The sequence below is a fragment of the Notamacropus eugenii genome, chromosome 5, assembly GCF_028372415.1.
Source record: "Notamacropus eugenii isolate mMacEug1 chromosome 5, mMacEug1.pri_v2, whole genome shotgun sequence".
Lineage (NCBI taxonomy): Eukaryota > Metazoa > Chordata > Mammalia > Diprotodontia > Macropodidae > Notamacropus > Notamacropus eugenii.
The window spans coordinates 159,854,868-159,926,956 of NC_092876.1; the positions used below are offsets into that span (position 1 = coordinate 159,854,868).

The 72,089-nt window shown below is 35.2% G+C and overlaps 1 pseudogene; it reads left to right on the forward strand.

Moving 5' to 3' along the window:
* The first annotated feature begins 11,617 nt into the window (after positions 1 to 11,617).
* Positions 11,618 to 54,400, forward strand: LOC140507723 (myotubularin-related protein 9-like; annotated as a pseudogene).
* Positions 54,401 to 72,089: the final 17,689 nt, after the last annotated feature.

Below are 72,089 nucleotides of genomic sequence, written 5' to 3' on the forward strand. Positions count from 1 at the left end.
TGTGAGCAACCACGAACACTCTTTTATATCCATGATCTGTGAGTAGAATTCTCCCGTCAGAGCTTCCATCAACTCCACCAAGTCAATGCTCATCCTCACTCCGGAACCCCAACTCAGGACTGAGATCCAGAAATGGCTGCTCCATTTGCCCAGGGTCTTTAGGCTGAGGGCTCCACAGATGGAATCTGCTGCTGCAGTGGCTGCTGCCCTGGGGCTGGAGGTGGGGACCGAGTGAACTCCCTTCTTACCCAGGTGAAAGATTTCTTACTGACCTTTGAAGCTCTCTTTGGTTTTTGTGGGTTAAGAAATCTGGGAACTGCAGCTGCTACCCATGATTCCCAAGTCCTGAAGCCTGCTCCAGTCCTGTCCATGCCTTACAACATGGCCTTCACTGGACTGTTCTGATCTGAGCCTGGTGCAATAGATCTTTCCTATTGCTGTTCCAGGCTGTTGTGGGTTGGAAATCTCTTTCACTCTGTCTTTTGTGGCTTCTGCTGCTCTAAAATTTGTTTATAGTCATTTTTGCAGGTATTTTATAGCTGTTGGGGAAGAGTTAGAGCAGGTCCATCTTTTTCTTCTGCCATCTTGATTCTGCCACCTGTTTTATCATTTTGTATTGCTCTGTAGTATTCCAACACAAACATTGTTTAGCCATTTCCCATCAATGGGAATTCTCTCACTTTTCAATTCTTTGCTTCCACAAAAAGTACTGCAATGAATGTTTTTGTAATACAAATCATTTTCCTTTTTTAAAATTTTATTTGCAATAAAGACCTAGTAGTGCTATTGCTTGTTCAAAAGTAAGCACAGTTTTATAGTCTTTTTGGCATAATTCCAATTATTCTCTAAAACAGTTGTATCAGTTCACAGGCCTATCAATAATGCATTATGGTCTCAATTTTTCCATGTCTGATAGGTGTCACTTTGTACCTCAAAATTGCTTAAATTTGCATTCCCCTAATTAATAGTGGTTTAGAACATTGTTTCATATGACTACAGACAACTTTTATTTCTTCATCAGAAAGCTGCCTGTTAATATCAAAATAATTGTGTATGTATTTTTCTGTCTTTGAGTCAATGTAAATGAGAATAAGATTCAAGCACTGACCACCTCTTCACTTTTAAAACTCTTGTGTACTTCTTTTATGAGAGATCATTTACCCCATTCTACTTCTCCCTTCCCTTTTACAATGAATCCCTCCTTCTCACCCCTTTATTTATTTTTTTATATCATCCTATCATAGCCAACTCACATATGTACCCACTGCCTATATAAAGGTTAAGATGTTGGAGGTTGTTTGGACTTGCTGGGATATGTCTCCTGTCTGCCTTTCAGGAAGCTTGCTAATTCATTTAGACTTGTTTACCAGTAATTTCATTGACAGTTGGTTTTAATTTCTGTATAGGATAAGCAAACCCAAGCACTATGGGAGCTCAAAGGTGTGGGCAGGAATAAATACCTATTCAAAGCATAACAACAGTCTCTCTCTCTCTCTCTCTCTCTCTCTCTCTCTCTCTCATTCTCTCTTTCTCTTTCATTATTCATAGCTTAGTTAAATGATAACCTTACCACCAAAAATAAACCTGATTTCATAAAATTTGAAGATATTTTAACCAAACAGAGAGCTCTTATCCTCTAGGAAAAGGACATTGTGAATAATAGTAATTACATGATGTTCTTTCTATGATCCTTGGGATCCATGTTTCAATTTTGAATTTTAGGTGAGATCTACTTTATAACATTCCTTTTTTTGCATACTTCGGGCAATTAACATTTTGAAATCAGTATCATCCCCTGATAAACAGAATGCTACTATATAAAGCTATATTCTACAGTGAAGCTCTGAAGGACTCCCTTTAGCTCACCAAGAGATCCTATCCAATGTGAAACTTCTATGTTAACCTTTAAGAAAGACAAGATTCAATGCTAATGACATATATATTAGCATAAACCTTCTTCTTTGAATATATAGCTTTGAAGCTACTTGTCACTCTAATCTGAAAAGAAGCTTTGAATAGTAGGGTAGCATCCTATGCAACAATCCTCAGGTGAGCCAGTCACATTTAATGCACACACCTGTTCTCAGTTTTCCTGTATTGAAATAGGTGCACTCCATAAAAAATAATAAAACAACCAACAGTAATAAAAGCCAATGTTATTTTTACAGCTCTTTGGATTAAAACTTAAGCTAACGTATTTCCATTTAATATAATATTTGAAAAATATGTATTAAGATTCTGTTTAATGCTTCTTTGCATTTTTATTAGAATTCTAGTAACAGTGCAAATGCAAAGTACTGCCAATATCCAAATTCTCATAGAGGGGATTAACATTATTTAAAGTCATAAATTCTGGAGGGGAAATTTCACATTGTATGTAAGGGTATCTAGATATATATATCTGAACCTATGAATAAAACATCACATAATAATATGTAAGTATAGATTGATAGGCATAGGAATTTGCTTATCTGAAACTTTAATGATGACATCAGGATGTCTTCTCATTTATCTTTCTAATGCAAGAGCAACCTTCACTAGTTAGACCTAGAATGCTTTGAATGACCAGGAGAAAGGGAATGAATAAAATGTATTTCAACCAACTGAATTGGCAAGGAATTAAACTAGGGTTGAGACCATATCTAATGTTCTAATGATTCTATCCAGCTTGAACTAAATGAATCCACCAGGCCAGGGAGACACTTCCAACTAACTCATTTGTCTTAAACAATTAAGTCCCTTAAGGTATGATGTTATCTTTTGTATATTTTGTATTTTGCGTGTACTCAGTTGTGTTTATGTTGTCTTCCAGCACTAGACTAGACTTGCCTTTATTAAATTTTTTTTGCCCTTGAATCTATTGTCAGCGCTAAGTACATGGCCTGGCACATAGCAGGCCCTTCATAAATTATTGTTTTATTCTCTTGAATAAAACTATAAGATAGATGTTTTATTATATTGATTTAATTCTTATTTTATAATTGAGGAAAGAGAGGCTAAGAAAGATTGAGTACCTTGTCCAGAGTCAGAGACTATATGATCAGATGCTGAATGCTGGTTTTCTGACCTTAAGTAGGGTGACTTCTAATCTCCTCTAACTGCTTTCTCATTGTAGTGAAAAGATTTAGGGTGAGGAAATGTACATATCCTTTACTTTACTACTGACTACCTAGGTAACTTTTGACAAGTACCTCTATCTGAATTTCCTTATCTGTATAATGATAATGATCATGCTTTGTCTGGTTAACTGTGAAAGATTTTGTGAGGATCAAATGAGATTATACATACTGTCTTGATTTTGTCAGCTTTTTTGAATCCATCTAATCATATTTCATCCCTCTAAGAATTAGTCAACATTGCCTTCATGGATATCCTGAAAGGCTTTGTCAAAGAATTCCAGAATGGTTACCCTTGATTCATTTCTGTTCAACATACTTTTCACTGGATTGAATGAAAGGGAATATAGCACAATTAACAAAATGTCAAGTCAATAAGAAGGCTTTACTTCAGCATACCATTTAATGGGTTTGTCTTTGTCAAGATCATATGAACCCATTTTTTTTTTATCTTCCCTGTAACCTCTAATCTTTCTTTTCTACTTCATTCTCTATCTCTTCACCTCATTCAACCAGTTCAAATCAAAACTTATTTTCTCTCAAGTCCCTTACTCCTTTATCTTTTATCAATTATTCTTTGACAAGACCCAGGCTTGGTTTTTCCTCACCTTTCACTGTCTTTACTTCTATTCGTCTTCCTCTGCTTTGTTCTGGAGAAAACCACAGAAAACCTAATGACTAAGATCATTAGATATTTGTTAGATAATATTAAGTGAGCCCTCACTGAAGCAAAACAATTATTTTACATCTGCACAATACATTAACCCTACTACTCACCAGAGCCATTAGTCTAAATTTATCATCTCTTCTCAAGCATCTAATGCAACCCCTCCCCAATCATTTCAGCAGGGGTCTTGACTCATACTTGACTCATGAAAAAATTGAAATGACTTACAGAGAGGTCACTCTGTCCACTAGTCCATGCAACCTTCTCCAGCAGATTGCTTCCATTGTTATTCCTACTCTTTCACTAATATTCAATCTCTCCCTTTTTACTAGTTGCTTCCCAACTGCCTCCAGGCTTTTGTGATGTCCTCCCTCATCATTAAAAATCTCTCAATTGATTTGACCATTAATCCCCTACATTTCATCTAAAGTATGACATTGTATCCATAGCTAATCTCCTTGAGAAGGTACTTCCTTTCCTTTCACTTTCTTTAAACCCTTTAAAATCTGACTTCCAACCAGATCAGTGAACTTTACCGGCTTTCCACAGAGTTATGAATGGCTTCTTACTTTTCAGATGTAATAATAGCCTTTTCTCGATCTTCATTGTAGTTGCAGCCTGTTGATAACTCTATTGTTCTTGATACCCTCTCCTGTCTAGATTTTCATGGCACTGATCTCTCCTGGGTCTCATCCTACCTGTCCGACAAATTCTTTCATCCTTTTGTTAGATCGTAATCTAGGTCATTCCCATTCCCATTGAATTTGCTCCTTCACCTTCTTTTCTCTCTCTACACTATTTCATTATGTGAGTTTACCAATTTCCATAGGTTCAATACTTATTACCAAGCATTTAATTCTTAAATCTGTTTATCTATTCCTAACTTCACTCATCACTCTCAGTATTCCATTGCTTACTGCTTATTAGACTTCTCAAACTAAAATTTCCTTAGATATCCCAAACTCAATATGTCTAAAATATAATCCATTATGTTCCATTTATGAATTACTTTCTCTCTTCCTAATTTCTCTGATATTGTTAAGATAACACAATCCATCATGCCTAATCTCAAATGCTCTCTGTCTCTCTAAACATTTCATTTTCAATCATCATTCATATCCAGTCAATTACCACGTGTTGTTGTTTGTCCCTTCATGACATCTGTTCTATACATTTCTCCACTCACACAACTGCCAAGCTAATGTAGATCTTCTTTTAGCTCATTACTTGATTGGAGAAGTAGCCTACTTAGTTCTCTTCCTTCCTCAAATTGTTCTTAATTACAATCCATCTTCAAATCACATGCCATATTGATAGCCATAAAGTTGAAAAGTAGTAAGTTTGACTTCCTCTTTTGTGCTTGGGGTTCATGACTTCATTGATATAAAGAACTTCCAGTTATTAAAAACAAAGAAAAAGAAATAAACAAAGTTAAAAAAAAAAGTATAACCTTAATTTCCCTCTACCAATTTAGACAATTAGCTTAGTCCTTGAATTAATATAAAAACAAACCACTCAACATACACAGGAGGGCCTGCAATCACAGGTTCTTAGATGTGCATTTCTAAAAAGAAAACAACTTTTGAAGGGTCAACAATCACTTTAATCAAACACATGCATCATTCACTTAGTTCAGGGGAAAAGTCAACACCCTGAACTTCAGAGAAACTACAGCAAAATCTAAATCAACAGACAGCACTTCCAAACTCTCTGATAGTAAGCAATACATACATCACAAATCAACAGACAGATGTAACTGCCTGATCATATATACATAGTTACCAGAGAGGTAAGCACCAGCATTTAGTTTTTCAAAGCCAGGGGGCTCCTTAGTGTCTTTCCAGATTCTCATCTAGCACACAAACCTTCCAAAAACTAAACCACAATGTAAAACCTCACCTCAGAGTCTTTATACACCTTTCAGCGTCAGAAGTCATCACAACCCTTATGAACCAGTGTCTCATTAACAAAAGGTGTGGGTCTTCCTACAAATCTCCCCTAATCAAATTCCCATTCATGGGCAGGCCCATTAATGGGTGGAGAAGATCTTTAACTTTCTAATTAGCATTACAGTTACCTAGAGTTATGTGATATTAAATGACTTGTTCAGGTTCGTATATTTAGAACATATCAAACTCTATATAATATACATTAGTACATTTTCCCCCTTGTGTGACAAGTAGTTATATCCTAGTGATAGTAATAGGAAAAAATACAAGGACTTATTTGCGAACTATGCAAACACTAAGTATCATCATCTGAATTAATGGATTTCATAGCAAGTCAATATTTTAAAATGAATATAAAATATGGTAATAAAGCAACTGTCATACAAACCTTAAAGTGATACAGAGAAGAGAATTATCATTAGATTTGCTTTAGAATAAATGAGAGACAGCATGGGATAGTGAGTAGATAGATAGCTAGTCTCAGACCTAGTAAAATTTGGGTACTATTCCTGCATCATGTATAAACTATTTCTGTAATCATCAGCATATCACTTACCTTTCAGGACCCCAGTCAGATACCTCAGATCATAAGTTACAGATATATATATATTGACAAAATGGATCTTTGTTGCTAGATTCCAAAACCAATGACACTATGCATTCTGTACCCCTGTCTCTCCAAAAATATTTTTTGGATGCTGTTTTTTGTTGAAGACAATTTACAAGGGCACAGAAACCTGCTTGCCACTAAAATATAAATATTTTAGGAAAGCAAATTAGGATCTATCCAGTGGAAAGAGCCATTGACTAGTCAATTATTTGATGCAAACACACCTAGTTGAAAACATTGAGGAAAGTTAGATTAGAAGCTTGGAGTTTGGAGTTGGATTGATTGTAATACAACCATCTTAGTTAAGCAGAAAGTGCCTCAAGATCCTTAAGTGCAAAGGCTGAAGTCCTCCACTTTATATTTCATCCATCCAGATCTCTTGTTTCTCCAGGTCATAAATGAAGAAGTAAGTCATAATGAAATCAGTAGTGCAACATTCAAAAGAGATTATATTGACCAAATTTTTTATTTCAGTTGTTATTTATTTATGGAGCCAAGAATGAAGGAATTTGCAGTCTTCTAAAATGAAACACAGATAGAATAGCAGTTTTCTGTTTCCCTGAGAAGGCTCTGAAGTGCACCAAATGAAATATATTTTACAAAATGTAACTTAAAATGCATGCCATTTTCTTCCATTAATTTAATTATTAGTTAAATCTATCCTGCTTTCTTCTCTGGGTGCCATTTCTCAGTTTTGTCTCTTCTTTGTTTTGAAGATTGCTTGGCACTGCAGGAGCTACATAACAAGTGTTATAATTTTTATGAATTTTAAAGAGAGATTTACGGGAAGTAAAGTCCCTGATATGTGTGTTTACTAAGAATTTTAGTAGCATTCATATTCTTCTTCTTTGCTTTTTGCTCTTTCTGGGTGTATCTCTCACCACCCACACCCCTAAACAATACATAAACTCCATACGATACATCTCACTAAAAGGCCAGGTTTTGTTGTTGTTTTCACTAGTTTTTTTTTTTTTTTATATTCATGTTTAACTAAATGTCTTATTGTTAGGGTCATAATCTATTTGTCCTGAAGCTGTATAATACAATATAAAAAGTAGTAGTTCTGGAATCAGAGCACCTGAGTTCAATTTTACCTATGATATTTATAATTTGTATGATCTTAAGCAACTCACTATTATATGTCTCAGCTTCCTCATCTCTGAAACTAGAAGACCAGACTACTTAACTGTGAAGGACCTTTCCACCTTAAGTCTTATGTTCCACTCTGTATGTAAATAATATGTATCTATTCAAAAACACATAGTCTCCCCTACTAGAATATAAGCTCCATGAGGCAGAAATGGATTCTTATTTGTTTTGCTGTTTTTTTCCTCTTTGTATTCCAAATGCATAGTAGAGTGACTATCATATAAGAAGTTCCTAATACATGCTTGTTGATAAATCAGTAGCTTTCTTTATGCTTTTCAAATAGGTTTAAACACGTCATAACACTAATAGTGAATTCCATCATATAATATTTCCATGATGTTCCAACATAGAAATCTTGATAATCAATTGAATTTTATTTTTCTTTTTAAATACACGGAGGGAAATGTCTAATCTCTTTCATTCTCACAGATCATACCTGGTGTTTTGGTGAATGTATGAGCAGTACATAGAGAGAAATTAGCATTTGAATTAAGCCATAGGAAGATAACAACAAGAGATTTTCCTATTTCACAGCTGCTAAGTGGTGCTAATTGGTGACTATAGACCTCAAGCAGAGCAAATTTCAGAATATTGTAAAAACAGAACAATACAAGCTGAAAGTCAAAATTGAAGAGAAAACTTTTAGGATTATTTTTAAAAGCATGTGGTGATCCAATATCACCATTACATGAAATGGAACATATGTAGAACATATTATTATATATAATATCTGCTATGAAAACAGTTTATGGTGCATAAGGCAATATGAGTTTGAATAAGTAACTTCAACTATCATCTAAGATTATATTTTTTCAAAATAGATGATTTGTCTTGAAAGAGGAGGATTTCCATATTAGGCCCTCCAATTCCAGTATAACTATGACATTGTGTGCATGTATGTGTATGTACATAATTTATGAATTTATATATGTATTAGACGTTCACATCCATTTATATATACATTATACATATGTACATCCATATATACCATGCAAATTTTTGAGATATTAATAAATAATATGAACTTAGAAATTTGTGTAGGGTACTGTGAAGTTGTGAATTAAGCCATGTTCATGCAACTAATTTGTGCCAGAGCAATATTTTAGCATGGTTTCTTGAGTCCAAGATTGAATCTCATTTAATATCCCACTGCTTCCTTTAATATATCTCATTACATAGAGCATATGATATTTTCATGTATTGTAGAGGCTTGATTGTTTTCAAAGTCTGTGGCTATGTACATATACATATATACATAACAGATAGACATGTATATAGGTTCATTGATTATTTTCAAGAATCATATTCATGATTTTTATTTTAAAAGTATATGCATTTCTGTAATGTCTATCAATTCACTTTTTGACCTTTATTATAATTTGAAATCTGTGGAAATATCATGGCATACTCAGAGATATGAAATATTATTAAACCAATAGGATGAATAATTGAATGGAAATAGTGTTTGTCAAAAGATCATTAGGTATTGATGATTGATCTGAATAGCGACAGTATTTACAGAAGCTCTAGTATCTTCCTATAATTCTTTAAATTGCTGACAGAAAATTCTAATTTGCTTTCATTGAATAAGTAAAGAATATTGATAAAGGAAATGAAAGGCACGCAAAATTTGGAAAACACTATTGTTGAAAATAACAAGTATAACCATATCAGTATTGAATATGACAAACCTTTTTTTAATTAGCTGTTCAAAGTGTTTAGTTAATAAGAAATATAGATAATTATAGATAATAGAGGTATAAATTATAGAAATTAGTCTTATATTTATTTTCTGAGACTGTAAATGTATGATTATGGGACTCTTTTTTGTTGTCCAATCATTTAATTTGAGTCTGACTCTTCATAACTCCATTAGATGTTTCCTTGGCAAAGACATTGGGATATTTTGTCATTTAAGATTTTTTTTACAGATGAGAAAATTGAGGCAAAGAGGATTAAGGATTTGCCCAGGATTACACAGATAGTATGTGACTAGAGGCAAGATATGAGCTTAGATTTCAATTCAGAAAGATGAGTCATCCTGGATCCAGGTCTGGCATTTTACCCACTACACCACATAGTTGTCCATGGGCCTCTATTTCATCTACTAATTTGAGAAGTAGTTACAGTGGAAACAATACTGTACTTGCAGTCAGAAGACATGAGCTTATTCTTGGCTCAGATACTTACTACTTGTGTAAAAATCACAATTTCTTTTAGCCTCAGTCTTCTTATGTGCAATATGTGGTGGGGAAAAACTATATGAAATGGATTACATTTTCTTTAAAATATACTTTATTTTATTTATTTATTATTCATTTTAAACTTAAATACTAAAGCAAATATGAAACAAGAAAAAGAAATGTTATGAACTTAAATGTTAAAATTTAAATGCAAAATAAGAAAAGAAAAAAGCATTGCCATGTGCAGAGAAGAACATGAGTATTCAAAATATACAGCAATAAATTTCCATTTCAAGAAAGCTTATATAATTAATACTATACGTTGTGCTCAGAGCTGTCCATCTTTTCTTTTCTTCCTTGTAAATTTTCTTTTGCTCTCTATTATGTACTTTTTACTTGGTTCATTTTTTCCCCCAAGACGGCTAACATCAAGCACAAATACATACCAACATACATACAGGTAGATACATTTATGTGAACACACACAAACATACATGTATACACATATGCACACAAAAGGCATGGACATATATACATATGCATGTATACATGCATGTATAAACATATACATATAATACATATCCTTAGATATCTATAATCATACTTGTATAGACATATATATTCATATGCATCTATGTAGGACCATACTATACTTATTTGTCCTTTGTTTCCCTGAGGGTGGTTAACCTTTTCCTTAGTAAGTCTGAGTCTTTCCATATTTTTCTCAGTGCACCAACTCATCATTTTCCATACCACACAAATATTCCAACATTATACTGTTCAGTTATTTTAAATAGTCTAAAATATTACAGATTAATATGACTGACATATACTGCAGTTTCCTTATTTTTTCTTTTGATTAAATATAGTTTAGTTTAAATTTTTCCTGATACCATGATCACTATCCCCGTTTTTTTCCCCTAATAAATTCTACTCCTGAACTTTATTTTATGTTTGTGTGTTTCTTTACTTTGTATTACTCCTGACTCCTCTACTTTACTCTTATCCACTACCTTGCACTTCTATTTCTTAGCCTACACCCCTCCAAGGTTTTCTCCCTTATCCTTCCATTCCCTTTAATCTAAACATCCATAAATTACATTACTTATCCTATTCTTTAACCCTCACCTCAAAAAAAGACACCCTTTCTTATCTCCCTCACCCTCTTAGATTTTTATTTATTTCTGAACTTAGAAGATCTTTATACCCTTCTAGATAAATATGTATTGTTACCTCTTTAACCCATTTCCCATGAAAGTAGTTTCCTAGAACTCCTCCACCTAATTCCTCTGTGTCCATTCTTCCTTTCACACCTCACTTCTTTAAAATAATTACTTTTTACATGTTGTTAAGTGGTATTACTTTTTAAAATCATATCGTGCCTACGTTTCCAATTTTTTTTTTTGTGAACTACCCAATTGCTAATAGTAATCTAAGACACATGTTTTACATTTCTTCATATAAAAGGTAAACAGTCTTTCATTACTAAATCCTTGTCATTAGGCTTTGATATATACACTAAGCTTCTCTTGCATTTTATATGTCAAATCTTCTATTAAGTTCAGTTTTTTTAAACAAATTCCTGGGAGTCTGACATTTCATTAACCGCTCACTAAAAAAAAAGAAATCAGAATTAGGTTGAGGGCCAAGATGGAGGTGTCAGAGCAACTCCTCACAAAAAATCACAGATAAACTCCTTCAAATACCTTTAAAAAGAGACTCTGATCTGGATTTTGGGGGGGAAGAATCCAATAGAAGACAAAGTATGGCAGAATCACAGCCCAGATCAATGGGAAGGATCCATTACGAGGGCCAGGAGGAGCATACAGCATACAACTCACAGGCTGTACCAACAGGTTCCTGCCCCAGCAGGGGCAAGCAGGAAGCCCCTGGCACTCTGAGGTAGTGGCTGCACTGCATAATCTCAGACATATCAACCCAGGATGGTAGTCCAGTGGAACAGAGTGAGAGTTGTGGAGCTCCAGGTATCTGCATCAGCTGATCCTGAGACTATCAGTCCTCAGATTAAATGTCAGTAAGTCACCTACCTGAACTTCCAAGAGCGAAGATGGCAGAGTGATCAGGAAACACTGCCTCCTTCCCCTTGTTGACCTTGAGAGATCCATAAAATATTTCCCCAACAAAATTCTGGAACAAAGGGATCAACCAAATGATAAAAATCTCTTAGCATGTAAGGGCAGGAAAATTGCTAAATAGAGCCCCTGATGCTGTGGCTGAAGGGGACTAGGGCAGAACCAGAACTGTTCAGAAAGCTCCACTTCAGCAAAGTGGGAGGAAATCCAGAGACCCAGGGCAGCAGAGCATGAATTCGCAAACACCAGGACCCCAGGAGTGCTTCAGGACCCCAGGGGAATCGGAAAAACACTAGGGCAGGCTGAATAACTAACCACTGAGCATGCCTATGCTGTAGCAAAGCAGAGGAGACTTGGTATAACAAAACCACCCCTCCCCCACACCTAACACAGCTAGCTCCAGGGAAACCCAGAAAGACTTCACCTGATCTTTGCTTTCTCACACCACCCACCTCAGCACCAGGGTAAGCTTCAGCATTTTACCTTCTAGCTGAAAGAATCAGAAACCAAAACACAAAAAGCCTCAAGTTCAAGGCACAACAACTCTGGGACAGAGCCTCCAGTGCCACAGAAGCAGAAAACAAATTTAAAAGCCAAAAAAAGGATGATCATCATCCTCATGAAAAAGAAGCAAAGCAGAAAACAAAAGACCATAGAATCCTTCTCTGGCGACAAGGACCAAAGCACAAATACCAAAGAGGTCAGCATTGAGAATGTACTCCCATCTGAAACTTCAGAAAGGAATCTGAACTGGTTCTGAAGCAAAAAAAGCATTCTTGGAAGAGCTGAAGAAGGATTTTGAAAGCCAAATTAGAGAAATAAAAGAAAAACTGGCCTATGATTTAAAAAATATGAACAAAAGAAATCACAAAAGAATTTTAAAAGGAGAATTGGACAAATGGAAAAGGAAGCACAAAAACTAACGAGAGGAAAACACTCCTTAAAAGGAACAATTGGACAGATGGAAAGGGGACGTGAACGTTAACTGAAGAAAATAATTTGCTAAATATTAGAATTGGGAAATTAGAAGCAAATGACTCCATGAGACATCAAGAATCAATCAAACAGAATCTAAAGAAGGAAAGCACAGAAGAAAATGTAAAATATCTAGTTGAAAAAACAACTGACCTGGAAAATAGATACAAGAGGGAAAAATCTAAGAATTATTCATCCACAAGAAAGCCATGATGAAAAAAAGAACCTGGAAAATATCTTCCAAGAAATCATCAAGAAAAACTACCTAGAAGTCCTAGATGCAGAAGGCAAAATAGTCACCAAAAGAATTCACCTCCTGAAAGCGACCCCAAACTAAAAACACCAAGGAATATTGTTGCCAAATTTCAGAAATATCAAGTGAAGGAAAAACTATTGTAGGAAAACAGAATGAAACAATTCAAATACTGAGGAGCTACAGTCAGAATCACACAGGAACTTAAAGTTTCTACATTAAAAGATGGACGGAATTAGAATATTCCTTGGTTGTAGCTCCAGTTCCTTTGCTTACAAAATATCATATTCCAATACCTTCAATCTTTTAATCATTGAATGTGAACCTCCTTGACTGAAATATTATGCTCGACTTTGCTGGGTAATTATTCCTTAGTTATAGTCCCAAGCACATGGACATTCAATCAAATAAAGGATTTTCAGACCTTCCTGATGAAAAGGACAGAACTCAACAGAAAATTTGATCTTCAAATGCAGGTCTCAAGAGAGGCATAAAAGGGTAAACAGGGGGGAAAAACTTGTTACAAAATATGGGCAAACTGTTTACATCCCTCTAAGGGAAGATGATACTTATTAATCTTGAGAATTGTATCTTTATTATGAAATGTCAAAGGGATATTAATAGATAAAAGGAGTATGTGTAAAGTAAATGATGTAACAATAACAAATGTGATTTAAGGGTGCGAAGGGATTTTAATAGGAGATGTGAAAAGGAGGAGGCAGAAAAAATAATAAATCCATCACAAGAAGAGGTACAAAACTAAATTACAGCAGAGGGAAAGAGGGGAGGGAGATGAGTATTGTTTGAGAGGTACTCTCAGCTGTCTGGATTCAACGAGATTACAGCAAACTCAGTTAAGTAGAGAAATATAACTAGCTCTAAAGGCAATAGAGAAGGGGGAAAGAAAAGGGAGGGGAGGCTAAAAGGGAGGGAAGAGTAGTAAGGGAAAAGGGGATTATAACAGAGGAGGGCTGAAAGAAGGGAATGAAGACTGAGGGAGGCAGTGATCAAAATTTAAAACTCTATTGGGGAGCGGAAGGGAGAAAGGAGAACAAAAAGCATAAACAAGGGGAAGGGGATTAAGGGAAAGACAAAAATAGTAATCATAACTGTGAATATGAATGGGATGAACTCTCCCATAACACGGAGACGAATACGAGAATGGATTAAAAACCAAAATCTAATAATACTTTGTTTACACGAAACACATGTGAAAGGGGGAGATACACAAAGGGTAAAGATAAAAGGCTGGGGAAAAATGTATTGTGCTTCAGTTGATGTAAAAAAGCGGGGGAAGCAATTCTAATTTCAGACAAAACAAAAAACAGAAATAGATCTAATCAAAAGAGGTAAGAAAGGAAACTATATCTCAGGTTTTTTTGCTCCCTTTTTAATTTGTCCAATTTTCCTTTTTGATTCTTCTATGATTTCTTTTCTCATATTTTTAAAATCATTGTCCAATTTTTCTTCTATTTCTTTAATTTGGCTGTTAAAATCCTTCTTCTGCTCTTTCAGGAATGCTCTTTGTGCTTCAAACCAGTTCTTATTCCATTCTGAATTTTCAGATGGTAGTACAGCCTCATTGCTGACCACTCTGGTATTCCTGCTTTTGTCCTTGTCCCCATAGAAAGATTGTATGATCTTTTCTTTTCTGCTTTGCTTCTTACTCATGATGATGATGATCACCTTTTTCCTGGCTTTTAAAGTAGATATCTGCATCTAGGGAACAAGGGGTTATGTCCTACTGTTCTTATACCTTGACCTTGAGGCTATGTGTGTTGTGGCATCTGATTCTTTCAGCCAGAAGCTAAAATGCTGCAGCTTACCTGACGCAGAGCTGCCTGGTGTGAGAAAGCAGAGGCCAGGTGAAATCTTTTTGGGTTTCACCAGAGTTGCCCTGGAGCTAGCTGTGTTAAGTGTGGGGAAGGGGTGGTCTGGCTATACCAGGTCTCCTCTGCTGAGTTAAAGCATAGGAAAGCTCAGAATTTGGTGGTCCTGGCTGCCCTAGTGTCTTCCCAATTCCTTTGGGGTGCTGAGGCACACCTGGGGTCCTGGTGTTGGAAGTTGTGGCCTCCACCCCTCTGGGTCTTCAGATCTCCTCCCAGTTTGCTGAGGTGGGGCTCTCTGAGATAGCTCTGGACCTGAACTGGTCCCTTTTAGCACCAGCAAGAGAAGCCCTGCTTAACGATTTTCCTAGCCTCAAGTGCTAAGAGGCTGGTTTACCCTTAGGCTGATCTCACTGTTGCAGGATTTTTCTGGGGAATATTTTTTGGACATTTCAAGGTCAACAAGGGGAGGAGGGAGCATTTGCTGATCACTCCCCATCTTGGCTACCAGGAGTTCAAGTTGGTGACTTACAAACAATTAATCTATGGACTGATAGTCTCAGAAGCAGCTGCTGCAGATACCTGGTGCTCCACTCCTCTCACTCACTCAGTTCTGCAGGACTACTGTCCTAGGCTGATATGCCCAAGATTCTGCAGTGCAGCCACTGTCTCAGACATCCTGGGCCTTTGGGCCGAGCCCTGCCATGCCAGGGATGTCTTGTTACAGCCTGTACTCTGTGCACTGTGTGCTCCTTCAGCACCATCCAATGGGTCCTTCCCATCGACCTTCCAATATGTCCTGGGCTGTGAATCTGCCACAGTCAGTCTCCTATTGGATTCTGGCCCTCCAAAATCCAGTTACATTCTCTTTTTACAGGTATCTGAAGGAGTTGGTCTATGAGGTTAGGTGAGTAGCTGCTCTCACTCTATCTTGGCTCCACCTCTCCAAAATATTTTCTTTTTACTTACAAGAAGACTCCCAACCTTTTGGGTCTTTCATCTTTAAAGGATTAAGGAAAGACATGGGCAGGAATCCTACAGGATGAAAAGGAGTAAATTAGCTGTCATTGACATTAATAAGGAAAGTACTCATATTGGTGAGACCATAGATTCATCAAAATTATTATGCATATATATGTGTGCGTGTGTGTGTGTGTATGTCTGTGTGTGTCTGTGTCTGTGTGTATCTGTGTGTGTGTTTATGCTAGTTTTTGTAGCATATGATTTCCAATTCCTCATTGCATACTTTATTCTTCATTCACCTCCTTTTTTTCTTTTTATATTCACTTCCTTCTTCCCTTTGTGTTTTCATCTTTCCACTCTTTTGACACATTTACTGGATGTATAATTTATCTATAAAAGAATTTCTGGCAGCTCCTTTCATGTCTTTGGCACCTACTTCCCTCTCTCCCATCGCATAGATTATAAGCTAGCATATATGTGTGCAAAATCAGGTAGAGATAAAGAATTCTTGACTCTTTTTTTACTTCCAACTCTAGTCATACTGTAAAGTCACATTAGGAACCATGAATAAGAGAAGGTGATCATGTTTTAGGATTTGAAAAAAATAAATAAAATAAAATGAGCTTGACTAGAAAAATATACTTTCCACCATTAGTGTGTCAGATAAATTGTATGCTTAATTCTCCTGATTTGTCTACAGACTATACTCTGTATCTGTCACTTCACTTCCATTAATGTGGAAAACAAATCCATTAGGCTGCACAGAAACAGATAATTAAGAACCATCAAGGAGATTTCATTTTCTTCCTATCACTAATTTCTATCGGTTCCCTCTTCACTCCCATCAAGTTAATGGTGACAGTACTTAATGCTAATTTTCCTTTGTCTAGTCATATTTTTGAAGACTCTGGCATTAAAGTACTGACTGCTAGACAACTAAGTAAACAGTCAAGGGTAAATTAACAATATTATCACTGATAATCAACATTTAGAATTCAACTTCTTGTCCAGGCATTCAGTTGTGTCTGCCCCTTCATGAACCTGCATTGTTGCCATCTTCTAGAGCTTAGGGATTTATCTTCCAGTATCATACATTTTAATATGGTCCAAGAGGATTTCTTGGTAGACAAACTGAAGGAGTTTGCCATTTCCTTCTCCAATTTATTAACTTTTGTCAGAGCTCTCTACCATAGCCTGTTTTTGGTAAACCTGAATAGTGTATTTCATGGTTTCATTGAGATGTAGATTGCCCTCTTCCCCAAAAAGACAGTAATCCAGGAGAGGCTAGAACTTAACTACAATGGGATAAATTCTCTAACTAGAAGTTAATGCGGCTTATTTCTGCAGGCTTATTAAAATCACTCATCAAAATTAAGAAGGTTAAATAAGAACTTAGAATAAGATCATATATGAAGATATTCTAATTTTTTTAATTTTATGACTACTTTTAAGATAAAGTACTTTTGTTCTGTATATTTGTGACATCAATATTTAGTTATTTTTAAGCAGTCAGTTGGTGAATTGCTTCCATGGTAATTTCGCTAAAAAAAGAGGGGGGAGGGACAAACAAAAACAAAAAATGAAAAAGTCATCCAAACTAAAAATTCCTTTATGTCTTGTACCATTGCAAATTATATTCATTTCCTACCCTACATAGTGATATACTTATAGTTTATTTAAATACTATTTTGAAAAAGAGAACATATGGAAGTAGAGTAAGGATCACTTTGATATTTCACTTGTTGATTTATTATTTACATAGTAAAATGCGTCTAAATGTCATAGTAAAATTTTACTTAAGTAAAAATGTAATGAAAACAACAATCATACTGCATATATTTGGAATCAAAACATTTTACACATCAGGAAAACAAGACCCAATTAGGTTAACATGTTTATGGTCATAAAAGTAGGAATTAATAGAGTTGAAAATTGATGAGGCATTCTGACATTAAATTCAGCACTGTAATGTTATCAGTATCAAAATATCTCTTGCTTTCCTTAATGTTTCCCCAACCCCTAAAGCAATAGCATTGTACAATCTAAAGGCAAATACTGAAAAAAAAAATCTGCCACAAAGTCCATGTGTTAATTCTTCTATAATTTCCCTGGTTAAACCTTCAAGTCCTCATTCTAACCTGATTTACCCTTAATAGCATAGAACACTGATGTCAAAATAAAATAGAAATGAAGCCACTAAACCATATATAACGATGTTTGTGTGTCACATAGTGAATTAGAATACTGTATATTAATATTGCCTGTGTTTTAATGTATCTTATTTATATCATGAAATATTTCTAAATTACATATTAAACTGGTTCTGTATGCTTGAAAACTCTTGCATAAGGAATTATGTGTTGCATGTGAATTCAACAGTCTTGACTCAAACTTTGGTTTTGACTTTTACTAAATATGTTAGCATGGATGAGGCACTTGTCTTCTCTTAGGAGAATATTTCTCATTTCCTAAATAGGGGTAACAATGATCTTAAATAAATTGCAGGGAATTTGTGGGGAAAGCACTTTAAACACATTAACTCATGTTTTGTAGATATTAACCACTGGCACTATTTTAGACCAAAATTCTTAAAATGTGGTTTTATGGTCTCACATACCATAGCAGATTGGAAAAAATGTGTAAGAAGAGTTATAGGTAGCACATTACTAGCAATACATGATAGGTGTAAATGAAAGCAGAGGCAGGAAAATCATTTTCAAAATATCTGGGAATTCAGAAAATCAATATAGTCCATTAAGCACAATCAAACAGTCCTATACCACTCAATAGACAATGACACCATCATTGTATTATGGCACAATGCACTAATTCATAGTCATAATGAAAATCCATCAATTTTTCTACAAAATCCCTCTTCAACCAAAAAGTGGTATTTAATTCTAATGAATTTAAAATACATTTATTAATACTTTCTTATAAATACTTTGTTAAGTACCTATTAGGAGTGGAACCCTATGTTAAGTACTAAGAGAAATTAAATGTTCAGGTAAAACAATTTTCATGTTTTCATGAAGTGTATAATATAGAAAAAAACTATCTGATGAAGTTAATGACAATATTATCTGATAAAATATATTAAATTATATTGTCATATGTGAGCTTTTGTGGCTTATAGATCATTTTGGAACTGATAAGAACAAGTATCTTTGCAGTGGACATTTCCTCTGAGATAACCTTGAAAGAATTCAACAGTTAGAATGAGAAATAAGGATGATATGTCATGCATAACCAGCAATTTTAGTAAAAAGATAGAGGTGGGGAAGAGTGTGGTTATTGTATAGTTAGATTGAAATTTACAGCTTATCAAATGAAGATATATTAAATGAGGCTAGAAAGGTTCCTCCATTGCAAACTGCAGGAATTTTGTGTGGTAGCCAAAGACGTTTGGTATTACTTGTTAAACAAATCACTAAAGACCTTTGTTCTTGGGGATGATATCGTAAGAATGTGCCTATAGAAGATAAGTTTTACATGGTTATGAGACAGGAATTGTAAGATTGAAAACATGGAAGGTAAGAAGAAGCATTTAGGCATTTTGCTTGTACAGACAGGTGAATTTGAGTGCCTGTTTATAGTCTGAATAATAGAAATAGAGTAAAGAAGACAGACAGGTGAGATATCAAGGAACTAGGACTATTGTGTTATTTTTGTTTCCATTTATCTCTCAGGAATAATTCTATTCAATTTTAAAAGCAGGACAAATTTTTGAACCAGTACATTGATACAAAACATTTAGAAAGAATTATTAAATTTTGCCCATTGAGTTCAGAATACCAGAAAAAAGCTTACCACAGACAAAAGTATGGAAAGAAATGGAAAATATAATTGAGTCTCATCACTCATCAGTGAACTTTAAAAAATGATGGTGAACAAGAGACATCATATATTATAATATGCAAGATAATGTGGTCCCTGTTTTTGTAAAGAGAAAAGGAGAAAGTGATTTCTAAGTGTAGACAGAGGTGGGTCCCTTCAATTCTTTGGAATTTTAAAGAACAAAGGGATGAGGTTGCAGCAGGCTACATGAAAATGTGGAGAGGTAGATTCAAACTGGTTGAATGAAAAAAGTAAGATTTCTGGTTATTAATGGATCTATATCAACCTGGAGTATGATACTGAATGAATTATTCAAGAGATCTCCCCTTGCTACTATACTGTTCAGAATGGTTGTTAATGTCTTAAACGAATGTATAGAAAGTATACTTATCAAACTCATAGATGATGTAAATATAGAAGACAGAGTGAACATTTTGGATGACAATCTATGAAAAAGTAGGACTCAATAGCATGGTTTGTTAAGTAAAAACTACTAAGATTCAATATATATGTTTACCCACATAGTTCAAATGGAGAGTTTGCAAATTATTACCTCCCATGGAAGTTGCTTCAGAGTCAACTGTAAATCAGGAGTCCTGGAATGTAGCCCTGAATGGCAATTTCCTCTGAAGTATGCCTTTCTGGGAGAGAAGAGAAAGATACACATTGTTGTCAGATCCAGAAGACCAATGATGCACTAAAGTCAGGACACAAAAGTCCTTGACTTTGTTTTCTCCTAGTTCTGTGAATACTTTTGTATAAGACAAGTCTGTACTGTTCTGGACTCAAATAGACCCTGAGTCATGATAGTAACAATAGGATACACAGGGAATTGAATTTCATTAATTGCCTGTGGATTACCACAAATTCTCCATGAGATTTTGATATATCTTTATAGACTCCTGTGATTCCTTTGTTTTTTTGTTTTTTTTTTTATCTATTTTCTGTCAGGTGTAATAAAGTTTGTCTTATACACAATGACTGAATTTATTACTTTGAGCTCTTAGATGATATCTAGGGACCCCCTTTACCTACATGTATGGGAATCTAGACATGATCTATATTCAGAAATTTCCCTGAGTAAGTCCCTGGTAAGAAGAATAATGAGCACAAGAATGACTATCCTGGCATCAATTTCTAGAATAAAACTCTTACTGTGTAATCTTAGGAATTAGAAGTGGCAAGCTATGAGACAAATGGATATATGATGAATTAAATTATATCTATGCATGTTGTTTTTCTAAATTAGAATAGAAGTTCCTTGAGGGCACAGTTCATATTTTTTTTGGTCATTTTATCCCTAGCAAATTGTATGCTGCCTGGCACGTAGTCAGTCAATTCATAAATACTTCTGAAAGTTGAAGTTGTTGAATTTAATGGACACATACACTAATGCCTAAACTTGTATGAAAAAAAATCTATTATGCAAGTATGGGAGGGGGGAGAAGCATAGACAAATTAATCATTTAACATCTACCTTCCTCAGTTCCCTTATCTGAAAAATGAGGGTACTAGCTCATACATTTCATGGCTATTTTTAAGAGCAAGTGACTTAAGGTATATAAAGGATTTATGTATTTTGTAAAACATTAAGCACAACAGAAATATTTAACAATTGTCATTAACAGTGTATTCATTATCATATAATATGCATATGATCTCATAAACATAAGTGTGTGATCATACAAAAAAGCACATATGCATGCACAAATATATAAATGTGTATATATGGATATGTACACAAATATATGTGTATATGAATTTATATGCATATGTATGTATATATACATGCATATACACATATACATATACATGTGTGTGTGTGTGTGTGTACTTATGAAGGAAACAAACACCAAGGTTTCTGAATAGATGAGATTTTGCTTCATTTCACGATATGTACAAATATGTTGTCACATAAAAGTATCTCTAAGATTATAAAAAAGCACAAGCATTTAAAAACTGTTTAAAATTATTTTCACAATATTGTAGAAAATAAAGGAGCTCAGTCTTCACTGGGAAGAAATGTCATGTTAATATTAAAATCAAAAGATTTTAAAATTCTTCCTACAAGCTCTGTTGAGTATAGTCATTTTTAGTGGGTACATGACATTAATTCTAAAAGTTGACTAATAAACTCTTTTCATAACCAGTGGAATTCTGAGCCTGATACCATTAAAAAGATAGCAAAACTACAAGGAGTTGATTTGAAGCTAGCCTTCACAGAACTGGAAGCAGAAGGCAACAGAAACTGCCTAGCCTTGACAGTCCAAGAATTAATAGACACAATTTAGAAATATTTTATAATTCTGTGCATTCTGTTAATTTTTTTCCCCTTGGTTTCTCCCCCTACTCTTATCATGAGACATTTTTAATCAAGAAATGTCTAGGATTTGCTACAGGACTTTTCCAATTGCTAAGCAAAGTATTTAAGAGCTTAATTGTCTACTGAGTTAACAGTAGTCCTGCTGAATGGTCAGTAGGACTTCATCATGAAGTAATCATAATATCCTTAAGAAGAGCACTTATAATAAGCCCTCTTTAGCACTTTAAAGTATATAACATGATTATCTTATCACAGTGGGTAAAGCCAGGCCCATCATACAGATTAGAGAACTGAGGCCCAGAGAAGTGGAATCATTTGTTCAGGGTCACACTGCTAGTGACAGAGCTGGGATTTTAATGACATCTGATAATTCTAAGACATCTGTGTGTGTATTATATGTATGTATAAATACATGCATACACACATGCCTACATATATACATGCATATATGCATCTATGTGCACATATATATGTATATCTATAGATATCTGTCTATCTATCTGTATTAGAAATCAATAAAACGGCAATATAGTGACTAGAGTCAGGAAGACCTGAGTTTAAATCCAGCCTCAAACTCTTATTAATTGTATGACACTGAGCAAGTCATTTAATCATCTTTACTTCAGTTTCCTCATCTGTAAAATGAGCTAGAGAAAAATATGGCAAATCACTCCAGTATCTTTGCCAAGAAAACCCAGGGGTTCATGAAGAGTCAGATACAATTGAAATGAAAAAACAAAAACAACAACAAAACATTTACTTAACCTACTGAAATTCAAATTGTCATAATCCACAGAGAACCATGTTTTGAGGCGAGAAGAGCGACAATCAAGTTTAGTCTCTAACACATACTAGGCATGTGACCATGAGCAAATCACATAATCTCTCTGGATTCAAGGACATATTTTATTACTAATAATGCTTTGCATTGATATAAGCCAATGATGCCCTACCCAGATGACATCACAGGTCTAGTCAAAACAAAGAAAAAATAATAAAGGAGATGAAATAGAGCAGTTAATACACTATCTTTACAATTCAAATTTGCCTTTTAAAGTATTATCCAGAAAAGTTCTTGGGCCTATTGATGCTATTAGGAAAGTACAGAATCAGACCTCTGAAAACAGAGTGGCTAACCTTCCTAAATTGTAGCCACAGCCTTGAGATGTCTCAGTACTGTATGGATTAGTACTTTTGCTGAGGCCTCCAGGTGTCACTAATTCTAAATCATAATCTTTTAACTTGTGGTCTGGAGGATCCTAGTCCTGATAACAATTAACTGAACAAGGTTAAATTCCTGAGGGATCATCAATTCTTGAGGTGCAGATACATTTGTAACTGAAGCAAGAGAGTGTTTTTTAGCTTTGTTTTTGTGTAGGTGACTCTTTTTCCGAGTTCAGGAAAGGGAAAGTCGTTGGAAATAAAAATGATAGTATGAACATTGTGCGAACTTTATGAACTAGTACGCTGAGTTTCAGCTGCTTTCAGGATAGTTCAGAGAACGCTTAATTCCTATACCTAGCCCTGACTAGTCTTCAAAGTATAAACTTTGATTATATAATACTTTTCAATTAAAGAAATCAAACTGATTTTCGATGGTAAGGTTTTCTTTAGCTGAATTTTGCTGTCACAAGCCTTATATTCTTTTTATTTTCTTTCTTCCAAGTAGATTCTTTTTGATTCTTGAAGAAACTTCTGACCTATACGTAATCGTTAGGCTGATGAACGTTAGATTCGAAGTTGATAGTTAAAAAGATTTAGAGCTGAAAATGACCTTAGTGGACATCTAGTCTGATACTCTCCTTAAAGACGAGGAAAATTGAGGCTCAAAGGTTAAGCGTCTTGCCTAGTCACACAGATTGTGAGAAACAGAGACAGATTTGAACTCTAGCACTTCTTAGCAAGCATCATTTCTATTTTATCTAGAACAGTTAGATCCCATTAAATTATCTTCAAATTCTCATCCTTTCCAGTTCTAAGGGGAAGAGTCAATTGGTATCAAATAAATGAGGTAAGAAAATTAATTCTATCCAATAATAGGAAACCAGTTTAAAAGTGTAATTTTTAGACAAACCAAATTGATGTGAGCAACTTAAGAGAATTTTCCCCAAGCTATTTCCTAATTCACTTAGGAGTTCAACGTCTTTGTGCAAGAAGTCAAAAGAGCAATATTCCATATCTCTGAGATGAAACTGCTTCTGATCTAGCAACACCCTAACCTTCTTCACCACAAACCCCTCCCCCAAAACCAAAATTCCAAGGAAGTGGCTGATCTTAGATTGTTTTGGCTCCTATAGGTTCTTCATTTTTCTCGTTGCTTGCTTTCTTGATTTTTACCTTCTACTATGATCCCACCCACTCTTCTCTTGTTGGACCAGTGTCATACTACGATCTAAGAGCAAAATGCCCCATGTTCCTATTGACCTAAATGACTTGGTTGCTATGTATATTAATTCTTGGAGGGCTAGAGAAGACAGCTGTTAAACCTTACTGTACCCCAAGGAATTTCTTAATCTATCTTTTAAAATATAAATCGTACTTAACCTAATCAGCATCCTTTAATCCATCAAATATTTATTTAAAACATATTACGTACCAAACAGTATAAAACAGTAAATTTCTGCAATGTTTGACCCCCCAATATATCTTCTTCTTTGCTTCCCTTAGGAGACAGATTAAGGCTAACCATTTGAAAGGGGCCTCCCCAGGTTCCCCTCCTCCCAGATTCCTGATATCTTTCCCTCTAACGTTACCTCTCTCTCTCTCTCTCTCTCTCTCTCTCTCTCTCTCTCTCTCTCTCTCTCTCTCTCTCTCTCTCTCTCTCTCTCTCTCTCTCTCTCTCTCTCTCTCTCTCTCTCTCTCTCTCTCCGTCTATCTAAGATTCACGCATTAAATTAAACAGTAATTGGAAGAATAAAATAGATTGTACTGACCTCCATTAATATGGGTTAATAATGCACCATGCTGAGACTTGATAAAGAAGGAAAAAGAAGGTGGGGGAGGAGAAGAGGAAGGATCATTGGGAATTCCAGATCTGCTTCATATTCAGAATCATAAAAGCAGAAGTGATGCATGAGTCATCTAAAATAGCCTTCTTACACATGAGCAACCTGAGGTTCAAAGAAGAGGAGTGATTTTACCAAAGCCACACAGTTAGTAGAAAAGATGGGCCTGTGCTTTATTACACTGGATTATAAATTCAGTGCTATTTCAACAATGGCATAGGGAATAAGAAGAACCTAACAATCATTGAACCTCTCATTATTTTACCTCTATTATTACATCCCAAACAGGAGTGTACCTGTAAATGTTTAACAACTGAATCCTGGTCAAGGGTTGGGAATATGCATATGATACACATCTAATTTTAATGTGTTCCACTAATATTTTCTCCATTAAAAATTCTAGACAACACATAATGCTTTAATTTGTAGTGTTTGCATATTTCAGAGGAGTAAATACTCACACTGGAAATGTTACAATAAGTTCATAGAACAACCTCCTGTACATTTCTTAGTGCAAAGGAACAAAAGCAATGGACTGTGCCTCAAGAAAACCTTATATACAAATAGTAATGCATTTTGCAACTCATCACTTTCCCTTTGCTCTTGCTCTGGAGCCCTCCAAATAGGCACTATGTAATTAACTTACAGTAATCACAGAATGATAGAATTCGAACAATTTAAATCCAGTCCATTGTGGACCTACCTTAGAATCTCCTAAATAACATCCATGAAGAGTGGTCATCTTGCCTTTGTTGAAGACCTCTGGATAGAGAAATCCTCTTGTTGCTAAGATTCTCATTCTAACTTTGAATAATTCTAATTGTGAGGAAATGTTTGCTTACATTGAGCTCAGACCTACTTCCCTGAAACTTCCATTGATTTTTATAATATACTATATGGTCAAATAGATAAATTTTCATTTATTTCTCTTGATGTTCACATATTTGAAAAGTAATATCATCCTTTCTCTTTTCCCCATATACCTTTCTGTCATTCCATGAATTTCTTTTCCTTTTCAGTGTAAACTTTTTTTTCAATCTGTCCTTATGGTGTAAAAATCCTTCATCATTTTGGTGGCTGTCCTGTAAATGTTCTGTTTTTCATTGCAGTTTATGAAAAGGGATACCCAGAACTGAATAGAACATTCCAAATGTGTGTCAAGTATTAAATTCAATTAAATTTGATATGTATTTATTATCTTTTACAAAGCATTAGTCTGTAGTATTACAAAAGTGAAGAAACAGTCTCGGGGGATGAGGAATTAATAATCCTGTAAAAGTGGAAATGAATCAGTAAGCCAGTCAGTCACCAAAAATATTTCAATGATACATACCTAGAATGAGTGAAGCATTGTACTAAACTTTGGGGACACAAATATGGTTATATGCAAAAAAAAATATGGTTCTTGATCTCAAGAAACTCACTTTCCAATGGGAAAGATAACAGGCAATCAATTATGGAGAAACAAGACATGCCCATGGTAAATGGAAAGTAATTTCAGATGAAAGAGTCTTGGATAGTGAATTGGATGGGGAGGGAAGATTAGGAAATATCTCTTGAAGAAGATGCAATTTAAAATGAATCTTGAAGAAATTTAAGGAAGCCTGGAGGCAAAGGTGAATAAAGAAATCATTTCGGGTAGCAGGACAGTGAACAAAAAAAGCACAAATTTGTTAAAAGAGACACTATAAGGGAGAAACAGTACAAATACCAGTGTTGTATGATTGGTAAATATCTGGAAGCAAGGAAAAGTAAGTAGATTGGGAAGGTAGAAAGGGGGAGGCTTATTAGGTGCTTTAAAACCAAAAAGTACAGCTTATTTTATACTCGATCCTAGGGATCATAGGGAGACTTTAGAGTTTAGTGGTGAGCGGGTGTGTATGTATGTGTGTGTGTGTGTGTGTGTGTGTGTGTGTGTGTGTGTATGATTTAGCAGAAGAAGGGCAAAGCCCTTTGTTTTAAGGACTTCAGAGAGGTCAAGAAGGATGAGAACTAAAAAGGATGAATTAAACATGTATATACAGTATATACATGAAAACACATATTTCTTTCATTATATATATATACATATATATAGTGTATATTTGCATATATGTATGTGTGTGTATATAAGTATATATACACACACACACATATATATACACACACATGCATACACATTTGAGGAACACTTTCTCCCTTCTCTTCCTTCTTCCTTTCCTTCCACCTTCCACCTTCCCTCATTCCTTTCCTCACCCCTCTTCCTTCTTTCCTTCCTTCCTTCTTTCCTTCCTTCCTTCCTTTATTCTATCATAGACAGGAAAATTTGGCACCTCCTTGGGCTTAGTCATGAGGAATCAAATATGACTTGTAGGTATGGAACTATATTAATATATTTATGAAACCTCTCTATATCATAGGCTGAGTTAAAACACAAAATTTAATTTGCAAAATTCAACTAGGATTAAGATTCTTATCGGAACTATTCAGTGCCTACCTACTTTGAACTCAAATGTCAATCATTCAAAATCTCTTTCTTCCTAGTTCAAGTGCTTTAGCTTCAAACTTGTTGCTATATGTAACTATCCTTAAAACTAAGAGAATTAATTGCTTTCTTCCTAAGCTTTTGGAGGACCCTCTTAGATGAGCAAAAAGGTGAGTAAGATTTTTTATTTAGAAAATAGAGGGTGGCAGCATTGTTTCTGCTAGTACTCATAATAAAATATACTGTGCTTTCTTATGATTCACACATCTGTACAGAATGATTTGTGAAACAAATACTTCATAAAATAGTCTATATTCTTTAAAGGGCTAACATGAGCACATTAACTAGTTATGCTATTTTTCTTAGGGGTGTAATATCATTTACATATTTACAAATAATAATAATATTTAATAATAAGAATATTCTAATCATAACTAATGAATACTCTTCATTTCCTGGTTAGCTAGCTACTCATTAATATGTAAATTTTGCAGATATATAATCATCATTTAAATTATGAAGTATCATGATGGATAAAGAATTGGAAAATGCAATTAATTTTGAAAATTTGAGATTATATGATCTCCAGAAGGTAAATTTCTACTTATTCTAAAATATGGACTATAGCTTCCACTCAGTGGTAAACTCATGTTGATATTCAAATTTTCAAAACTTCCATTACTGACCACAGCAGTGTGCAGAGCACAGACCAGAACTGAGCAGCAGGGGCAGGACCCAGAACAGGATTCAGGGTGCTACCACAGCAATTTCCAGATTCTTCAACCCACAAATGCCACAGACAGCATCAAAGGTCAGTGGGAGGGCTCTTTCACCCAGGAGAGGGAAATGCAGCCTGGGCGTCCTGCAGGAGGCACTGCAGCAGCAGCCGCCATTTTCAGAGACCTCCATATAGAGCTCTGGGGGGAATTGAAGAGCTGATGAAACCTCATCCCTGAGTGGCAGCACTGGGAGATTTCCTCCTAAAACCCCTGGTGGAATTGAGCCACTGATCTCATTCTCAATCATGAACTCCACTCAGGGGTGAGAAGGAGCATAGGCAGTGGAGCTACTGGCACTTGTGGTGAGGGAATTCAATTGCACATTCTGGGCAGAAAAGTTGTTGGTTGCTCCCAGACCAGTGTGCAGGTCAGGAGGGGAGTAAACACCTCTCCCTTGATTGCGTCACCTTGGAGGAACTGAGAACGTACAGGGCCCTACAATACACCTTTCTCTTGACAAAGGTCTCAAATGTCAATTAACTGGCTGGGAAAATGCCTTAAAAAAGGGAGAAAAAAATAAGACTATAGAAGGTTACTTTCTTGCTGAACAGATGTTTTCTTCAATCCTTTCAGATGAGAAAGAACAAAGCATAACATCAGAGGAAGTCAAGACATCTGCATCCAAAACCTCCAAAATAAATATGCAATTGACTGAGTCCATGGAAGAGCTCAAAAAGGATTTTGAAAATCAAGTAAGAGAAGCAGGGGAAAAATTGGAAAGAGAAATGAGAGCAATGGAAGAAAATTATGAAAAGCAAGTCAACAGATTGTTAAAGGAGACCCAAAAAATACTGAAGAAAATAATACATTTAGAAATAGGTGAACGCAATTGACAAAAGAGCTCCACAAAGTCAATGAGGAGAAGAATGCTTTAAAAAGCAGAATTATCCAAATGGAAAAGGAGGTTCAAAAGCTCACTAAATAAAATAGTTCTTTAAAAATTAGAATGGAACAGATGAAAGCTAATAACTTTATGAGAAACCAAGAAATTACAAAATCAAACCAAAAGAATGAAAAAATAGAAGATAATGTGAAATATCTCATTGGAAAAACAACTGCCCTGGAAAATAAATACAGGAGAGACAATTTAAAAATTATGGGACTGTCTGAAAGCCACGATCAAAAAGAGAGCCTAGACATCATCTTTCATGAAATTATAAAAGAAAACTGATCTGATATTCTAGAAACAGAAGGAAAAATAAATATTGAAAGAATCCACCAATCACCTTCTGAAAGAGATCCAAAAATAGAAACTCTTAGGAATACTGTAGTCAAATTCCAGTGTTCCCTGGTCAAGGAGAAAATATTGCAAGTAGCCAGAAAGAAATAGTTTGAGTTTTGTGGAAATACAGTCAGGATAACACAGGATCTGGCAACTTCTATATTAAGGGATCAAAGGGCTTCGAATATGATATTCCAAAAGTCAAAGGAACTGGGATTAAAACCAAAAGTCATCTACACAGCAAAACTGAGTGTAATACTTCCAGGGGAAAAGGTGGTCATTCAATGCAATAGAGAACTTTCTAGCATTCTTGATTGAAAGACCAGAACTGAATAGAAAATTTGAATTTCAAACACAAAAATAAGAGAACCATGAAAAGATAAACAGGAAAGAGAAAACATAAAGGACTTTCTAAAGTCGAACTGTTCACATTCCTGCATGGAAAGATAATATTTGTAACTCTTGTAACTCTCAATTACTTTTCTCAGTACTTGGGTAGCTGGAGGGATTACAAATACACACACACACACATACACATACACATTATCTATCTATCTATCTATCTATCTATCTATCTATCTATCTATCTATCTATCTGTCTGTCTATCTATCTATCTATCTATCACACATACGTACACACACATATACAGAGAACATAGGGTGAGTTGAATAAGAAGGGATGATAACTAAAAAAATATAAATTGATGTGTGAGAGAGGAATGTGATGGGAGGAGAGAGGGAAAAATGGAACATGGTAAATTTTCACCCATCAAGGACACAAGAAAACTTCTTCAGTGGAGGAGAAAAGGGAGGATGAGAGAGGGAAAAAGGGAAGCTTGCTCTTGTCACATTTGGCTTGAGGGAATGTCGTGTTTATCCAGTTTGGTACGAAAGTATATCTTGTACTACAGAAGGGTATGGGAGAAGAGGACAAGTGGGGTGTGGGAGATGTGGGCAAATGGAAGAAGGAAGTAATCAGAAATAAACACTTTTGGGGGAGGAACAAGGTCAAAAGAGAGAATGGAATAAATGGGGGGCAGAACTGGATGGAAGAAAATATGGTTAGTCTTACAGAACATGACTATCGTGCAAGTCTTCTGCCAAACCATACATTTACAGCCTATATTGAATTTCCTGCATTCTCAGTGGAGATGGATGGGGAGGAAGGAAGGGAGAGAAGTTGGAATTCAAAATATTTCGAATGCATGTTGAAAGATGCTTTTGCATACAACTGAGAAATAAGAAATACAGGCAATAGGGTATAGTAACCTATCCTGCCCTACAAGAAAAGAAAGAAGAATGGGATAAGGAAGGGAGGAGCATGAAAGAAGGAAGGGAATATTGACGGGTGGGGTGATCAGAATGCAAGGAGTTGTGTGGTGCAGGGAGGGGAGAGATGGGGAGAAATTTTGGAGAAATTTTGGAACTCAAAATTTTGTGGAAATAAATGCTGAAAATTAAAAATAAATAAGCATTAAAAAATTTCTATGATTCATTCATACTTCTGATGTAATTTCTAGTCACGTTTCAAGCCTACTCAAGTCTTACCTCTTACTCAGGTATTACCTTAGGAAGGGTCTCCAAATAATGAATACTGAGTTAAAATTATAAGAATCACTAAGTATCTACATCTTATGTCTACAGGTGCTTTTTCCTCATCCATTGATGTGATATGTTTCATTGGAGGGTAGTGAATTTCCTTTCCATTCTAAATATCAAGAATTCTATGACTCTGGGACACAATGATGCCTCTTTTCTCTAAATACAATAGAATTTAAATTCTGTATCCCTAAATTAGAATTTCAATACATAATATCATTGGGTATAGACTTCCAGAATCCTAAACTTAGAACTGAACGGTACATTAGAAGTCAACTACACTAATCCCTTCATTTTACAGGTGAATAGATCAAGGCTCAGAAAAGGGAAATAATTTGCTCATTGTCAGAAATTAATACATGCAGCTAGGTGATGTAGTAGATAGTATGCCTGGCCTGGAGTCAGTAAGATCAGAGTTCAAGTCTGGCCTTCAACATTTACTTTCTCTGTGAGCCTGTGTAAGTTACTTACTTCTCTTTGCTTCAGTTTTCTCATCTGTAAAATGAACTATAGAAGAAAATAACAAGCCACTTTAGTATCTCTGACACAAAATGTCCAGATGGAGTTACAGAGGGTTGAACAGAACTTAAAACAACTCAACAACAGCAATAACAAATTAATGACAGAACCAAGATTTGTATAAAGTACCTCTTATTGCAAATCAAATATTATTTTCATTTTACTACACTCCCTTCTGTGAATTCAGAACATGTCGTTTTACCAGGGTCAAAACTTGGGCCCTGAGAGATGAGGTGATGTGAGTCAGGTTTCAGAGGGGCAGGTTTGTGATATGAATCCAGTTACTCTTCTTGAAACAGAGTTTATAATTAAAGTATAACAATGGAGGAATATAGAATTTATATTCCCTTTAAAGCAGTGACAACAAGACCACCACCATCCATAGGCCTGATAAAAAAAGGAACTAGTTAAATTTATTCTCAAACATGATATACACGTCTACAGAAAATCATGATTGGAGGCACAAACAAGAACAATTGAGTGCTTAGAAAAAAATAAGTACTTGTGATACTGGAAAGTAAAAGACTGCCAGACAAATATAGACTATATATAGTTATTTTCTAATATTAATCAACAATTTTAATAAGAAGATGACTCCTTGGGACATGATGATGACCTTAGGTTTTTAACATCTATATAATCTATATAAGTGAACAGAACAGTCTACAGGCGTCAATTTGTTGGGATATCCTTGATAGAAACTAGGATGGGATTTCTAGGACCAGACTAAATCTGAAGGTTCGTTACTTGTAGTCAGACAAGTTGATAATAAATTCTTTGACCATGGCATCTCAGCATACACAGAAAAAAGATGAAATGGTCCCCTAGTCTAAAATAGAAAGTTTCAGAAATCTCAGAATTTTTAGTGTATCTATAATTATTTAGTTGTTAGTTAGTGACTGTGCAATTGAGTACTACCAAAACCTGTTCTCTGCACCCCACCAAACACTCCATGATGGACAGGGAAAGTAAAATGGAGAAAAGGGAAGGGGAACAGGGATTTGCAGGAGAAAGGAGGCCTTTAAAGTTTGTTGCCTTAAAATAGACACATAAATATAAGACTCAAGAACATACATCCAAGTTTTCTCTACTCAATCATTTTTTTCTATCACAGCCTTTTTTTTTTTCATTCAGATACGTATAAGAGAGTTCCCATTGAGGAAACTCCCTATATCAAGGCAGATCTACAATATCCTACATCTTATATTCATAGGGATTTGAATTAGAGTTCTGAAAGGGTAAGTGATTTGTTGAATGTCAAAAAGCTAGTATGTGTCAGAGACAGAATTTGAAATGAGAATTTTTTTACTCCAAGGCCTGTTCTCTATAGACTTTGTCAAACTGAATAGACACTAAAGTATAAAGTAGCAACACACACACACATGCACACATATATGTATATGTATGTATGTATATGTATATATATACATATATATGTATCTATTCCCTGCCTCTATGAATTGTGTATCTTTTGATTGAATATTAGGAACAATATTTTCATTGACTGTCCTACCCTTTTCTCGAAATATGTTGGGGAGAGATTTTGTCTCTTGTAATGATAATAAATTCCCTCTGTTTTCTAGGCCTAAGCAATTTCCTTGAACAAGTGTAATTAATTTGTAAGAAGACCCCAGCCAACTGTAAAGATTGCGATATGAAACTGTGAATAGGAAACTGGTTAAAAAACAAGACTAGCCATAAAAATGATAACAATAGCAACAAAAGTAATTGAAACCTATCATGTAAATAAATTACTCTCATCTTATTAGGGGAGCTATAATTAATGTTGTGTCAAGCACTTTCAATATAAGATCCATTTTTCAGGCTTTTTTTCCCTAAGTTGAACATGAGCAAATTAATTCTGTCATGAATAGTCTGATATATTTCTTATGGGGGGATGAAATTGATTTTTTTTTAGATATTCACAAATTGGAATTGTCCTATAAAAATGAACACAACTTTTTAAGTTAGTCGTAACAAGGAAGTTTGTTTCTTATTAATTTGCATTAACTTCTTATAGATTTTGGAGATCCAGATGATTTCAATTAAATGAAATCAAACCTAAATGCATATTGATTTAAAGTTGGGCATTTGACATTACAATTCATTATTCAAATTTTAATAAAATTTATTTTTATAGACTGTTAGATCTGCAAAAGGACTTATAGATTTCCATGTACTATCCTAAGACCTTTCTTTGAGGAAAAAAAGTGAGAACAAGGGAAGCTACGAGTTACAAATAATAAATTATTAAGTTCTTAGGTCTAAGAGATGGAAGGGATGTTAACAATCATCTAGTCCAATATTATTTTTATTAAAAATATGCAGACAAAGAAAAAAATTAATGACTTACTGAAGTCACACAACTATTAAGTAAAACTGTTGTTATTTGTATCCAGGACCTTTGACAACAAACTCAACTGTTGTTATTAGTTTTGCCCTCTGTACTTGAGTTTGACTTAAACTTGAATCTCCTAACTTTCGGCCTACTGATATTTCAATCCTACAAAGCAAAATACATGGATGGTACATTATTTTCTCCTCCTTTCTTGTAGTTGTGAAGACCCAAAACATAATAAAAAGTCTTCAGAGAAGATTAAAGAATCACCCTCTGTAAACATTTTCTAGAAAAAGGCTTATAACCCGACATTTCTTTTTTATTTCTTGCTTGATTCACTTATTCTGTAAAGTTAGTCATTTACTTGTTGATGGTGCATGTGAAATACATGTGTGGTTTTTGTTGTTGCTGTTGCTGCTATAGGTGTTTTGAAGTTTGTAGCATAATATTGGTTATGGTTTCAAACACTGGCAATTCCTCTATTTTCTCTGTCTGTATGATAACAAAACATCCAAAATTAAAAAAAAATACACAAAATAAATTTTAAATAATTTGTCTTCAGAATATATAGTGGTATGATTTAACAAATTAATTATTCTATTGATGCTTAGCTTTTGCATAGATACAATATTAGTGTCTTTGTCAGAAGTATCCTACAGTTGGAAGGAAGCAGAGTTTCTAGAAAGGCATTATGTATTAATTCTTAAATACATTAACTCATTCCTTGTCTTTTATCTACCAAACTTCTAAGTTAAGCACAAAAAGAACCATATGTAAGTACTGTGTGTAAACATGTCAGAGATTGAGAAAGCAGAGGGATCAATATAATATCAGGATATCTCCATTAGATTCAAATTTGCAAGAATATTTTATGCTCAAAATCCTGCCATGAGTACCTACTGCTTCATGTTCATCTTCCATTGACTTTTCTCAAAAGGACTACACTATTTAGTACATCTCTATATTTAGAGCTTTAACTTTTTTAATGCATATAATCCATGGTCCATGTCTAAAGAATTGTTGACTGAACCCCAAGAATATGCTTCAGTTTCCTTCCTCTGTGCTTTTGATTTGAGTTGTTCCCTGCATCTGAAATGTATTCCACCTTACCCTTCAAGCCGCCCATGATATTTTTGCACATTTTAAAACCCAATTCAGATATAAATCTTTTGGTTAATGATGACTGACTTTTAATGTCCCATACTCTATGTACACATCATATGTGCACTTATTAAATATATTTTAGTACTATATGCATTCTATGTTTATCAACTTCATTAGTTTATTAACATCAAAAGGCAGTGATTATGTCAACTAAATTTTGCATCTGATCCAAACTACCATGTATATACAAGGTGGTTAATAAATGGTTCTTGGCGCCTAATTCTTATTTTGTTATTATTAACAAGGTTGTTCCTTCATTCACGTCTGACTCTTTGTGACCCCGTGGATTTGAGCTTACCTGGCCATTGTATCCTTCATTGTATCTCAATGTCTATCCAAGTTCCTGTTCGTTGCTCCCATGACACCATCCATCCATTTCATCTTCTTTCATATATTTCTTTTACCTTTAACCTCTCCCAGAATTAGGGTTTCTAAAAAGAGTTTTGTTTTCTCATGTGGGCATAGTATTTAAGCTTCAACTTCAGTTGTTTTTGTTGTTGCTGTTGCTAATTCTTGTTTTTCAAAACAACTCAAAGAGTATTAATTTCATCACAGGCTGATGTCTTGACTTGCCTGTGAATTTGATATAATTGAGGAAGACTTGCACAAAGTTGTCAATCTCACTCTCTTTTCCAGAGCCTTTGAAATCCAGTGGCAAGGATAAGATTGTAGAATAAGCAATAAATCACTCTAGCTCTCCCATATTCACCTCCGTACAATCATAAAATAGCACCTCAACAAATCATAGAAGAGCAGAGTAAGTGGAAAGATGGAGTAGAACTTTCTTTTAGACTGGGAAACTTGAAGGATGGTCAAGAAAGATTCATTTCACTTAGGTAAAATGCATTCCAAGGCAAGAAGCATCCCAGAAAGCCATTAGGAAGTCCCAATTCAGTAAACCAGAAAGAGATCCCGAGTCCCAGTAGTGTAGTAGGTGAACCCAATACCAGGACCCCCATGTGCCTCAGCATAGCCAGGGAAACCGGTAGACTCCAACTCAGATCTGTCAGATGATTCAGGGCATCCCAGGGCAAACAGGCATTCTCCAGGGACCAGACCGCCAAGTGCTGCTGTTTATCCCCGGAGAAATGCAGAAAAACCCTACTGGGACTCAGTGCATGACAGATACAACCACTAGGATCTCGTCTCAGCACCATGTAAGCTGCCAGACCCCTACAGCCTCTAGCAACACTACTGATCCCCACCATACCCCCTTAGCGCAGCAAAAGATATGAGTCTAATATGAACCCCAGGGTAACATCAGGGCAGCACCAGGTAAACAGCTAGGTTTGTGCACTGGCACAAGAAGCCTGATAAAGAGTTCCTTCCACCCCGGGAGCAGAGATCAAGTTTAAAAGAAATAAAAATGACCCCTCCCCCCCAAAAAAAGATGAGGGAAAAAAAAACGAAACCAAAAAAAGAATCTGAGCATAGAAAGTCATTATTGTGACAGGGAAGACCAAGACATGAACTAGGAAGAGAACAACAAAGTCAAAACACTTATGGACAAAATTGCAAAAAAAAAAATTAAAATGGGAAGTGGTCTCAACCCCAGAAAGAACTCATGGAAGAGCTCAAAAATGAGTTTAAAAATCATATGAGAGGTAGGAAAAAATTAGGAAAAGATATGAGAATGATGGAAGAGAATCAAGAAAAGAGTCAATAACTTCAAAATACGTTTAGAAAGCAGAACTAGTGAAATGGAAAAGCCGATACAAACATCCACATAAGAAAACAACTCTTTAAAAAACATAATTGATCAAGTGGAAAAGAAAGTACAAACGCTAATTGAGGAAAACAAAACCTTAAAAGTTAGAAATAGGCAAGTAGAAACTCATGATTGTATGACACATCAGCAATAAATCAAATAAATTCAAACAAATGGAAGAAAATGGAAAATATCTCATGGTAAAAACAACTCACTTCGAAAATAGATCCAGGAGAAATGATATCAGAATCATTGGACTACCTGCAAATTATAATCACAAGGAGGCTCTCTGTACAACAAGAAATTTTCAAAGACAGTTGCCCTGATGTCCTGGAAATAGGGAGCAAAATAGACATGGAGGGGGTTGACCAATCAACTCAGGAAAAAGATCTCAAAATAAAAAATCCCATGGAAGATTATAACCAAATTTCAGACCTATCAAGGCAAACAAAAATACTTCAAGTGACCAGAAAGAAACAATTAAAATAATAGGGAGTCACAATGAGGATCACACAGGACTTGGCAGCTACAACATTAAAAGATCAGAGGTCATGTAACATGGTATTTGAGAGGACAAATGAGCTAGGACTATAACCAAGAATCAGTTACCCTGAAATTTTAAGCATAATACATCAGGGGAAAAATGGTCATTCAATGAAATGGAAAGATTTCAACCTTTTGTAAGGAGAAGAACAGAACTAAACCAAAAATCTTACCTCCTATATCAAGACCCAAGAGTAACATAAACAGGTAATGGGGGAAAATAAAACAGAAGGGAATCAGTGTTCTACAACCACCTGCATATATCTTAGATTTTCCCCTCCCTCCCACTCCTTGCCCCCTACTTCCTCCCTGAGACAGCTTACAATTTTATATCCATTCTACAGATACATTCCAATTAAATAAATACATTTTCACCTTAGTCATGTTGCAAAGAAGAATTAAAATGAATGAAAGAAGTCATAAAACAAACCAAAACATAATACAAAAGAAAATGATCTGCTTTATTCTGTGATCTAATTCCATAGTTCTTTCCCTGGATGTGGAAGGCATTTTGCCTTAATAGCCCATTGGGAATTTTTTAAGTCCTTGCATTGCAATGAAGTACTAAGTCTACCAGGAAAATTTCTCACACACTGCGGTTGTTGCTCTGCACAAAATTCTCCTGGTTCTGCTACTTTCACTCAGCATCGGTTCATATTAACCTTTCCAGAGCTCTCTGAAGTCTTCCTGTTCATTATTTCTTATAGCACAATAGTATTCCATAACATTCATGTACCACAATTTGTTCAGCCATTCCTAAATTGATGGGCACCCCCTTGATTTCTAGTTTTTGGCCCCCACAAAGAGAGTTGCTATTTATATTTTTGTACAAGTGAGACCCTTTCCCATTTTTATTATCTCTTGGGGATATAGTCCTAGAAGGGGTATTGATGGGTCAAAGGGTATGCACATTTTTGTAGTCTTTGAGCATAGCTCCTAATTGCTCTCCAGAATAATAGTATCAACTCACAGCTCGACCAATAATAAATTAATATTCAAACTAAGAGCTTGCTTTATGAAAAAACTAATAAAATTGACAAGCCTTTGTCCGCTTTGATCTAAACAAAAGGAAGAAGAAAACCAAATTAAAAATAACACTAAAAGAAAAGGGTGTACTGACCTGCAATGATGAGGAAAGTAAAACAATACTTCGAGATGACTTTGCCAAATTGTATGCCCACAAATTAGACAATCAAAATGAGTTGAAAGATTATTTTTAAAACTATAAATTGCACAGATTAACAGAAGAGGAAGTTGAATATTTAAACTACCCCAACTTAGAAAAAGAAATTGAAAAACCTGTCAATGAACGTCGTAGGAATAAACTCCAGAGCCAGGAATATTTACAAGTGAATTCTATCAAACATTTAAAGTACAGTTAATTTCAATACTATATAGACTATTTGGGAAAATTGGGGAAGAAAGAGTCCTCCCAAATTCTTTTGATGATACACATATTGCTTTGATATCTAAACCACGAAGAGATAAAATAGAGAAAGAAAATTATAGAGCAATTTCTGTAATGAATATAGATGCAAAAAATTTAAATAAGATTTTAGCAAAACGGATACAGCAACTTATCAGGAGAACAATACATTATGATTAGGTAGGATTTATACCAGGAATACAGGACTGGTTCAATATCAAGAAAACTGTTAGCATCATCGATCATGTCAATAACAACAACAAAAAACTGACAGAAACCACATGATTATCTCAATAAATGCAGAAAAAGTTTTTGACAAAATACAACATCCATTCCTATTGAAAACACTGGTGAACATAGGAAAATATGGAATTTTCCATAAAATAATAAGCAATATATATGTAAAACCTCCAGCAAGCATCATATGCAAAGTGGATAAACTAGATGCATTTTCAGTAAGATCAGGGGTGAAACAAGGATGTCCATTATCACCACTGTTATTCAATATGGTAATAGAAATGTTAGCTGTTGCAATAAGAGAAGAAAAAGAAATTGAAGGAATTAGAATAGGCAAAGAAGAAACTAAGTTTTCATTCTTTGCAGAAGATATGATGATATACTTAGAGAACCCCAGAGAATCAAGAAAAAAGCTACTTGAAATAATAAACAACTTGGGCAAATTTGCAGGTTACAAAATAAACCCACATGAATTATCTGCATTTCCATATATTACTAACAAGGACAACAAGAGATAGAAAACGAAATCCCATTTAAAGCTACAGTAGACACTATAAAATAGCCTCAAATCTGCTTGCCAAAACAATACCAGGGACTCTATCAAATCAGCTACAAAGCACTTTTAGCACAAATAAAGTCAGATCCAAGTAAGAAGAAAAAATCTTCAGTTCTTCATGGATAGGCCAAGCCAATACAATAACAATTTCAATTTTACCTGTATTGATTTACTTATTCAGTGCCATGTCTATTAATCTACCAGATAATTAATTTCGAGAGCTAGAAAAGTAATATCAAAATTCATCTGGAAGAAAACATGGTCCAGAATGTCACAGGAACTAATGAAAAGGAATGCTAGGGCATCAAATTGTATTGTTAAACAACAATGCAAGGACATAAAAATTCCCAATGGACTTTTGAGGAAAATTGCCTTCTACATCCAGAGAAAGAACTACGGAATTGGATTGCAGAATAAAGCAGACCATTTTCTTTCATATTATGTTTTTTTTTTTGTTTCTTTCTCCCATTCATTTTAATTCTTCTATTCAACATAACTATAGAGAAATTGTATTTAATAGAAATGTATGCGTAGAACATATATATGACTGCAATTTGTCTTGGGAAGGGAGTGGCGAGGGATGGGGGAAGGAGAGTAAGAGAGGGGAAAATATCAAAGATATATGGAAGTGATTATATAACACTGAAAACAAATAAAATAAAAATTAAGGAATAAAAATTTTGGAACTTCTTGAAAGCCATGATAACAAAAAGAGCCGAGACTCCATCTTCCAAGAAATTATCAAGGAAAACTGTCTAGATATTCTAGAACCAGAGGGTAAAATAAATATTGAAAGAATCCACCAATCACCTCCTGAAAGAGATTCCGAAAGGAAAACTGTTAGGAATATTGTAGCTGAATTCCAGAGCACTGAGGTCAAGGAGAACATATTTCAAAAAGCCAGAAAGAAAAAAAAGATCAACTATTGTGGAAATACAATCAGGGTAACACAAGACCTAGCAGCTTCTACATAAGTTCATCGAAAAGCTTGGAATATGATATTCCAGAGGTCAAAGGAGCTAGGATTAAAACCAAAATCACTTACCCAGCAAAACTGAGTATGATACTTTAGGCGGGAAATGGTGATTCAATGAAATAGAGGATTTTCAAGCATTCTTGATGAAAAGATCAGAGCTGAATAGAAAATTTGACTTTCAAACACAGCAATCAGGAGAAGCATGAAAAGGTAAACAAGAAAGAGAAGTATATTTCTTTTTTGGTCAGATGATAGTTCTTTTTAAAACATTTGAAATATGGACCATAAAAGAATTTTTTAAAACATTAACCAGCTGAGAGGGAAATAATATTTATGTTTGCTAACTTCACAATCTCTTGACATAATTATCTCCACAGTATTACTAAGAATTAAAGGACCCTAACTTAATGTTGTTGGTCTACAGTCCTAAGCCTAGTAGCTATATTTTAGACTTAACCTCGGATGTTCACCTACCAATAAGATATAATTTAATAGATCTGGTATTAAGCTCACAAACCTTTTGACTATAGGAAATTGCCACCAAGAGTAGGGACATTGCAGGGAAACAATATCTCCCCAATTTCATGTCAATTCCAGGCAGGAGTAGATTGTCAAGTTGCATTCAGTCAGGCTTAAAGTCTTCCAGGTATCAGTGGGAAAATTGAGTCAGGAGAATCCTACCTCATCCCAGGCTGAACAGCTACTCTCCCACCCTCCCCATGAGATCATCTTTTGTACTTCATACCAGCATCTCACAGGTTAACTGGCATCATGGATTGGAGACCGCCTTTCTTGCTATCCATACCTGGAGTTAGACTCAGAAAAACAGTCATTTAATAGTCCCATAGCATCTAAAAATAGTAACTTCCAATAACCCAGTTTCAAATAATATCATAATTTCAATTTGGATAAGGAAAATCTTTTGAGGAAAGTCTTAAGAGGCTTGCATGCCTTGCTATACATGTTCTAGTTCTTGATTAAACAGCAATCATAAAATCAAATTTACCATTAAAATCTTAACTTTTCCATCAATGCCAAATGTTACCTGACGTTACTTTCCTCAAGGAAATTTAGACGAAAATTCTTTTCCCCAAACTAAAGATGTAGTTGAGTTATTCTCAGTAATTAATTCAGTCAATTGTTTTAATACTAATTGCTTTTACCTCTCTTTGTAACATGTCCAATTTTCTCCCCATTTCTCCCCTCTCCCTGCTTCCTAATACCTTGCATTCTGATTGCTCCTTACCTCAATGTACCCTCCCTTCTATCACACCCCCATCCTTCCCTTATCCCCATCTTCTCTCTTTTCTTGTAGGGCAAGATAAATTTCTTTACCCCATTCTCTGTATTTCTAATTTCCCGATTATATGCAATAAAAATTCTAAACATTGGTTGCTAATACTATGAATTCCACCTTCTCTTCCTCCTACCCTCCCTCCTCAACCCCACTGAGAAGGCAAACAATTCAATACGGACTAAATATGTGTCATTTTACAAAAGATTTCCATAATAATCGTGTTGTGTAATACTAACTATGTTTCCCTCTGTCCTACTCTACCCCTCCTTATTTTCCTCCCTCAATTGACCTTGTCCCATCTTGAAGGTGTTTATTTCTAGTAACTCCCTTCTTCCGTTTGCCCTGCCTTCTATCATTCCCCTCACCCCACTTGTTACCTCCTCCTCTACTTTCCTGTGGTGTAAGACAAATTTTCATATCAAATTTAGTGTGCATGTTATTTCCTCCTTCAGCTGTACTTGGAGAGAGTAGTTTCACTTTTCCCCTCTCCCCTTCTCCCTTTTCTCCTCCGTTGAACAAGTTTTTCCTTATATCTTTTATGAGTTATAGCCTGCCCTATTCCATTTCTCCCTTTCTCCTCCTGGTATCTTCCTCCCTCACCCCTTAATTTTTAATTTATTTTATGTTTTGTGTATGGATATCATCTGTTCTGATTCAACACACCCTGTACTCTCTGTCTATGTGTATGTGTGCGTGTGCGTGTGTGTATGTACAATCTCTCCATCTACCTAAATACTGAGAAAAGATTCAAGATTTATAAATATTTTCTTTCCATGTAGTAATGTAAACAGTTCAGCTTTAGAAAGTCATATGATTTTTCTTTCCTGTTTACCTTTTCATGCTTCTCTTGATTCTTGTATTGTAAAGTCAAATTTTCTATACTGATATGGTCTTTTCCTCAATATGAATGATTTAAAGTCCTCTATATCACTGAATGACCATTTATTCTCTTGAAGTATTACATTCAGATTTACTGGGTACGTGATTCTTGGTTTCAATCCCTTTTCCTTTGATCTCTGGAATATCCTATTCCAAGCCCTTCAATCTCTTAATAGTGAAGCTGCCATATCCTGTGCTATCCTGATTGTATTTCCACAATACCCAAATTGTTTCTTTCTAGCTGCTTGCAACATTTTCTCCTTAATCTGAGAACTCTGAAATTTGACCACAATATTCCTAGCAGTTTCTCTGTTCTGGTCTCTTTCAGTAAGTGATTGGTGAATTTTTTTAAATATTTATTTTGCCTTCTGATTCTAGAATATCAGGGCAGTTTTACTTGATAATTTTATAGAAGATAATGTCTAGGATCTTTTTTTTTTTTTTTATCATGACTTTCAGGTAGTCCCATAATGTTTAAATTATTTCTCCTGGATTTGTTTTCCAGGTTAGTTGTTTTTCCAATGAGATGTTTCACATTATCTTCTATTTTTTCAAACTTTTGGTTTTGTTTACTAACTGCTTGGTTTATCTCACAGTCATTCATTTCCCTATACTCAGTTCTCTTTTTCAATGAATTATTTTGCTCAGTGAGGTTTTGAACCTTCTCCTCCATTTCGCTAATTCTGCTTTTTAAAGCCTCCTTCTTTGCATTGGCTTTTTGGACTTCTTTTTCCAATTAAGTTGGCCTCTTTTTAAAGCTGTTATTTTCCCCAGTATTTTTTTGCTTCTCCTTTAGCAAGCTGCTAATTCATTTTTTAAGCTCCTCTATTGCTTGAACCCAGTTTACGTTCCCTTTGGAGCCCCTGGAGGCAGGGGTCTTGACTTTCTGTGACAGTATGCTTTGTTCTTCCTCATCTGAAATTTCAAAAACAAATGTTAAAACTTGTTTTGACATGCTACTGGGAAATAAGACATACAAGCAATGGGGTAAAGAAATCTACCTTATCCTTCAAGAAATTAGAGGGGATGGGGATAAGAAAAGGGAGGAGTGTGACAGAAGGGAGGGCAGATTGGGGAAAGCAGGAATCAGAATTCATGCTGTCCTGGGGTGAGTGGAGGGGAGAGATGGGGAGAAAACTTGGAACTCAAACTCTTGTGGAAACAAATGCTGAAAACTAAATATTCATAAAGGAATTAGAATTTTAAAAAAGTAAAGTTAGATAAGCTATTATTGATATAATAGAACAAAACAATAAGAGAGAGATTTTCGTACCCAACTGAGTATGCATGTCATTCCCCCTTTAAACCCAGTCTGATGAGACTGTCAATCTATCCCTCTCACCTTCTCCCTCTTCCCCTTCATTGTATAAGCTTTTCCTTGCCTCTTTGATGTAAGATATAATTAACTCCGTCCTATTTCTACCTTTCTCTTTCTCCCAATATATTCCTCTCTCACTCCTTAATTTTATATTTTTATAAATCATCCCTTCATTTACAACTCACCCTGTGTCCTTTGTCTATACACACACACACACACACACACACACACACACACACACACACACACACACACATACACATATGGATAGATATACATAGATATTATATATACATATATATGTATATCTATCTAATCCCTCCAACTCCCCTAATATTGAGAAAAAATCTTAAGAGTAATAAATATTATCCTTCCACGTAGTTATGTAAACAGTTCAACTTTAGTAAATCCCTTATGCTTTCTCTTTCCTGTTTACCTTTTCATGTTTCTCTTGATTCTTATCCTTGAAAGTCAAATTTTCTATTCAGCTCTGGTCTTTTCATGAAGAATACTTGAAAGTCCTTTATTTCATTGAATGATCATTTTTTCCCCGAAGTATTATACTCAGTTTTGCTAGGTAGATTATTCTTCCTTTTAATCCTAATTCCTTTGACTTCTGGAATGTCATATTCCAAGTTCTTTGATCCCTTAGGTTAAAAGCTGCCAGGTCTTGTGTTATCCTGATCGTATTTCCACAATACTAAAATTCTTTGTGTCTGCTGGTTGCAATATTTTCTCTGTGACCTCAGTGCTTTGGAAATTGGCTACAATATTCCTAGGAGTTTTCCTTTTGGGATCTCTTTCAGGACACAATTAGTGGATTCTTTCAATATCTATCTTACCTTTGGTTCTAGAGTATCATGGTAGTTTTCTTTGATAACTTCTTGAAAAATGAAGCCTGAGTCCTAAATCAAGGTTTATTAGAGAAATTCAAATTAAAACAATCTTAAGGTACCTCCTCTTGTATTGGCTAATATGACAAAACAGGAAAATAATAAATGTTGCAGAAGATGTGAGAAAATTGGTACACTAAGGCATGTTGATGGAACTGTGACCTGTTCCAACCATTCTGGGAAACATTTTGGAACTATGTGCATGCATAAATAATATACCCTTTGATCCAGCAACACAAGTGCTAGGTCTTTATCCCAAAGAAATGATTTAAAAATGGTGGAGAGGGAGGACCTACATGTACAAAAATATTTATAGCAACTCTTTTTTAAAATTATTTTTCCTTTTCTCCATCAAGTTCCTCCATTTTAAACCTTTCCTTGGATAAAAAGAATTAAACAAAAGCATCCAATACAGATTTGATAGTAAAAACAATATTAAATTCTGGAACTCTCCCACTTCTCTGCCATCAGGAAGGAAGTACGTTACATTATCTCTTCAGTGAGGTCCTTGTTTGGTTTTTCAGTTACTCAGTTGGTACTCAGTTTAACTTCCTTTTGGTGATCTTTTCCAAGTGTCTTTCCATAGCACCAAGAAACTGCATCGAGAGGTCAACCTTGGCTTGATGGTACCCCTCCCATCCCAAGATACTTGAATTTTGAGACTATGAAGACCTAACCCAAAGGAACTTCTTCTGGTGGAATTCAAGATATTGTAACAAAAGGAACTGAGAAATTAAGGTAGATGGGCTAGTTCCTGGAACCTATCTTTTTGAAGCCTCAACTCTTCTTACTATGCAGAATCTTACTATAAAGATTCTCAAGCAACTGCTTATATTTCATTTGAAAAGTGCTTTTGTAAACTTTAAATAACAGAAGAATTATTTATTTCAAAATTTTGCAGAAAATTTGACAGCATAGCTTAACTAACTGGAAAATATATGCATGCAAACTGATACAGTTCTGTTATTTGCTGATTCACTTTTTTTTCTTTTTTTTCTTTTATTTGATTAATTTTATTTATTTTCACTGTTCTACATTCACTACCGTATAATTTAGAATTTTTTTCCTTTCAATCCCCGCATCTTCCTCCTCCCTCCCCAAGATCACATATAATTTTCTATAGGTTCTACACATACATGCCTATTAAATGTATTTTTATTATAGTCATGCTGTGTAAAAGAAGTAAAATGAATGGAAGAAACAATATAACAATCCAAAACGTAATACAGAAGAAAATGATCTGATACACTCTGCTATAGAATTCCATAGTTCTTTCTCTGGATGTAGAAGGCATTTTACCTTAAAAGACAATTGGGAATTTTTTAAAGTCCTTGCACTGCAATGAAGTTCCAAGTCTAGGAGGAAAAGGTTGCACACTGTGATGGTGCTGTGTAAAAAGTTCTCCTGGTTCTGCTACTTTTGCTCAGTATCTGATCATATAAGTCTTTCCAGGCCTCTCTGAAGTCTTTCTGTTCTTCATTTTTATAATACAATAGTATTCCATTACATTCATATACCATAATTTATTCAGACATTCCTTTATTGATGGGCATCCCCTTGACTTACAGTTTTTAGCCACCACAAAGAGTGATGCTATAAATATTTTTGTACAAGTGGGACCCTTTCCCATGTTTATGATATCTTGGGGATACAATCCTAGAAGCAATATTGCTGAGTTAAAGGGTGGGCATATTTTTGTAGCCTTTGGACATAGTTCCAAATTGCTCTCCAGAATGTTTGGATCACTCACAACTCCACCAACAATGAAATAGTCTTCCAACTCTCCCACATCCTCTCCAACACTTATTGTCTTCCTGTTTTGTCAGGTTAGCCAATCTGATAGGTGTGATGTGGTACATCAGAGCTGTTTTGATTTGCCTCTCTAATCAATAGTGATTTAGAGCATTTTTTCATATAACTATAGATGTCTTTAATTTCTTCCTCTGAAAACTGCCTGTCCATATCTTTTGACCATTTATCAATTCGGGAATGACTTGCATTTTTGTACATTTGATTCAGTTCTCTATATATTTTAGACATGAGGTCTTTATCAGAGATACTAGTTGCAAAAATTCTTTCCCAGTTTTCTCCATTCCTCTGAATCTTGGTTGCACTGGGTTTGGTTGTTCCAAAACTTTTCAGTTTAATGTAATCAAAATCATCTATCATGAACTTCATCATGCTTTCTACCTCTTCTTTAGTCAAAAATTCTTCCCTTCTCCACAAGTCTAATAAATACACTATTCATTGCTCCACCAATTTGTTCATGTTATCAATCTTTACACCTAGATCGTGTACCCATTTGGACTTTACTCTTACGCATGGTATCAGGCATTGGTCTATGCCTAGTTTCTGCTACACTGTTATCCAGTTTTCCCAACAATTTTTCTTGAACAGTGAGTTCTTATCCCAGAAACTGGGGTTCTTGGGTTTATCAAACCATAGATTTTTATATTCATTGCCTACTATGTCTTGAGTACCTAGCATATTCCACTTGTCTACCCTTCTGTTTCTAAGCCAGTACCAAGTGCTTTTGATAATTGCTGCTTTATAATAGAATTTGAGATCTGGTAACATTAGGACACATTCACTAGAATTTCTTTTCCTTAGTCCCCTCGATATTTTAGACCTTTTGTTCTTCCAGATGAATTTTGGCACTACTTTTTTCAGCTCTAGAAAATAATTATCTGATAGTTTGATTGGTTTGGTACTAAATAAGTAAATTAATTTAAGTAAAATTGTCATTTTTATTATATTGGCTTGGCCTATCCACGAGCAACTGATGCTTTTTCCACTTAGATCTAACTTTATTTGCAGGATAAGTGTCTTGTAATTGTGTTCATATAATCCCTGGGTTTGTCTTGGTAACAAAATTCCCAAATGTTTTACAGTGTCTACCACAGTTTTAATGGGATTTCTCTTTCTATCTCTTCTATTGGGCTTTGTTTGTAATATTATATTATAGGAATACAGAAGATTTGTGAGGGTTTATTTTGTAACCTGCAGCTTTGTCTAAGTTATATATTATTTCAAATAGTTTTTTACTTAAATCTGTGGGATTCTCTAAGTATATCAGCATATCATCTGCAAAGAGTGAAAACTTAATTGCTTCTTTGCTATTCTAATTCCTTCAATTTCTTTATCTTCTCTAGTTGTTGCACCTAACATTTCTAGTACCATGTTGAATAATAGTGATGATAATGGACACCCTTGTTTCATTCGATCTTATTGGAAATGCATCTAACTTATCTCCTTTGCATGTAATGCTTGCTGAAGGTATTAGGTAGACACTGCTTATTATTTTATAGAATGTTTCCTTTACTTCTATGCTCTCCAGTGTTTTTAACAGGAATGGGTGTTGTATTTCATCAAAACCTTTTCCTGAATCTATTGACATAATAATAATGTGGTTTCTGTTAGTTTTGTTCTGGATATGATCGATTATGCAAATAATTTTCCTAATATTGAATCAGCCCTGCATTCCTGGTATGAATTCTACCTCATCATAATGAATTATTCTCATGATAAGTTGCTATGTTCTTTATATTACAATGTAATTTAAAATTTTTGCATCTATATTCATTTGACTAATTGCTCTATAATTTTCTTTCTCTGTTTTGGATCCTCCTGGTTTTGGTATCAAAACAACATTCGTATCATAAAAAATGTAGGAGGACTCCTTCTTCCCCATTTTTTTCCAAATAGTTTATATAGTATTAGAATTAACTGTTCTTTAAATGTTTGATAGAATTCACTTGTAAATCCCTCTGGTCCTGAAGACTTTTTCCTAGGGAGGTCATTGATGGTTTATTCAATTTCTTTTTCTGACATGGGGTTGTTTAAGTATTCAACTTCTTCTGTAAATCTAGGCAATTAATATTTTTTAAAATACTCATCCATCTCATTTATATTGTCGAATATATGTGCATAAATTTGGGCAAAATAATTTCTACTTATTGTTTTAATTCTCTCCTCACTGGAGATGTGTTTGCTCCTTTCAATTTTGAAATCTGGTTTTCTTTTTTTGAATCAAATTGACCAAAGTTTTATGGATTTTTTTCAGTTTTTTCCTAAAACCAACTATAAGTTTTATTTATTAGTTCAATAGTTATCTTAATTTCAGTGTTATTGATCTCTCCTTTGGTTTTCAGTATTTCTAATTTGGTATTTACTTGGAGATTTTAGACTTGTTCTTTTTCTATAGTTTTCAGCTACATCCCCAAGTCATGGATCTCCCCTTTCTCTATTTTATTCATTTAAGCATTCAAAGATACAAAGCTTCCCCTAAGAACTGTTTTTTCAGTGCCCCATAGGATTTGATTGGTTTTCTCATTACTGTAATTCTCTTGAATGAAGTTGCTGATTGTTTCTATGATGTGTTGTTTAATCCACTTCTCCTTTAGTATTAGCTTATTTGGTTTCCAACTAATTTTTGTTTTATCTTTCCATGGCCTTTTATTACATATAATTTTTTATTGCATTATGATCTGAGAAGGATGCATTGATTATCTCTGCCTTTCTGCACTGGATTGTGAGGGTTTTTATGCCCTAGAACAGTTTTTGTATATGTGCCATGTACCTCTGAGAAAAAGGTATATTCCTTTCTATCTCCACTCAGTTTTCTCCAGAGATTCATTACATCTACCTTATCCAGTATTTTATTCACCATCTTATCTTCTTTGTTGTTTATTTTGAGGTTAGATTTATCAAGTTCAGAGAGGGGGAAGTTGAGTTCCCCCACTAGTATAGTTTTACTTTCTATTTCTTCTTGAAACTCCCCCAACCTCTCCTCTAAGAATTTGGATGCTATACGACTTGGAGCTTACATGTTTAGTAATGATACTGCTTCATTGTCTATGATGCTTTTTAGCAGGATATAGTTTTCTTTCTTGTCTCTTTTGATTTAATCTGTTCCTGCATTTGGTTCGCCTCAAGTTAGGATTACTACTCCTGCTTTGCTTACATCAACTGAAGCACAATATATTTTGATCCAATCTTTTACCTTTACCCTGTGTGTATCCTCCCTTTCAAATGTGTTTCTTGTAAACAACTTATTGTTGGATTATGACTTTTAATCTATTCTGCTTTCCTTCTCCATTTTATGGGAGAGTTCATTCCATTCACATTCACAGTTGTGATTACAATCTGGATCTTTCCCATCATCCCCTTTCCTACCATTTGTTCTTTTAGTTCTCCTGTCTCCCTCCCCCTCCTCAATAGAGATTTCTCTTTTTACCACCACCTCTCTCACTCTTCCCTTCCTTCTTTCAACCTCCCTCCATTTTACTCCCTTTTATCCTTACTACTTTTCCCCTCCCTTTTAGCTTCCCTTCCCCTTTCTTCCCCTTCCTCTCCTACTGCCTATAGAGCTAGTCAGATTTATATACATGATTAAGTTTCTTGTTCCCTCCTTGAACCAAATCAGATGAGAGTACCTCACAAACAATGCTCATCACCCTTACCTCTTTCCCTCTACTATAATATAATTTTATACTTCTTCCTGTGCTTTATTTTACCATTTTCTGCTCCCTCCTTTTCACATGTCCTGTTGCAATCCCTTCCCATGATTTTTGTCATCACCTCATTTATTTTATACCCATTTCCTCTATCTATGTATATCCTTTTTATATTTCATAACACAGGTACAATTATGAAGATTAACAGTATCATCTCCCTTACATGGAGATACACAGTTTACCCAAATTGAGTAACAAGTTTTTCTTTTTCCCTGTTTACCATTTTATGCCTCTCTTGAGACCTATATTTGAAGATCCAATTTTCTCTTGAGTTCTGGCCTTTTTGTCAGGAAGGTCTGAAAATCCCTTATTTTGTTGAATGTCCATCTCCTTGCCTGAAATGTTATGCTGAACTTTGCTAGGTAATTGATCCTTGGTTGTAGTTCCAGCTCCTTTGCCTTACAGAATATCATATTCCAATTCCTTTGATCTTTTAATGTAGAAACTGCAAGGTCCTGTGTGATTCTGACTATAGCTCCTTAATATTTGAATGGTTTCTTTCTGGCTTCTTATGGTATTTTCTCCTTTACTTGATAATTCTGGAATTTAACAATAATATATTTTGGTGTTTTTGGTTTAGGATCCGTTTCGGGAGATGAACTGTGGATTCTTTTGATGACTATTTTTCTCTCTGAATCTAGCACTTATGGGCAGTTTCCTTGATGATTTCTTGGAAGATATTGTTCAGATTCTTTTTTCTTTCATCATGACTTTATGGTAGGTCAATAATTCTTAAACTGTCTCTCCTGGATCTATTTCGCAGGTCAGTTGATTTTCCAATTAGATATTTTATATTTTTTTCTATCTTTTCATTCAATAGATTTTTTTTGACTGATTCTTGATGTCTCATAGAGTCATTAGTTTCTACTTTCCCAATTCTAATTTTTATCAAATTGCTTTCTTCAGTTAACTTTTGGATCTCCTTTTCCACTTGTCCAATTATTCCTTTAAGGAATTGCTTTCTCCAGTTAATTTTTTGGTTCCTTTTCCATTTGTCCAATTTTCCCAGTTATGTTTCCTTTTTAAGGAGCTGTTCTCTTGAAAGAATTCTTTTTTCATACTTTTAAAATCATTGGCCAGTTATTCTTCTATTTCCTTCTTCAGCTGTTCCAGGAGAACTCTTTGTGCATACTAGCAGTTCCCAGTCTCTTCTGAATTTGCAAATGGGAGTACACTCTCAATACTGACTTCTTTGATATTCGTGTTTTGGTCCTTGTCCCCATTCCAAGATTCTACAGTCTTTTGCTTTCCTCCTTTGATTCTTGTTCATGATGAGGAGACTTTGCATGTTGTGGCCTCTGGTTCTTTCAGGGAGAATTTGGAGAACCTTATGTTGAACTGACCAGTGTGAAAAATCTAAGGACAGGTGCCTTTTTGTCTTTTTGTTTTGTTTTTCCTTGCATTATCCCTGGGGCTAGCTTGTTAAGTTGGGAAAAGGGTGGTCTGTTTATAGGAGATCTCCTCAGCTCAGCTAGAGCAATGGCAAGCTCACTTCCTGGTGATCATGCCTGCTGTATTGTCTTCCCGCTTCCCTTGGAGCACTGAGGCATGCCTTAGTCCTACTGCAAGGCTTCACCCCTCTCCCCCCTACACCCCCCCCCCCCCTGAGCTCTGGCTTTCTGGAACAGCTCTGTTCCTCCCTCAATGTAAGAGGAATATTCCTTAGCAATTTTCCTAGCCTCGGGTGATACTAGATTATTTTCCCCTTCTGTTGATTCCATTGATCCAGGATTTTTCTGTGTAAATATTTTATGGTTCTTTCCAGGTCAAGAAGGGGAGAGGAAGAGGGCATTTACAGATCACTCCGTCGTTTTGGCTTCTGGAAATTTAAGTAGGTGACTTACAGACGTTTAATCTGCAAGTTGAAAATCTCAGGAGGTGCTGCGACTTAAACCTCGGGCTCAGCAGCTGTTACTCACTGGGCTTAACTGGTTTCCCGCCCTGGACTGCCACTTTTCCATTCATGGTGCTGCTGCTGCCTGAGGCTGCCCTGGGCCTTTTCTACTCTGCTATGTGGTGGCAGGGCGTGCTGTGCTGTTCTTTGACCCCTGTGGAACAGATCTTTCCCATTAACCTTCCAGTCTGTCCTGGTCTATGAATTAGCCACAGTGTGTCTCCTATTGGATTCTGTACCTCCAAAATTTGGTCGGATTCTCTTTTTAGAGATATCTGAAGGAGTTTGTCTAAGAGCTTAGGTGAGTAGTTGCTCTCACTCCAACATCTTGACTCAGCCCCCCTATAGAAGCTCTTGTGGTGACAAAGAATTGGAAACTGAGGGGATGGTCATCAATTGGGGAATGGCTCAACAAGTTTTGGCATATGAATGTGATGGAATACTATTGTTCTATAAGAAATGATGAGCAGGCTAATTTCAGAAAGAAATTAATTCACTAATGCTGAGTGAAATGAGCAGAATCAAGAGAACATCGTACAGCAACAGCCACATTTTGCCCTGAACGATTTGACAGACTTAGCTCTTCTTAGCAATGGAATGTTGTAAGACAGTTCCAAAAGAATCATGTTGGAAAATGCTATCCACATCCAGAAAATGAACTGTGGAGACTTAATGCTGATTAAAGCACGCAATTTTTTCTTTTTTATTTTTATTTTTTCATGTTTTTCCCCTTTCTTCTGATTCATCTTTCACAACACGACTAATGTGGAGATAATTTTAATATAATTTTATGTGTATAGCCTTTATGAGACTGCATGCCAACTTAGGAACAGGCGATGAGAGGGAGGGGAAAGTTTAGAACTCAAAATCTTTTAAAAGTGAATGCTGAAGCTGGGTGTCAGCTACTTCTACCCTCAGCAGACAGTGCCTGGAGAGATGTGCGGGTCTTGGGATACTTTCTCCTTCTCTGCTTCCCAGAAGAAGACCCTCCTCCTTTGGGTTCCTTCAGACTTGGTTGCCAGGGTAAGCAAGCATTTTGAGACTCTGACCTGAAGTCAGTATGGGAGGTAGGACCTTCCAGATCAGGCCTACAGGACCACTGTGGGGTTCAAGAAAGGAGTGAAGAGAGGACAGAGAAGACCCCTTCACTAAGCCTGGCCCCACTGTGTCTTGCTCAGGCTCTGAGCCTCAGTGGAGTTCCTGGAACTGATGAAAATTCAGCAACTAGAAAATATGATTATACAATGACCCTTCTACTTGGATGTGAAAGGCACTCTGTGCCTGACTGGTCATCACCTGATGCTGTCCTCCCAGCAAAATATCACACGAGGAGCTGTGGTTGCCCCATTCTAACACAAACTCCATTGAGAAGGGATTTGTGGGATTGTTGGGAACCATAATCAGAAAATGCAAAGATCTGGGGATTATTCAACTAGGCATCCCAGGAATGAAAGAATGTTTGAATGTTGCAAGTTCCATTGAGGCTTTATCAGCCTTGGACTCCTTCACTCAAATGTATCTATTTACCTATCCGTGTTTTAAGTGGTAGAAGATGGCTGGCATATGCTACATCATGAGACAGAATTTGAGCTCTTCTTCTCAGTTCCCAGTGAATGGAGGCTGAGCTATATCAATAAGGATTTTGCTGTCTGCCCCTTACTCTCCAATTGTTACAGTGCCTAACTGTATTGACAATGAGGTCCTCAGGAAATTGACTACATTTCTTCAAGGTAGGCACTTCCCAGTACCTAGTTATTATCATTTAAGAAAAGAAATGGTAATTATTTGGAGTAGTCAGTCACTCAGAGGCATCAATGGGAGACAGTTCAAAGTAGATGAAAAATTTGTAAATGCTATCCTTCATGCAGGAAAACGAGGCTGACACCCCATCTCTAAATGTCATTCAGCAAGCTAGAGCTAAAGGGGGTGGTTTTGAGCACTAGGTTCATTATTCTTAGTGGAGACACATTCACAAGTACATTGAAAGGTTTTCAAATTATCTTCAGAAGAGCTTGATAAAACTTGAGGAAGCCTGTAATGACCAATCACATAAAGTGGACCAGTGGCTTAGCAAATTAGAGGTTTCTAATTGGTTGACTCACATCAAAGATTCTAACCACTGACCTCCTGGTTGCTCAATATTGAGGTTATCCTTTATAATTTAAACTTTATATGGATGGTCAGCTGTAGAAAAAGATGTAACTCCATCTAATTAAAAGATTATGTGACTTTTTGTCTCAGGACTTTGGTGTTGGTATGTTTCAGGTGCAAAAGCATGGGTTTTCAAACCTGAAGTGGCAAATCAAGGCATTTTTTGTTTAACATAGCTTTTTAAACAATGACCTTCTTTTAGTAAAATGGGTTTGCACTTTATTTTTGGCATAATTTATACTGACAAAGCCAAATTTATTCTGCATTAAGTGCATCAAGAAAGAAAAAAGATAAATATAATAATATCACCATTTCATTGTTGTGGGACAATTTCAAAGAGAAGCCAGATAGTGTGATGTATGTGTCTTAAAAATTAAATTTACTGAAGAGTGAATACTAAATCAGAGTTGGAAGAATGTACAATATTGACATGCAAATTTGTTTGTTTCTTTCAAGTTTCTTGGCCATCCCTTCTATACCAATTGGAAGAGGTCATAATTTATATTTTAAAAAATGGTTACCTTTAACCACAGATATGCTGCCCTTGTCTGATGTTCTTATCGCACTGGTTTTGCCTTCTTTTTAAAGAGTAAGACTTGACTACCACTGAGGTTTACAACTTTTATGTGACTTTTTATTCACAGTGCATTTTTTGTCTTTACTGTGCTACCTTGTCTATGTTCCATGTAGCAGAAATATGATTTAAGGGAGAGAACAAACTATGTTATTGTGTGGTAGCACCACATTTTAAATTTCAGGAACTTAATAGATTAAAAGATTTTCAAATGTTCCAAAAAATAAAAAAAGTTATTTAAAATGTGAATGTTGAAAATTAAAATAAATATATAAAATGTAAAAACAGAAATACTCTTTGGTATTTACCCTTATCCTTGAGCTGTTAATGCACTGATTGTGACTTAAGTTTCTCTCACTCCAATCAGTCAGTTTCCCACTGAAGCCAAATTTCTTTTTAGTGGTTAAATCAGAAATTTAGGAAGATCACTTTGATAGTAGAGTGGCTGATGGACTAGAGTAAAGAGAGACTAGTGGCAGGCAGATGAATGAGCAAGTAATTGCAGTAGTTAAACATGAAGTGATGAAAGCCTGCACCAAGGTGATGGAAGTGTCAGCAAAGAAAATTGATAGACCTTGACAAGAGATTCATTGGAAGTGATGTTTAAGAGACTGAGGAGTCAAGGATTACACCTAGGTTATGGGCCTGAGAGCATGAGAGAACATTAGTGTCCTCAACAGTAATGAGAAGATTTAGAAAGAGGAAAATATTGGGAAAAGATAATGAGGACTGCCTTGCACATGTTCAGTTTAAAATGTCTATGGGACATCCAGTTCAAGATGCTGAATAAATCAGAAATGCAAGGTCAGAAGAAAGACTAGGACTGTATTACTAGATTTGCTTCTTATATATACCAAATACCAAATTGAATTCCTGGTAGTTGATGATGTAAACAAGTAAAATAGAAAAGAAGAAGAGAAGAGGGCCCAGGACAGCCCTTAGGGTCATCCATTATTTGGGCAGGAAGTAGCATCTCAGAAGAAGTTTCATCCAAGTAAACTAAGAAGGAACAGTCAGATAGGAAGAGAGATAGAAGAGAAACAAGAAACATTTTCAAGGAGAAAAAGGAAAGGTGGAGGGAGGGAAGGAATAAACAAATGAACAAAGGAAAAAAGAAATAAAGAGAAAAAAGAGAGACAAAATGAATTCTATGAAAATCTGCAGAAAAGACAGAAGTTCAATTGGGGCAATACTAACAAAGCAGTGTTTCAACAATTATATTTATTATAAAACCTTTAAAAATAAGCTCCATGTGGAAGTTCACAAATTCGTATCTAGTTCTTTTTTTGATGTTTTGAATGGGGTGATGTTTGTGGGGGTTTTAGGTTTATCATTTTTCTTATAATAAAAATTTAAACTGAAAAAAAAAAAGAAATGTGTTGGGAGATGATCCTGTTGTACCTAAAGGTTATTAGGAGTGTTTAGTGCTAATGAATTTTCATGATACTGACTTTTCAGTTTTCAGTCAGTTTTATATTTTCATCATTATGAGGCAATGTCACATATTTGACAGCAATAATAATTTGATAGAAATTTTCTCGTGAACTACTTCAGAGATATCAGGACTTCATAACTATTCATTTGAAAAGACTAAATCTAAACCAGGCTTTAAATCTGTTACTAAGAGCAGTAATACAATTTCTTTTCTAAAACGAATCAATCATATATTGTGTGGCTAAAACTAGATACTCAAAATTGAGTTTCCAATGGTAACTTATATTTCAGAAAATAAACGGAAGCAATATATCCCATAAATATTGAAGATAAAGTCAATTTGTCTTCATTCAATAATATTTTAACTGTACCAATACATCTTGATATTTGAATGAAAAGAACCCCTTTTAAGCAAAGAATCTTTTTTTTTCAAAAGTGAATATTTGTTTGTAATTCTATGATATAAACTTAGATTTTCTCATATCACTCTTAAAGCAGGGAACACTATTCTGTTTTCTAAAACTATCAATAAATAAATCAATAAACATATATTTAGCACCCATATTTTATTCTCAGGGAAATTGCATTCTAATAAAAGGGAAAATAAATGCATATGTAGAAAGAGGCAACATAAATAAAAAGCAAGTAAACATGAATATATACAGAATAAACAAAATATAATTTGAGAGAGAGAGGCCAGTAGAAGTTGGAGGGATCAGGGAAAACTTCATACAGAAGACTTTCTGAAGCATATGCTGCATCTTAAAGGAAGAAAATACAAAAGTAAAGCAGTAAATGAATTACTGGAGTGTGTTATGGATAATGCAAGTCAGGGAGACTGGTGATGGAGTCTCATGTGTGCAGAACAGAGAGAGAAGGCTCATATAAAAGGAGGCATGAGGCCCAATTTGGCCGGAAAAAAATAGCAGGATACTAAAGTTACAAACCTGGGAAAGTGGCACAATGTTAGTCTTTGAAAAGAATAGGGAAATCATGAAGAGGAAAGACTTGAGAATGAAAGATAGTAAGGTCAGTTTTAGATATTAAGATCTAAATTTCTTCACAATATACAGTTTGAAATTCACATAGGTAATGGATGTTTCAAAACTGAAGCTCACAGAAAATACTGGGGTAGGATATTTCAATCTGGGAGGCATCTGCAGTGAGACTATAATTAAACCAAAGGGAACTGATTAGGTTATCAAAGGGTAGACTAAAGAATGAGAAAAAAGGATCTAGGATATAATCTCAGTTAGGGAATGCAATGTGTATAATGAGCTAACAAAATTCACAGAGAACCAATAAGCATACAGGTAGGAGAATTGATGTATGAGAAATAATAGCATTTATATAGCACTTTAAGTTTGTCAAATCATTTTAAAAATATTATTTCGTTTTATCCTCACAAAAACCCTGAAAAGTAGGTGTTTTTATGATCTCTGTTGTACAAGGGAATAATAGAGGGAGATGGAGATTTAATGACTTGTCTAGGATAGCACAGGATCTAGCAAATGTCTGAGGCAGGATTTGAATTCATGTCTTGATGACATCAGTCCCAGCCCTCTATTCACTGCATCATCTAGGAATATACATTTCTGTAGTGATGTAAGGCTCAGATAAGTAAACAAAACACTCACACAAATATAGACACACAATATTATATATATATGTATATATACATGTATATACATATATATATATATATATATATATATTCTCTTTATCCATTATGCCACCTCACTGACAAAATTATTATATCAGGTATATGATTATATTATGTGAATTCAAAAAAGAACGAATACTTAGAATATTCAGTACTTTTCTTGCTATGGTAAATAGGTCAAGATAAATGAGGACAGAACAAAGGCTGTAAACAAGATTGCAAAAGATTGTAGAATGAGTGAGAGAAATAAGAGAAGGAGCCATGTTGGACAGCCTTTTTAAAGTGTTCAATAGCGGAAGATGGAAGAAATATAGGATGATATTTAAGGGGACAATAAAGTGTGGTCAAAGGTTTTTTCTTTGTTTTGTTTTGAAAATGAGGTAGATATGGGTACATTTGAATGTGCTAAGGAAGGGACCAATTGTTAGGCAGAAGTTGAAGTGGAAAGAAAGTGAGTGAGAGACAAATTGACACAGAGAAATAGAGAGACAGAGACAAAATTCAGAAAAACCAAGACAGAGACTGAGAGGGAGTCAGAGACACATGGATATAGAAGCAGCAGATAGAGATATACAAAGAGACAGACAGTAGAGAAAGAGAGAGAAACAGATGGAGACAAAAAATACAAAGAAATAGACAAACAAAACGTAGAAACATCTCAAAGAGGGGGAAAAAAGCAGAGGTACAAAGATGGAGTGACAGTCATAGATAGTCAGGACAGGATGTACATGTAAATGGGTTGACTTTGGAAAAGGTCCATTTCTTTGGGGCAAGGACAGAGAGAGTGGGAGATTGGAGAAAAACAAGCTTTTATGGAATAATTTAAAATTTCTCAGTGATGTCAGAGGCAAGATCTTGGAGAATTTAGACATATAAGAGACTTTAGAAAGGAAGAGCAGTTTTAGAACAGCTTCTGTAGGAATTGAAATAAAAACAATAGATTATAGAAGCATAGAAAGACAAAGTTGGTACAGTGAGTTTGGATCACATGAATTTCTAATGTGTCCAGTAAACATGACTATGAGAATGTGTATAGCTGCATTCAGCAGCTTTTCAGGAGTGCACATGGAAAATTATGGACTGAGGCTTGGCTAGAGATTAATGGTAATAGGACAAGAGGGTGTGGCATTCAGGAAGAGAGAAAAGTCTATACTTAAAATTGCTAAATATCAGAGATTTGAGAGAGGAAAGACAAATCAAAGAAGGAGGAGACACAACACAGCACTAAAGGGTGAAGGACTGAAAGTCTAGCTGAGGTCAAAGAATGGATTTAGAAGGGACATTTATAAAACTCATTATCATGTATAAAGTTATTCCTCATAACAAACTCATGATTAATAAATTCAAGTAAAACCTTCATTTCACTGTGAGAAAACAGAGATTCAAAGAGATTGAGTGATTCAGTTGCCCACAGTAACTCAGTTAATAAATGGCAAAATAATGATTCAAAGGAAGTTGTAAGTCAATCTTTCTGTCTCACTGATTTCAGCTGGTAGCTGTATTACTTATTAGGTATCCATATTTCAATTTCTTTTGCTAATTTCATTCTAACTCCTCCTTGATAATCTACTTAGGGTGGATGAAAAACCCTAATGGAAAAGAGAGAGTAGCCTTTAATTAAGAGTTAAAAGGATACATTTCTTAACAAAAATGCATATGGCAGAATTATTGACTCTTATGTCAGTCATAGCTCAGTCTACTGCCTGAGGGTATTGATTGTTCAAGCTCTAACAAATAATGGAGCCATAAAAAGAAAAATTCAATTGCAAATTGCGATGATATCAGGACCCATAGATATTAAAAGGGAAACAAGTTGCCTACAGGTCATTTGAAAATAAAATCTATTTCATTAATGATTTACTGCTGTTTTACTTACCAACCTGGTGTGTGTGTGTGTGTGTGTGTGTGTGTGTGTGTGTGTGTGTGTGTGTGTGTGTTTTGAAGAACAAAACCAACACTGGGTGATTGAGTTTGCATGAAACATGTATGTTTCAAGTTCAACTGCTAATAAGTTTTCTATGTCAGATATGAATGAAAAAATTATGTGTAATGAAAATGACCAACTTTATAACTATCTACTGTTACCTTCATTCACCTAAATATTTAACACATATCAATAAAATAATTAGTTTCACATCTTGGAACTCTAAAATCTCCAAGGAAAGAAAGGCACAGATGACCCAAAAGCCAATAGATAGATGAATGGTGATCATACATAAGCTACTGTTCATTTCCAGTGCTAATCTATAATCAAAGACTTATATAAGGGAAAGCATCAACAGTGATAGGAATTATGGGTTTAATAGGAAAACAAATTATATAATAGGAAAAAGGAATTGGGCTAGTCATGTGCTATAAATGTTGGATGCTAGAGGGAAAACACAGGGCTCCAGCAGAGCACTGAATAACTCCTCAATTTAGTTAGACTTCCTGTGGTGTATCTATTGAAAAGCATACATAAGTATTATTTGGATGAAAATATATAGATAAGTTGTTACCTTTATTGATGAAAATTTAACAAAGAAGATCACAGATCCCATGGCATACAAAATTAAACATTTCTATTGTGTCTGAAAAAATCTCATTTAACTTCATACTTCAACAAAGGTTTTTACTGAAGCCCTGTGGATACTTTCTCAAATGCCATAGACAATATTCCATTTTTAACCATGCATCCTATGTTAATCTCCATTCATCTGGTCACATGAATCTGCCACAGAAATTCTATGAAAAATGTTGGGGGCCTTCCTCCACTTCTCTTGAAGTTGCATGGTTACCAATGATGCATCAGACCATTCAAAGGTGACCCTTGTTTCACTATATCCAGCCCACATTCTTTTCCAGTTATTTTGCCTCTGGTGATATGTTCTATACTTTTTCTCTCAGATGCATCTGCACTATTAATACATCACAGACTATTAATAAACACAATACAAGCTTCTTTACTTCCCTATGTGTGACCTTAAAATTCTTTAAAGATTGTGATATTCTCTTAATTGAAGCCATGCATTACCACCACAAATGCATAGATGTTTAAAAAATATGGGTCATTATTTTCAGAAGTTTCAACTCTTGGAAACCACTGAACCTTCCCAAAGGCAGTCCATGTTGCTTTTTGAATTCTGAGCTCAGTCTCTTGTTCATTTATTATGTTTGTCCAACATATGTATTCAAGAAAGAGGCTCTATAGTTGTTCATCCAGATGCTTATCATCATCTTTTTGGATTTAAGTAGGGTGGGTATTGTAAATAAGACATAATCTGTTCTTAGGATCATACTTAAATCCTTTCCAGCATGAGAGGTTTGTCACATCTTGTGCTCTAGTGACATAGTTTTAGGGAACCTAGATAATTTTATTTTAGTTTTCAATGTTCACTTTCATAAGATTTAGATTTTTCAATTTTCTCCTCCTGCCTTCCCTTACCCCTTCCCAAGATGGCATGCAATCTGATATAGTCTCTACATGTTCATTGATATTATACATATATTCACATTAGCTTTGTTGTAAATAAGAATTAGAATCAATGTGAGGAACCATGAGAAAGAAGAAAGAAAAAAACACAAAAGAAGTGAGCTAATAGTATGCTTTAATCTTCATTCAGACTTCATAGTTCTTTCTCTAGATGTGGACAGAATTTTACATTATGAGTCTTTTGGTGTTATCTTAGATGCTTGAATTGCTGAGAAGTGCTAAGTTTACCAAAGTTAGTTCTCACACAATGTGGTTGTTACTGCTTATAATGTTACACTATCTCTGCTCATTTCACTCAGCAGTAGTTCAAGTAAGACTTTCTTGAACGTAGGTCAATTCTATGGCTCGATGTTGTTCTTGGAACTAACTTGATGGAGGTTTTCTTTTAATATCTTATTTTTTTTATTTTAGAAAAGGAAAGAAAAATAAGTTATATAAATGGGTAATTTCTGAATTCCTACATCTTGCCATAGCATGATGTAATGCAAAGAATTGTAAAATAGGAGAAGTTTAAGTTTCTACTCTGACTTATTTTCCTCATTTACAAAATCAGGTAACCAATCAGTCAAGTAGGATTTATTCACCATTTATCAAGTGTGAGGCATTGGACAAGCATTTAGAACAAAAACATAAGTACAAGAAAAGATAGTGTCTGCAAGGAGCTTGAATTTTATTTAGGCAAGATAGCAAATGAAAGAAAGTAGTAAAGGGTGGGTTTGGTGAGATAAAAAGAGTCTGGATACAGGTACATGATAGAAGAACCTGACCCAAAAAGAAGAGATGAGTTATGTAAGTACTCTCCTTATATGTAGGTTTTGGGAGAAGCTATAAAACCAGAAGGAGATGCTTAGAAGACTGAGAGTACTTCAAATATATGAATCCTAAGACAGTGGTGGCATGTTTTCTGGGCCATGATGGATGAGTGCATAATATAGTCTAGTGAGAAATGAATAGGGGATTAGGCCAGAAAGGAGAAAGCAATGACTGTACTAAATGAATCATAGATGAATAATCCACAGAAGATTTCTTCTATAATCTTTTTAGATTAACCATATCAATCATATGATCAATCAACAATCATTTATTATGCACCTACTATGTGCCAGCACAGAACTGAAAGCGGTATTCAGTAATGTGTATTTCATTTTGGGAAGGGCACTAACAGACTGTACTGAATCCAGAGAAGAGAAATTAGTATGGGAAGGAGATATGAGACTATGCCATATGGAGACAGGTGGAAGAACCCATTGCATGTTCAAGCTCAATAAGAAAAGATTTAAGATAGGATCTGACAATTTCCTTTTAAGTATTTGAAAGGTGGTCATGTGAAAGAACATTTAAATTAGTTTTGCTTAAACATAAAACATAACTACCACATTTAAAATGTGCAGAACTGGAGATCTGAAATAAAATCTTTGTCATTATAGGTATCCTAAAGTGGAATGAATTGTCTGGACAAGTAATGAGTTTTTCATTATTAGAAGTCCTAAAGAAAAGCTGAACAATCACTTATAATTCAATTTTTTGTTGTTGTTCAGTCATTTCAATTGTGTCCAACTTTTCATAACCCCATTTGAGTATTTCTTGACAAAACATTGAAATGCTTTACCATGTCCTCCAGCTTACTTTAGAGATGAGGAAACTGATGCAAACAAGGTTAAGTGACTTGTTTTGGGTCACATAAGTGATGTGTCTGAGGTCACATTTGAAATCACTTGTTCCTGACTCCAGGACCATTGTTGTATCTATTTAGCTACTGTCTGCCTCATAAGACACAATACTTGGGAAAAGAAATATAAGAACACTTGGACCGTACCTTTAAGTATGATAAGTACTTATTAGCTATCTCATTTTTTCTTGTCACAATACTGTAGGTCAGGATTTGATGTCAGTTCTTCCTGAATCCAATCCATAATATGCTATCTATAGTACTGCTTAACTGTTGTATGATGTAAAAGCACAATGTAATGCAGAGTTCTATTCAACTCTGGGCTGGATTATATGACCTTTGAGGCCAGCTCTAATTCTGAAGACTTGCTTCTACAATCTTAATGATTTTGCATAGCCCTATAAGTATACAACAAAATGCTTTCCCATGCATTACCTAATTTCATCCTCACATAAGCCCCTGAAATGTTGAAATATTGAGTTGAGGTTCCATTCAAGAAAAGAGTAGGATAGGATCACTTGTGAACATGCAGGGATTTTCCTTGGCAATGTGAAAGACAAGCTCATGATATGAGAGAGGAGAAAAAGAGGAGCAAAATAGCCCTTCCTAAAACGAAATATGCACAATTGAATACCACTTTCAGTTCTGTACCTGTCACATAGTAGGTGCGTAACAAATGCTTATTGATTGATGGTGTGATTGATACAGTTAAACTAAAAAAGAGTATAGAAGAAATCTCGTGTGGATTACTCATCTATGAATCATTTAATCCAGTCCTTGATAGCTACTTTCTGGACTAATCCCCTATTCATTTCTCACTAGAAAGGAGAAATATGAGACAGGAGTAAAAGAAGGCAACTGGGTAATATGACATAAGGGGAAATAAAGAAGGAATTCTCAGTGAATATCCTCAATTTTTTCACTTAATTATGAGGCAAGATTCTCTGTTGAGAGAATAGGGGAAGAGCAACACATGAGAAATCTGCAGAAGCATGAGAAGATTTGGACGATTTTTGAAGGTGAGTGGGAAAGTGAATTATTTAGAAAAATGTAATGGTATTGCCTTGGAGAGATGAGGGACCAGTTGGGGTAATATAAAAACAAATTGTGGCAGAGCTAGTCAGCAGTTCCATGAGTTTTTCCCTGATTTATTCAACATAAATCATATAGGAACAAAATCAATGGATGGTAGGAAGGATACAAGATTGACAATGTGCATAGGATGGTGTAGTATAGAGAACAGTGTAGTATTGCATTAGTTTAGGAAGTGGTCATGATAGGAAAGGGAGGGAAATGTAACTAGTTTAGAGTTGATGGCCTGGGAAGGAACTAAGGATATGAAAGATCTGAGGCCTTAGAGTGGACAAAGAACAAGGTTAGACATTGCAAGGCAGAAGAATGGTGGAATGGCAATAGATTGTAATTACTCAGGGGAATTTAAAAGTTCATGAATACGGACAAGGTGAATTTGTGTATGATGGCAAGATCAAGGTTATGACAGTTCATTGTATGTGGTTGAGGTGAGATGGAAGAATAAGTCATGGGAAGAAAGTTGAAGAACTGACTGAGGGAGCATCAATATACATCTTGAAATTCCCTAGTATAGGGACAAGAATTGACAGAATGCAAGGTAAGCACAGAACTTATTAAGGAAAAGGGGGATATGCCCTGGAAATCAATAGATAACAATTTCTAGAATTTTGATTGAGTGATAGATATTGATTGAATGAACTTCAAAGAAAGAGGAGGTTACTGAGTAATGATGATATTTTTGACCACTGCCTCCCTCAGTCTTCCTTTTTTTCTTTCAGCCTAGTTTTTTACTTATATTTTCCCTTGCTTCGTCTTCCCTCCTTTTTAGCCTCCCCTCCCTTTTCTTTCCCCCTTCTCCTCTTACTGCCTGCAGAGCTAGTTAGATTTCTATACTTAACTGAGTTTGTTGTTCCCTCTTTGAAACAAATCAGATGAGAGTGAATTTCAAACAATGGTCATCTCCCTTCCCTCCTTCCATCTACTGTAATATATTTTATGCCCCTTCCTGCGATGTAATTTACCATTTTCTGACTCCTCCTTTTCACACTTCCTCTTAGAATACATTTTCACCCTTAAGTCATATTTTTATCATTGCATAATTTATTTTATACCTGCTCCCTTTATCTTTGTATACCCTTTTGTATATCGTGATAAATATACAATTCTTAAGATTAACAAGTATCATCTTCCATGATAGGGATGTAAACAGTTTGCCCATAATGAATAGTAAGGTTTTCCCCCTGGTTTATCTTTTATATGCCTCTCTTGAGATGTGTGTTTGCAGGTCAAATTTTCTATTGATCTCTGGCCTTTTCATTATGAAGGTCTGGAAATCCCTTATTTCGTTGAATGTCCTTCTCTTTATCTGAAATATTATACTCACCTTTGCTGGATAATTGATCCTTTGTTGTAGTTCCAGCTGGTTTGCCTTATAGAATATCATATTTCAATTCCTTCAATCTTTTAATGTAGAAATTGCAAAGCTCTGTGTGATCCTGTCTGTAGCTCCTTGACATTTGAATGTTTTCTTTCTAGCTGTCTGCTGTATGTTCTCTTTAACTTGATAGTTCTTGAATTTGGCAACAATATTCCTTGGTATTTATAGTTTTGTATCCCTTTGAGGACATGAACGTTGGATTCTTTCAATGACTATTTTGCCCTCTGGATCTAGGACTTCTAGGAAGTTTTCCTTGATGATTTATTGGAAGATATTATCTAGGCTCTTTTTTTCATCATGGCTTTCTGGCAGACCAATAATTGTAAGATTTTCTTCTCTGGATCTATTTTCCAGTTCATTTGTTTCTCTGATTGTAATTTTTATCAAATTGTTTTCTTCAGATAACTTTTGCATTTCATTTTCCATCTGTCTAATTGTTCCTTTTAAGGAGTTATTTTCTCCAGTTAGATTTTGTAAATCCTTTTCCAATTTTCCAGTTTTCTTTTTACATTCTTCTGTGATTTCCTTTTTCCATATTTTTAAAACCATTGGCCAGTTTTTTTCCTATTTCTCTAATTTGGCTTTTAAAATCCTTCTTCAGCTCTTCCAAAAAATGCTCTTTGTGCTTTTTACCAGTTCATATTCCCTTCTGAAGTTTTCAGATGGGAGTACAACCTCAATATTGACCTCTTTGGTATTGGTGTTTCAGTCCTTGTCCCCATAGAAAGATTCTACGATTTTTTTTTTCTGCTTTGCTTCTTACTCGTGATGACCACCCATTTCCTGGCTTTTAAAGTAGATATCATTGGGAGGCAGAGCCAAGATGGCAGAGAATAAGGATGCATATACTCTATCACTTCCCCCACAGACCAAAAAATTCCTGTAAAAAATGACTCTCAACAAATTCTAGAGCAACAGAAGCCACAGAACAACAGAGTGAAAGAGGTTTCCTGCCAAAGGTAACTTGGAAGGCCGACAGGAAAGGTCTATCTCATGGGACAATGAGCAGAGTGGAGTACAGCCCGGGCCACATGGCATTGGGAGGAAAAAGACCTGAACAGACCTCTGGGGCAGAGTTCCCAGCAGGGGGAGTCCCAGATCCCTCAACCACAAGCAACAAAGAAAGCTCCAAAGCTCAGTGTGGGAGGGTTTTCCCAGTTGTGTGAGAGGGGAACGGGGGTTCCTCCATCAATAGCCCCAGGCATCAGCAGCAGCTACAGGCTGCAGGCAGTTACAGTGGCTGGGAAGCAATCTGGCTCCATTTCCCAGGCAGCTCAGTTTAAAGCCTTTGGGGGTTTTGAGCAGCTGATCTAAACCTCAGCCCTCAGTGACAGCTCTGCCCCCACCCAAAGCCCCAGGGAATTGAGGAGCTGAGTCAAATCTCAGCATTGAACAAGGTACTGGGGAGAGGAGGGGAAATAGGGCCCTCTTCTTGACAAAGGATTCAGAAGTCAAATAACTGGCTGGGAAAATGCGAAAAAGGGGAAAAAAATAAGACCATTGAAGGTTACTTTCTTGGTGAAGAGGCGTCTCCTCCCATCCTTTCAGATGAAGAAGAACAAGGCATAGTGTCAGAGGAAGTAAAGGCCCCATCCCCCAGTGTCTCCAAAGTGAATGCACAATGGGCTCAGGCAATAGAAAAGCTTGAGAAGCGAGTTTAGCAGCTTGCCAAAAGAGAACCAAAAATGCTGAGGAAAATAACAGCTTTAAAAAGAGGCTAACTCAATTGGAGAAAGAGGTCCAAAAAGCCAATGAGGAGAAGAAGGCTTTAAAAAAGCAGTACTAGTCACATGGAGAAGGTTCAAAAGCTCACTGAACAAAATAGTTCTTTAAAACAGAGAATCAAGTTCAGGGAAGCTAATGACTATGAGATAAATCAAGCAGTTAAAAAACAAAACATAAGTTTGAAAAAATAGATGGTAATGTGAAGCATCCCATTGGAAAAACAACTGACCTGGAAAATAGATCCAGAAGAGACAGTTTAAAAATCATGGGACTACCTGAAAGCCATGATCAAAAAAAGACCCTAGACATTATCTTCCATAAAATTATACAGGAAAACTGTCCTGATATTCTAGAAATAGAGGGTAAAATAAATATTGAAAGACTCACCCTATCACCTCCTGAAAGAGACCCGAACTTATTGTTGTTGGTCTAAAGTCCTAAGCCTAATAGCTTAATTTTAGAGTTAACCTCGGATGTTCCCATACAAACAATCTATAATGTAACAGATCTGGTATTAAGTTTACACACCTTTTGACTATAGGAAGATATCACTAAGAGTAGGGACATTGCAGGGAAACAATATCTCCTCAAATTTATGTCAATTCCAGGCAGGAGTAGATTGTCAGCTTGCATTCAGTCAGGCTTAAAGTCTGCCAGGTGTCATTGGGAAAATTGAATCAGGAGAATCCTACCTCAGCCCAGTCTGAATAACCTCTCTCCCACCCTTCCAATGAGGTCACAGGCTAAGAGACTGTTTCTCCCTTTTGCTGATGTCACTATTGCAGGATTTTTCCTGGGGAAATATTTTATGGGTCCTTCAAGGTTAACAAGGGGAGGAGTAGAACATTAAAGATCACTCTGCCAGCTTGAGTCCTGGACCTGGGTAATGATGATAAAAGTAGAACCTAGAATTGACAGGGGGAATGACAAACCTCACAAATCCCCTACCTTGACCAGCAACAAAACAAAAAATGTCACTTATTTTTTTAGCCACTTGTTAATCCAAATTTATTTCTCTTTATCTATTTCTTTATTCATTCATTCACTCATTCATTCTCATTTTTTTGTTTATTATTTGCTGAAGTGGTAAGGTTGAATAAAATGCCACCTGGAGGTTTGGAGAAGCACAATTCCAGGTAAAAGGGAAAACAAAAAAAAGAAGGTAATGGAAGTAAGCTTACTGATTGTGATCTTTATTGCTTAACCAGAATCACATCTCTTTATGGATCTTTCTGAAATGAGTCCATGTATTGAAAGATAAATTTGAGACTTACAGTCAGAGTTCAGTTTTAATTCCAGTGAATTCAGGCCTCCAAAATGCAGAACCATGGAACCTTTCCCCGGGTCCAATTCCACTGTTTTATTCACAGACTTCTTCATTTTATTCAAATATAAAATAGGGAAACTAAGCACTACCTTTCAAAAGAAAACAAAACAATTCTAAATTTTTGTGACAAATGTGTACATTTTATTCAAATGTACAACCTTAATCATTTCATAAAGGACAATATTTTTTCAAATGTCTATCTTTGTTCGAAAAACTCTCAAGTGTTGTCCATTGGTTAGAGGTTTCCTTAGACCATAGGCTTTCAACTTCATTTTGTCCTATATAGCTTCTTTGCACAACATCTCTTGCGGCTCCACAGTTAGCTGGGTAGCATGCCTATTGTGTCTTCCATACAAAGTTTTTAAAAAGTTAATGGAAATGAAAGACTTTGCATGCCAGTAGCACAATTCTGAGTTTGGAAAGAGGTCATGCAACATCCAATCGTGGCCCAAAATACAAAGCATCAGAAATACATTTTGCCATCTTTTATGTAGATGACTAACTGATGTTTCAAAAAGTTAAATTGGCAGTGAATCTACAGCAAAGTGAAAGATACAGCAACTGGGGAACACGGAGGATGATTTAAATCTGTTCAACAACTGCACTTTACTATCTGCAGATTGTTTACTTTAAAGTGCACTATACCAAAAAAAAGTACATGTAACAACTAGATAACAATACTTCTAAATTTTGATTTACTTTTTTAATTGACAAAAATATACTTTCCTTGCCTCTGTCTTTTTGATAATTAAAGGAAAAACAAACTCATAGTATAAACATGCATAGTCAAGGAAAATCATTTCTTCATCATGTCCAAAAGAAAAGAGAAATACATACATATATATACACACATACATACATACATATACATATATACATGTGTTTATATATACAAATATATTTATGTATGCATATACTTATTGCAAATATGTATATATATGTGTATATGCATATCTTGCATATCTTACATATGCATATACTGACATACTATATGTGTGTATATCTGACAAAAGACAAAACAGTGTTAATATGACATGACCTTTATATATCTATTATATTGGTATCTTTTATTTTTACATCACAGTGGTTTCCCTACTCTTCTACAATTAATTCATGATAATTAATGAAAACAGGCAAAATCATCTGATATAGAATTCTCTCCTGAAAATATCTACCATATTGTCCTTAGAGAATGTGGTGAATTTATCTACTTGCTTATTGTGTAAATCTGATAGAATTTCATATAGGTATTAAGTTTATATGTTTCTTTGATGTCTCATTTCTTAGATTGTGTTTCTTATGCATTTCTCCATTTCTGTATTGTTAGCTTTCAAACACTGCAGAGTTTTTCTAAGTTCTCAAGCTAGGTGGATTTTTGTAGACAATTTTTTCACTTCTCTTTCTTTTTCTGTATAATGTCTGTTTTGTTTAGATTTTCAAGGCCCTGGGAAAACATATTTTTCACATTTTTCTTATGTATAGAAGCCCGGTGCTTTAACTTATGGTCCAGCAATTCACCTACTTTAGTTTTTGTTTTTCCTTCATAGAAGTCTTATTATTAATTAGCAGCCAAGGTGAAAACAACTATCCCCTTTAAATTTTGTTTCCATTGTCGAAAATTCAATCCTAGTCAATAATTTATAGAAATTTGTTTCTGGAAATGTTATTTGTGGCTATGTGAATCACTATGACAAGAGCACAGTCATTCATATTAATAAGTCATAAGATAATAGGGTCATGGGATTTGGAGCTTGAAGGGACCTTAGACATTATCTAGCCCAACCTCCTCAATTTTTACAGATTGGGAAACTCAGGCCAAAAGAAAATTAGCAACTTATCCAAAATGTCACAGTCAGTAAGTGGCAGGACTCAGATTTGAACCTCAGTTCTAGGACTCACATCCATCTACACAATATTATTTGGAAAGTTTCTGTTTCTTCCCATGTGTATTTCCCAGAAAGACACTAGGTATTGCCAAGTTAACAAATATCTGCCTCTGTACTCCTCAGGAAAGTGTCAAAAACCCATCACTTATACATTTTTTTGCTGATATTTATTAGACGATTTTTCACCTGATGGTTCCAATTACCATTTCCTAGAAGTCAAGCAGCTATTGCTTTGTGAATATTTCTACATCTATAACCTTAACTGGACTAATGCTGCAGGATGGCAATTCTTCTATTCCTCCCTAATAAATTTGCTTTCCCACTCACTACAGCAACCATATTTAATGTGAAATGAAGACATTTAAAACATTTCCATAATGAATAAAGTGTCTGTCCATTTAAATCAATCTCTTCTTTTCCTTAATCAGTAATGTTTATCCCTGCATTTTGATATTTACACACAATATTTACGATCTTCATTGCCTTAATTTTAATTTACTTTTTTCCCTTTCTGATTTCTTTCACTTTTTTTTACTCCTGATCTCCAGAATTTAGATGCTCTAAGCTAAGTATCAGACCTGCTCTTTTGTTTGCATCTGTAAATTTAATGAATGATTTTTTATTCCTTTGCATAAACTATTCCCTACCATTCACTGTAATGACAAGAGATGTCAGGGTCCATGTGTCTGCCACTGGGGTTTTAAATAAAATGTTAAATGAGTTGGTTGAAGTACAGAGCTTGTGCACTTTGACTCTGAAATCCCAGCCCCCTCTAGCCCTAATGTTATTTTGGTCCATGGGGAAAATCAGTGAGACTCCTCAACTTTAAACTGAAGAAAATATGTGTGATCACTTGGGAATGGAGATAAGTGATTCAAAACGAGAAAGTTGATCTAAAAACTTTTAGCTGCTACAATTTTAGCAGGAAATCAAGAAGTCAGATATAACCCAAATAAAATTAAAGAGCCAGGAGACAAACCAAACTATAATCCTCGTTCCAGTGATTTATCAGAAAAGAGAGAGCTCTTCAGATAACTGTAAGATTATAAATTATCTCTTGTAGCATCAGACTTAAAAAAGTATATTACCAGTGATTTTTTAGCAAAAGTTTTTATACCATTAGCTGATTAATACAATCTCATATTTCTTAATGATCATGAAAAAACAGAAATGATAGCAAAATGTAAACATTAGTAAAATGTAGAAGTGAGGAACATCAACATAGCAGGAACTGGAAAGGCAGAAGGAGATTGAAATAAGAGAAAATAGTTATAAATACAGGAAAAAAGTTTTGAGTTTTTAAGATAATCACATTCAAGTTCTGATGAAGATAAATATGAGTGAGAAAGAGGAAAAATAACATTGGAGTTGCTTTCATTGCAATTACTACTTTGATCATTTTCAGTCATTCCTGACTCTTCATGAGCCAGTCTAAGTTTTC